The 55,282-nt window shown below is 35.2% G+C and overlaps 3 protein-coding genes, 2 long non-coding RNA genes and 1 other non-coding gene across 11 annotated transcripts; 3 read left to right on the top strand and 3 right to left on the bottom strand.

Moving 5' to 3' along the window:
- Positions 1 to 6,986: 6,986 nt before the first annotated feature.
- On the bottom strand, positions 6,987 to 7,180 carry LOC125590958. Its single transcript, XR_007326955.1, has one exon. It is a non-coding gene; the product is annotated as a U2 spliceosomal RNA (small nuclear RNA).
- Positions 7,181 to 13,415: 6,235 nt separating this feature from the next.
- On the bottom strand, positions 13,416 to 15,314 carry LOC125589733. The gene is made up of 2 exons (XR_007325897.1): positions 15,080 to 15,314; positions 13,416 to 15,043 (listed from the first exon to the last, which is right to left on the bottom strand). It is a non-coding gene; the product is annotated as an uncharacterized LOC125589733 (long non-coding RNA).
- Positions 14,725 to 16,262, top strand: LOC106407314 (cysteine-rich and transmembrane domain-containing protein WIH2-like). Its single transcript, XM_048762080.1, has 3 exons — positions 14,725 to 14,987; positions 15,130 to 15,421; positions 16,004 to 16,262. Exons 1-3 carry the CDS (start codon positions 14,945 to 14,947, stop codon positions 16,050 to 16,052), a joined length of 384 nt encoding a protein of 127 aa, XP_048618037.1. The 5' UTR covers positions 14,725 to 14,944; the 3' UTR covers positions 16,053 to 16,262.
- Positions 16,263 to 23,102: 6,840 nt separating this feature from the next.
- Positions 23,103 to 27,201, bottom strand: LOC106391689. Of its 6 annotated transcripts, none has more exons than XR_007325895.1 (9): positions 26,964 to 27,195; positions 26,763 to 26,867; positions 26,297 to 26,686; positions 26,040 to 26,083; positions 24,558 to 25,729; positions 24,140 to 24,454; positions 23,970 to 24,058; positions 23,386 to 23,444; positions 23,103 to 23,297 (listed from the first exon to the last, which is right to left on the bottom strand). It is a non-coding gene; the product is annotated as an uncharacterized LOC106391689 (long non-coding RNA). The 6 variants fall into 6 exon arrangements; XR_007325894.1 differs by having other exon boundaries at positions 24,558 to 25,715; XR_007325892.1 differs by having other exon boundaries at positions 24,558 to 26,083; positions 26,297 to 26,472; positions 26,561 to 26,686; positions 26,964 to 27,189.
- A 16,893-nt stretch (positions 27,202 to 44,094) lies between these two features.
- Positions 44,095 to 46,663, top strand: LOC106409497 (B3 domain-containing transcription factor FUS3-like). The gene is made up of 6 exons (XM_013850129.3): positions 44,095 to 44,920; positions 45,172 to 45,261; positions 45,334 to 45,434; positions 45,785 to 45,831; positions 45,952 to 46,028; positions 46,103 to 46,663. Exons 1-6 carry the CDS (start codon positions 44,666 to 44,668, stop codon positions 46,475 to 46,477), a joined length of 945 nt encoding a protein of 314 aa, XP_013705583.2. The 5' UTR covers positions 44,095 to 44,665; the 3' UTR covers positions 46,478 to 46,663.
- A 2,705-nt stretch (positions 46,664 to 49,368) lies between these two features.
- LOC125590614 lies at positions 49,369 to 52,766 on the top strand. The gene is made up of 3 exons (XM_048764242.1): positions 49,369 to 50,773; positions 51,074 to 52,516; positions 52,660 to 52,766. The coding sequence occupies exons 1-3, from the start codon at positions 49,369 to 49,371 to the stop codon at positions 52,764 to 52,766; spliced, it is 2,955 nt and encodes a 984-aa protein (XP_048620199.1).
- Positions 52,767 to 55,282: the final 2,516 nt, after the last annotated feature.

The raw sequence follows: 55,282 nt of genomic DNA, 5'->3' as shown, positions 1-55,282 counted from the left end.
TGAGATCGAAATCTCCATCCACGATTGCCAAATCTCCCTTGCAGCCGGACAGTCGGGCCTCTTCGGCCTCTAAGGTCGGAGGAGTCTCACTTTGGAACGATTGAACCACAGCCATCCCGCCCTCGATCATCGCCAAGGCTAAATCCATGTTCCGAATGCATTCGAGAGAGCCCAGAAAGGCGGAGATCTTCGCCAAGCAAGTTTGGAACACAGAACGAAGAGCGTCCTTGGCCTCTCGAATCCCGCGGCTCACTAATCCTGCATCGCCCTCGATCTGACGCTGAAGACGACGCACCTCCAAAGATTTGGCCTTCCTGGCTTTCTTCTCCTTAAGCAATGAACTCGCCGTCTTCCCGAGGTCCCTCTCGAGCTCCCCTATCGCGACCTCAAGTTTCGACACTTTCACGGAGTGAGAATCCTTGACAGCCGTCAGCATGGCCTCGGTTTCGGACCATCTACCCTGAAGTTCCAACAACTCCCCGGCAAGACGACTGGTCTCACAACCGCACTCGCTGATCATCCCGTCGATCAACGACACGAACTACGAAACGAGAAGAAAGTTAGGGATTCTTTGTCTTTTAGAAAAAATATATAACAATCAAGAAAGTAAGTGAGCGACAGTCCTTTCCACGGAGTCCCGACGCTATGCTCGAGCCTCCTTGCTGCGAAGATTCCCCGTCACCGCCCTTGGTAAACTTCCTCTTCCGGCCCTTAGGCTGAGTAACCGGAACAACACTAGGAGTGTGCAGCGCTAGAACGATCTCCTTCCTGGCCGGAGGAGGTGGCATAGAGTCAGCAGCCCTCTCCTTATCTTCGACGAGAATCGGAGTCGTGGACGATCCAGCAGGTAAAGCCGAAGCATCCAGAACGACCGAGCCTGCGAGAGTTCCTGTATCTCGCGGAGTTACGCCCTCGGTCCCATGACCCGGAGCAACGGCCAGTGCAGAAGTGGACGGTAACTCAGCGCCAGCTCGAACCTGTTCTTTCTCGGCTTGGCGATGAACTAATTTCTCTCGAAAGGAGAGATGATCGGCAACGCAAGCCTCGCCCATCTCCACATCGGAACTTCGCTTGTCACCATGGGAAGAAGACATGTTAAAAACAAGAGATTTGGAGCTAGAGAGTTTTTGAAAGTTTAAACAAGGGAAGGTGTGAAGCAAATGAATGACAAGAGCTCACTACTTATAGAAATATGGGCTCGGAATTTTAAATTTTTTTAATAAACATTTTCTCGAGAATTCTCTTCCGCGGAGTTTGAAGTAAACTTCGTTCAATACGCCTAACTTTGCCGAAATTGTCAAACCGCCCGCAAGAGTCTCGACTCTAACGAGCTGGGGGCTAACTGTTGGGGTCGAAAACGGTTGCAACGAAGTTAATGTCAAAATCCCCGAAGAAGAAAACGTAGAAACCTTCTTCGACAAATACTTCTTCGAAATAGATTCTTCTTTACGAAAAGCTTTGCGGAAGAAACACGAGTCATCGGACAAGAGCTCGAAGAGGGTCGCTACGCAACAACCGAACACATGTTCCGCTCGGTCGCTACGTAGCGACCGAGCTCGAGCCAAAAGCTCGGTCGCTACGTAGCGACCGAGCTCGAGCCAAAGCTCGGTCGCTACGTAGCGATCGAGCTCGAACCAAAGTTCGGTCGCTACGTAGCGACCGAGCTCTTCCGAAACATCGATATGACATTAGTCCATGCGTTCTCGTCTACCCTTTGATGCTATCTCCCAAAGACCGTAGCGAACCCATTTTACGATTCCCCGCCATTCTAAGTTATCAAACTTTACCGTAAAAACCGCGGAAAGTGCGTTCTTTATCGAAAGAAGCCGTAATAAACGCTTCAAGTCGAAAGGGACCTAAGACATGACTCGAAGCTCAACTTATGATTTCTTAACCAACAGCCCGTAAGCCGCATGACGGTTTACACTTGGTTCTCAAAGAAAGATAAATGTCAAGTTTCCGCGAATAAATACGAAATTTTGAAGATAATTACGAAGATCGAAAAAAATGGAATATCTCCATTTTTATGCTATGGCGGCTTAAGGGCAGAAGGGGAAAAGCGTAAACCGACCTTGGAGCCAGTATATAAGGAGTCCTAGGCGAGAGGCATGAGAGGAAACTTTTTCACAGAAAACTTAGCACTTAGAGCATATAGGCATATTTTCGTTTTTGTTATTCGAGCTGCGACTCCACTAGGTTTTTGCCGTTTTAGGGTTTTAGAACTAGGAATCTCGCCGATAGCTCTCGTAGCCCAGGCTCTTACCTTGTTGTAACGCTCAAACGCGAATACGGAATAAGATCTACTTTGCTCTCGTTTCGATTTCTTATACTTTATCGTTGTTATTCTTGTGTTCTGATTGCTTGGCGTGTGGTATTAGTAGATATCCAGGACCTCTGGGAAATTAGGGTTTTCCTAGTTTCCGTATTTAAACAGAAATCGACAGTGCGAATTTCGGTTCCCACAATGTAGACTTCCATAGTCTTTCCGAGCTGTTCGGAGAATATTCGATTGACAAGTCGCTGGTAAGTAGCACCCGCATTCCTGAGACCGAAAGGCATTACCTTGTAGCAATACGTTCCGCGGTCGGTGATGAATGCGGTCTTCTCGCGATCGTCGGGATTCATCATGATTTGATTGTACCCGGAGAAGGCGTCCATGAATGATAAAAGTTCGTTCCCTGCTGTTGCTTTGACCAGTCGGTCAATGTGTGGAAGTGGGTAGCAATCTTTTGGACAGGCCTTGTTGAGATCGGTGAAGTTGACGCATACTCACCATTTTCCATTTTTCTTTTTGACCACGACGGGATTGGCGAGCCAATCCGGGTATCTGACTTCTGTTATTGACCCTACTTTGAGGAGTTTCTCAACTTCCTCGTTTACCGCGGTAGCACGCTCTGGTCCTAGCTTCTGTCTTTTTTGTTTTACGGGTTTGTAGGTCGGGTCAATGTTGAGTTCGTGACATGTTATGCCGATGTCGATTCATGGCATATCCTCTGCGGCCCAAGCGAACGTATCGAGGTTCTTTTTAAGACAAGCCATGAGCTCTGTTCTCAATGGTTCGCAGAGGTTGGCTCCTATCTTGACGCATCGTTCTGGGCGGGATTCGCCGAAACAGACCGATATTACCGGTTCGCAAGTTGGTTCGCGCTTCCCTTCTAGAGCTTCGACCCTCTGTGACTGCCAGAAGACTTCCGAGTCTTGTTCTGGGGCGTCCTCGTCGAGTGTCAGCTTTCTTTTCTTCTTGTGTGAAGCTTCGATCGCAAAGTTCTTTCTTTTTAACTCAGCGGCGAAATATACTTGTGACATCCTGTGGTATCCTTGAATTGTTTCGACTCCATGAGGGGTCGGAAATTTAAGGCATAGGTGGAATGTCGATGGGATCGCTCTCATGGAATTCAGCCATGGAGTTCCAATGATTACATTGTACGATGTTGGGCGATCGACGACCAAGAATTCCGTGATTTTTACGACGCTCCCAGCTTTAACCAAGAGGTTGATTGAGCCGAGGATCATAGTAGCGTCTCCTGAGAGTCCAAAAATTGGACTGGGACCTTACGTGATGGCGCACAGGTCGATTTCCATTCTCTCAAGGGTGCTTTTATAGATAATGTTGGCCGAGCATCCGGTGTCGACAACACTCTTGCTACGTCGATGTCTTGGATGGTCAGTTCGATGACAAGGAGATGGTTGTGAGGTTTGACCTGGTCGGCCGTTGCTCTGTCCTTGAAAGAGACGACATCGTGAGCTACTGGAGCGGACATCTTGTATCTTTAATCGTTTGTGATTTTTGAGTTAGAGAGTTCGACCACCCCCCCCCCCCTCCTCCTTCTAGCGCCAAACTGTGGGAACCGGAATTCACACCGTCGATTTTAATGAATAAGTATGGAGGAAAACCAAGAAAACCCGATTTTCCCTGAAGGTCTGAATTATCTGCGTAATCACTTTCAGAGCGTAAAAAGATAGATAGCAAGATAAAGATAAATAGTCGCTCGGAGGCGTTTTATTAATGAAATAGTATGAATACAGAACTTCTCCGAGAGGAGTAGAGATATGCTAACTAGACAAAATCAGAACAGAAAGGCGGCAAAACGTTCTAAGTCCTGCCTTGCTAGTCTAACCACCTAAGTTCTAAGTTCCCTAAGCTAGCAGGAGTTCTCTAAGTCTAAATTTTTGGATCCCTTTTCTTCTGCTCCAGCTCTCCTTATATAGTTGTTTTAGGTCAGTGGCCCATTTACTCCTTTGCATTTGGACCCAAGTTTATCTCTTTTGGGGATATTCCATTTTTCGTCGATCTTTGTAGTTATCCTCGAATCTTGATATTTATCTTCGGAAACTTAACGTTTATCCTACTTCCGCGAGTTAGGAAAAACCGTTATAACTCCCATTGGGCTCGGGTCCCTTCTAAATCGTAGATCGGCCTCTAGACACGTTTAGATCCTCTCGGGCCGTTTTTAGGCCTTCGGGCTTTTCTACGATTTCAGTCATAACTCCGATCGAGACGAAACGAGAGGTATATGATCCAAAAGTCGGATATCACAACTATACGGAGGACACGAGAGTCAAAACGAGTCAGACTGGTCGGGATTGGATTGTCCTCGCCCTAGGGCGAGGTGAACCGGGCGCGGATCGTCCTCGCCCATGGACGAGGTGACTGTGGTGCTGGTCGTCCTCGCCCATGGGCGAGGTGACCTTGGTGATGGTCGTCCTCGCCCATGGGCGATGCGACTGTGGTGCTGGTCGTCCTCTCCCATGGGCGAGGTGACCGTGGTGCTGGTCGTCCTCGCCCATGGGCGAGGTGACCGTGTTGCTGGTCGTCCTCGCCCATGGGCGAGGTGACCGTGGTGCTTGTCGTCCTTGCCCATGGGCGAGGTGACCTTGTGAGAATGGTCCGGCTCTCGGGTCTTGACCTGTCTCTTTTTGTACCAATCTTTCTGGAGACCCTGGTCCATAAGTATTTGTATTCTTCCGATCTTTCTTTCGAGAAGTCTTTCTTGAATAATTTGCTAAAATGATAATCATAGTCGTTGATTTTGAGATAACCATTTTCGACCCCAACAAAAATCACTTGTAATCCACTGTTATTCAATTAACTATTTACAAAAGTTAAATCAAATCTACTATTATTCAATGATAAACATTTTTGAAAGGAAAAATTTATGAAATGGATTTTAAACCAACTTTTTATTATTTTCAGTCAAAACTATCGTCACACAAATCCCACCATTGTACATGTTATTTGGAAAGACCCAAAATCAAATAAAAAATTGGCCACTTTGAAAAAGATGACTGATGAGAACTGAGAGAGAACAAGGAAGAGAGATATCAGAGACGTAGCTTCCCAGAAAAGTACAAAACTTTCAATTCCCTCTTGTTCCTGAATCAATTCCCAAGATTCGATTTTGGAGTCTCTCAAACCTAAAGGAAGCCCTTTGATTGTTCGATTCGATTTCATCTCGGCTTTTTGTTGGATCCGAGAAACATGTTTTGTGCTCTGAAGAATCCAAGGTTGAGCTAAGGCACACGTCGATTGATTTGTTCCTCTGGTGTTCTATTACAAGTCTCTTCCAGTTGAATAACAGTGTTTTGGTTCTGTTTTTAAAATCCCATGATATACACAAGACAAAGAAGATTTTGACAACAAACCTTTTGATCCTGAAGAGTAAGAAAGTCTAGTAAAGTTTATTTGTTCTTTTCATGTTCTACTTTATGGTCAACTAATGTTTGTGAGCTTGAAAACTATGTAAGGTTTTTGATCGTGACTCTCTTTGTTTCTCTATTTTTTCTACAGCTTTGGTTCACCTAAATAAGCTTTGCTTCAACTCTCAAAACTCAAAACCTTGAGGAAGTATTCTTCTATGAGACTGCTTGCCAAGTATGCAAGCTAAGGTAGGAGATTAGAGCTTTGGTTCTGTCCTTCCACCATAAAAGAGAGGAGAGCTCTGGATATAAGGTATGCAATGCTGATTTTTTAATTTTTTTTTTTGGATAAATATGTATCTTGTTAATATCTTTATGGGCTGCTCCTTAGAAAATTGAATAATGGATGATGATGGTAAGGAATGTGATGCTCAAGAAATAGGTGAAGATGAGAATATGGATGATGATGTTCAGAATGGTACTCAAGAACAAGAAAGAGTGAATGCTAATAATTGGAGAGCAAATATAGCATCAAACATGTGGACAGATGCTATGCATACGGGGTCTTGATGCAACAACAATTTACTTTGTTTTTAGAACTTCTCTTTTCTGTTACGTTTTTAAATTTAATTATATTTCATGTTGTCATTTATGAATTTGATTTTTGATGAAATTGTTTGATCTATTATATTTGCTTTTAGTAAGCTCTTGAACTTTTTTGAATATCGTTGCAGCGAGTGAATAAGAAGAAGTAGAAGACGAACTGGAATAAGACGGAGGAATAAGTGATCGCATGGTAAATTTTCTTAGGAAACACACTCTGTTTTTCTCGCAAACGAAGGAAGGAAGATAAAATAATGAAACTGCGTTAATGTTCTTATTCTATTGGAAAAAAGACATGCTCTTAAATAATGGGACTTTGCAGAGTACTCTGAAATTTAAGATCAAACGATCTTGAGTACTCTGAAATTTAAGAAAAACTCCCACCCAGATTGTTTTTTTCCTTTTTCTAAATCCCATCCATATAATGTGATTTAGTCCAAATCTCTCCAAACTCCAATATTTTTCAAATCCACTCAAAGTTTTAAAATCCACAGTTCAATACACCCTCTTTAATTTCAAAATGGGTATGGGTCGGTCGGAATTTGGCATCATATTCTCTTGGACCCGAACTAAAAGCCCAACAACCATGACAACCGAATCTTACCGTTAGGCCGACGCACATATGGAACTGATGTACAAATGTAAGGCTAATCACTAAACAAATAACTAAAACACAAGTCTAAGAAATCGTTTAATAGAAACTATAGTCAACCCATGTAATTTACCAAATAAATTGGACTTCAAATGGTGGGTAAACCAGACCCCTGCAGTAGTGCAAAGCATGGGAGACTTTCAAAAACCCAAATAGCAAACTGTTTAATGGGATTTTCCTATAAAAAATAAAATTAATATCAAATGGACCAATGACCCAAATATCAGATATTAAACCGATAAGAACAGATACTACACTTGATCTTAGCCAAAAGGCCGAGAAAGGTATGAATCGTTAAAAGACTTGAGCTACCTACTTATTTACTAAGTTTCTTACATAATAATTTCTATTTTAATGCCTTGGGATTTTGTTTCCAAAAAAAAATGTTTCCAAAAAAAAAAACGACAGTGGGATTTAGAACGAAGATTTGTTCAATAAAATGTACTTATGTAATAGGCTTTGCCCAGGACAAAATGCCCATAATTCTTTTAAGCTTTTGGGTACGAAAATAAAGGCTCTCTCCGACAAATTCTGTACGAAACTAACTCCTTTTTACATTCCCACTTTGCTAGGTAAAGATCTGCGCAACTGAATGATATATATAAAAATAATTTTTATACATTATTATTTATTTATGCTTATTTACGTATCATGTATATAATTAAATTAGAATAATTACATAAATCAAAACAATATCTCTCGTTTATTTACGATATTTTTTGGTAAATAAATCAAAACAATCATTTTATTTATTTTATATGGTATATAACTAAATTTCAATGATATGGACATAGATATATAGTATATTTTAATATAAATATTTCTTATTGATAATTCGTACTCATATGATAAACACAAAATTTCTAATGTGCGATTTTTGAACGCAAATTTCAAAATTAAAATATTAAGGTTTCAATATTTTTTCAATACAAATTTAAAAATTAACATATTTATGTATTTTTATATGTTATATAATTTAATTTTAAACTATATTAATATATAATATGAATGTCTTTTAAGAGATTTTGGGATTTTGTTAAAATCTACTGTTATTCAACCGGTCATTTTAAAAACTCTTTCCAAATCAAGTGTTATTGAACATGAGATTTGTGCAAAGTTATTGAAAATCACTTGTAATCTCCTGTTATTCAATTAACAATTTGTAAAACTCATATCAAATCCACTGTTATTCAATTTTAAACAATATTTAGGAAAAGAATTTGTGATATGTATTCTAGGAGAGTTTACCTTTATTTTTAGTTAAAAATAGTTCCCGCAGAATATCATCTATATAGGTGTTATTTGGACAATTTTTTTAAAAAACATTATAGACAAAATATTGAAGCAGAAAGCTGGAGTTATAGCCACCAGAATGGAACGAAGGAGACAAACATAAAGAACTTCCAGAAAATGGACAGAAAAACTAACCAGCGAGACTGCGATGTAGTTGCAAATACAAACAAACCAGAAGCATAAAGAACCCTTGCAAATGAGAATTTGTGAGACTGCGATTTCTCACGTATCAAGTCTTACGTATCAAATGTTACAAAATTCATGTTTATGGTTTTGGATCAAGCTTTGAAACAAACCGGTGACCATCCAATGGTTCAAAGCATATTCCTTTTCAGATGCTTTCGATACCTCTGATCCGGATCACGACGAAGTTTGGTGTGTAATGCTCAATTTTGAATCCAACTTCTTCTTGAGACGCAACAACTCAGCATCATATCAGCTTTTCCTCTCGTTATAAGGGACCTGACAGAGAATATTACAAGAGCTCATCTTATATCTTTCTTTGCCACTCCAACGGCCACTATATTTACACATGTACAGCATTAGCTTTGGATAAAGCATCTAACTTTTAATTCTCTTAATTTAACCAAGCTGCTCCGAAACATCAACTTTCAAAAAAATTCACACTGTTTGGCCATCTGAAAAGGATAAGGCTTTAATAAAAGTGTAATCGAAGATTTTAGACTAACCAGTACCGAGCAGTAGAATCACCTAAACAACTCTACTATCTTATCAAATAACCTGCAGATTTTTATTTTTAGTTTTCATCAAAATCACCCAATAAATTCAAAACTCCCCTAAATCCCACTAAAATTAAAACACCCCAAAATCTTTTGAAACCCTGATTCAATACACCCCCCTAAATAAAACTTCATATTCATACGATTTTATGATCATTTTTATTTTGTTATTACAAAAAAAAATTAAGCCACTGATCACAAAATTTTAGTATGAGACATTTAATATTTTTATTAATTTACAGTCACTTAAAAAATTTAAAATATAACATATAAGAAAAAATCTAATTTTTATTATTATATGGTTAATGTGATTGTTTAATATTTTTTATTAATATAAACTTAAAAAAAAAAGAGGTAAGATACAAAAAGTGTTATCAAATATTTTTTATTCATAATCATTAATTGTCATATATACATTAATCATATTAGGTAATTCTGTAACTTTTATTTAAGGAAAGTGCAAGAAAATACTTGTGTACACTAATTTAATAAAAAGTATAATATATGTTAAAATGGACCAACCTATTTTTTTAAGAGTTCTGAATTTTATTCTCACGGTTACACGTGGAAATAAAAAAATGTGGTAATGTTTTTCAATTAATATATAAGAGATTTTTTTCTAATGTACCAGCTGAATTGTTGATCTGATGATGAACATTGTTATGCAGTCTATGCCAGTGAATATAGCATTTGTGGAAATTTACTGACACGAGATGATGTTAATGATGATGACATCCGAACCAAATCAAATCTCAACAATTGGAAAGATATGGATGATAGAAAAGAGAATCAACTACTTTCAAAAAATGAATGGTATTCTGATTCTTTAAGTCTAAAAAGTATTCTGATTCTTTTTTCACAGTCAAACCTTTTTATATCCAAAAGAGGTGATCTATATATATGTAACATGTAGTGAAAAATTTCCTATTTTGGATTTTTAAAGAAAAATAAATTTGAAGTTACATTTTTAAAAGAAAAAGAAAGTCAGTGACAACTTGCCCATATCAGAGAGCATAAGCATCAATTCGAAGGACCATATTTTTTTGAATGCGCAGGAACCACATGACTTCATGCATATTTTTACATAGTTTAGGCCCAATTAAGAAAACTAAAATGATACAAATGACCGAGAGCATATATATGAGCTTAATAAACCTCTAAAAAATTTCCATAAAATGTATGAAATATTTCCTGTTACCAAAAACCGTACATGTTTTAAGACTGTATAAACTATGGGTGTGACTGGTAACCATTCGAAGAACACTAAAAACAAATAAAAAAAGAATGAAGAAGAAGAAAATTAAAAAAAAAGAGTGGGAATGATTGTTTTTCCTCAAAAATAATGAGAAATAATTTTGTTTTGTTATTCTGTACAAAAAAAAATGATAAAGAATATAAAGGAAAATTAATTCCTTATGAATGGTGTATTTTTATGGAAACCATAAAGATTCCTTACAAATGGTGTATATATATTAACACATTGTTTATCCAATCCCCAAAAACAGAGACATACCTGGTTAACTTTTTTCTTTACATCAATTCTGACATATTTGTATCTCTTTATTTCATGGTTATATCACATACGAGCATACATTTTAAAAATCCATATCAATTTAAAAACCAGCTCAATGATGAGAAATTATCGTTCTTTGAAGCTATTTCATTCAATTCGTGATTTTTCAAATGATTTAATTATGATCATCACATATATTTGTATATAGTATAAGATTTGAACAGTTTTTGGTCTTACGCCTATAATATTTTTTCACTTGTTTATGCCTCTAACAATATCGCACACTGCCCAATATGGTAAAGATACGCTAGCAAACTAAAGTAAAGTCTATTTTTTTCTGACCTTTCGAGCCATTATGTCTTTGCTTAAACGTCACTGATCATAACTTGGTAAAATATATCTATGTAGTGGTGTTCCAAAAAAAAGAAGATATATCTATGTAGCAAATTCTACGAACTGGTTCTTCTGAAACTCCACATTAAAGAGCTCGGAAGAAAAGGCATGCCACTCTTGTGGACTGGCAACCATTTAAGTATGAACAAACTAACTATGGCTTAGCAGATTCTGCATCGCTCATACTAGGCTCTTCTATAGACTAAGCGCCCACAAGTCCTTTTGGATTCCACCTAGCTCACCGTCTTGGAACTCTAAAACCCAGCCGACTTTACTAGTCTATATAGTGCATTAGAAACCATTTCATGTTAGTGATAATATATCTAACTGTCTATATAAATCATACATCATAATATTCAAACTTAGCTAATGTTTTATTCAAATCCATTTTCAAAAAAACTAAAACACAACTATTTTAAGTTGATTGTTGCAACAGCATCTACATTCACATTTATCCATCGACCTAAACAAAAGTAAATTCGTACATGTTGTTTGATTAAAACAGCTATTTGTTTCGACAAAGTAAAGTTTATACAATGTGGATACCCTTATACCCACCAACGAAATACGATATATAATTGTGTGAATGAACCGACAACAAACAATAGGACTATCTTAATGACCAGAAAATGGTCCATTAAAGGGAACATATTCCAGTGATGGAGAATACAAAGTTGACCATATTTAGCCCATGCAGAAAGAAGAGATCATTCCAGAAATCAATAAGCATATATTCCTCCTTACGGGTTATAAAAAGATAGCAGAGTCATGTGGGAATGAGTACAAACATATAGAGAGTGGTAAATGTATAACGAGAAAGAGAGGTCTAGCATGGCGAAAAGAGTCGTGTTTAGTAGCCAAGGATGACTTGCCTGCTCTTGTTCACCTCCACGATTCAACTTTATACGTTGACGGGTTTTGGATTATTATGCATTCAACATGTATGATAATTTAAAATCATGTTGAATCTCTGTGGGTTAGGTTTCAGGCAGTCTCCTTGGCTATTTTGACATACTTTTTTCATCCATGTTATACCTGTTATTCTTTCTATATTTTAGAGTCCATATAATTTTATTATTAAATTACTAAAAATCAATTGTTTGATCAATCTCATGAAGCGTTATTCAAAATGCATTATTTGCTACAAATATATGGTGGTGAGTGTGTGTGCATTGTTTAGAAGGAGATGTCAAAGATGAATAGGAGAATTCTATTTGGTAGCCAAGGGTGACTTGCCTACTTCTTTGCGAAGGAAAATGGTCACGGTGTCATGTTTGAAAGTGAATATACATTTTTAAGAGTATATCAATTAGTGACCATTTTGCGTATAAAAAGATATTAGGCAGTCTCCTTGGCTATCCTTATATGTTCTTCTTTCTCATCTCAGACATTTACTTTCATCCGTATAAGAAGACACGACTGAAATTTCACGGACAGGTAACGCATGTTGCTGACATTACATTGGTATATATATGCTTAGATTTTGTTTATACATCATATACAACGTAATACACCATGCACACTCTTACCCACACACACACATTACTATGTATTATTCAAAAGATTATTGAAACTAAGCTTTTTAGATATATCAAATTGGTTTATAAGGTCAACATGGAATAGAAATTCAAGTGATGACTACAGAATTCAACATTAGTTAGACGTTTTGGCCTAAAAACAACTTATGCTTACCAAAAATATATTGCATTGTCTTTTTTTTTAACTAACTATTGAGATAGTTAAAGGTAATGATTGGTTCGACTGTGGCTTTAAAAATTTAGCTGTAGATAAATCGATTGTAGCTGTAAAGTTGTTACTGTAGACTTTTTCTGCAGAGACTTTTGATGTAGTTAAATTTGTTGTAGATGTAAGCTGTAGGCTGCAGATATTTTAAAATAAAATATATGAAATATGTGTTGTATATATAAAATTATTATTTTATATCAATTAAAATAATTTATATTAATATTTTTTAATAAATTATCAAAATTTATTGTAATTTAAAATGTGATATGTAAATAATATTTATATTATTTAAATATCTTAATAATTTAAAAACACTCAAATTCAAAATTAAAATATTTACTAAAGTTTTTATTATGATTATATAATTTATTTGATATTATAGATATTTTTTTTTCATTTACAGATTCTACAGCTTATAAAAAGAAGATGTAGAGTTTTTGCTTAAAATACATAAGAAAAAGTTTTGCTTTATTTGTTTTGTTGTAGCTTCAAAAATAAAGATAAAACATGATTGGTAAAACTAAATCAAAACTTGATGTAGACTTTAATTTTTAAAAGTAAAGCTACAACATGATTTTGGTAAAATTTAGTGATTTAAAAATAAATAAAGATAAAGTAGAGAGATAAATCCCAACCAATCACCCATAAAGCTACCTAATGGGAAATTGCACCCAATAGACACAAAAAAAAAAAAAAAATTCACTAACTAACTAAAAACACCCCCTTTCTCATACTTTCTCTTCCTATCTCTCTCTACTCTCTCTCTAAAAATCTAATTTCACTTTTTTTGGCTATTTAGCAAATAAGCCCAAGAATGATTTTCCATCTTTTTTTTTTGAACTTTCCTCTTCGAAGAATGAAAGATTTACAGCCAGAAAATATTTTCAAACAATTTTTCTTCTTCTATCAATCATCTAGTCTCATTCTTGTTACATGGTATTTTGTAATAAAGAAAAACATGTTTGTTTGATCTTAATTGCATGTATGTGGTGCCAAAAATTTAGTGTGTTACTGTTGGTGTACCATTCTGAAGCAAAATAATATTTTAAAAATTGTGTTAAAATAGAGGGATAATCTGAAAAGTACTCTACTAATTATAGTTTAAATGTTTAAAATTATGCCTTTTATTTTCTGAAAATTACATTTTATCATATGTGAAAAAACATTTTTATCCAGATTAATATATTAAATATTTTAATAAATTACACTTTCTTTGACTTTCAGTTCAGTTATGTGCACTTGACGAAAATTATTATACTTCATACATATGAATTTGTATGCAATAAGAAATTATCTTTCGTTATTTACTGAATCCCATGAATTATGATTGGAAATAGACTTACTTGAATGTTAGTGTGGTAAGACACTGAGTTCAGGTACCAATATTCCAGAAGGGTTTGGAACTGGAAATGTTAGGGTGGAACTGGAAACCATTTCATGGAATAGCATGAACAAAAGGAATTGAAATGATGAATGGAATGAATATGAATGGAATAGAAGTAAAGTAGTTATAAAATTAAGTATTAATTGAATTAAAAATAAAATTAGGCATTCCATTTATTACTCAACTTTTACGTTGCTGAATGATTTTGTTAAGAAATTGTTCTCTTTCCATTTATTCCAAAAAAAATTTAGGAATGCTTTATGAATGATCTTTCACTATAACTGGTGTTATTTTTTCGGAATCAAAAGGAATGACTCATTCCAAGTATTCCAATTCCAAATTTTGTTGATCCAGCTGCAGCCTAAGTGTTACCAAACGTCGAACCTGCTATATTAATTTCTTTTAGTTGATTTTAAGTCGATTTTTGCAGGATAGATATATATTTGATTATATTCAACTATTTAACTAACTCAGATCTCGTTTTGCTCCATCATATCGAAACCATATCATGAAAAAAACAACGTTTGTTGTTCAAGAACTGAGAGAACAACGTCTAACACATCATTTTATAGTGAGTTATCATCACCGCAAGTTGTTCTCTCAATTCTATGTATATTCACAGAAAACAAGCTGAAACAAACTGACTCATATTAAAAAAAATTATGTGTGTATTTTTCCAATTTTTTCCTAAAATACATGTTGGAGGGAGATATTAGATTATTGGGTAACTGAGCTATGAATGAGTGAAGGCCCATGTCTATGATGGACGTGTTCACTGCTATATTTGCTTATTGGAATATCTTCTACATTATCGAGAGATCATTCACCCATTCATAATTCGTCACGTGTATAGATATAATTGGAAAAGCGTCGGCAGATCTTCTCCGACAAACCTCGTACGTATATATCATTTCCTCGTTAATCCCGAGTCTGATTCTCCTCAGACCAAACAACAACAAGTTTTTCTTCTTTCTTAGATCAAAATGAGCTACGAGAAGGTTCCGCCTGAAACGTATCCTCCTCCAGGTTTGTAATATCCTTATGATCCCTTCTGTGATTCTGTTGCATTAGAAGAACGAAACCTTTTTTAAGCTAAGTACAAAAAAAAAGAACGAAACCTTTTGATCCACTCTAAATCTTCCATCTCGTTTTGATCAAAATCGGTTAGGTTACCAATCTCAGTATCCTCCACCGCCGGGTTATCCATCAGCACCTCCGCCTCCGGTATATCCTCCGTCGCATCATCACGAAGGATATCCTCAACACCCACACGGATATCCATCGTATCCACCACCAAAACCGCCTTCACGTCCTCCTTACGAAGCCGGGTATCAGGAGTACTTCTCCGGAGGCTTTCCTCCTCCTCCTCCACCTCCGCCGCAGCAATACAATCAATGCCATCATGATCATCACTATTACCAGGACTCGAATTCTGGTTGCACCTCTTTCCTCCGTGGCTGGTTCGTCCCTTTGATCTCCTTCTTTTTTTTTTTTTTTTTTTTGAATTATACACAGTTTCCCCAAAGGCTTCCCAGGCCCAAGGGACTAATCTGTGTCGCTGCGGCCCGAATGTTAAATTTCGCAGTGGCCGTGAATCGAAACCAGGTGACGGTACTAACAGCTGTGAGCCTGATTTTTTTTCTTAGATTACCGTTTCGTTACTTTAAGTCTTTTAGGAGTGATTCTAGTGATTAGATTCATGCGTTTTACGTGTTAACATCTCTTCTTGAACTAAATGCGCATTACCATAAGATCCCTTTGATGTGTTTAGAGTTTGTACCTGTGATATTGCTGTGCTGCTATTTTAGTGTCTTTTAAAAAGACATCAGTTAAAAACACTGTGGAACTGTTTCGTTTCTGTCGGTCGTTAGGACAGCATCTTCTTTTGTTAAACAAAGTCAACACCATCTTCTTATATGATTATATCCTTTTTGTTGGCTGTAAGAAGTAATGCAGCTTCTTCACTTGTTATTTTACATTTTATGTTTAGTTTCCGTGACTCGATTAACCAACTCGTTTTTGTTTGTTGTGGGTGTGTGCAGTCTCGCTGCACTCTGTTGCTGCTGCCTGTTAGACGATATTTTCGTCTAAGACTGGAGAGTTATTCATAAAAACTTAAATGATTTGGTGTATGTTTTTTTCTCTGAAGTTGTCATTATGTACTTAAAAGATTACTGCATTGGGTGTTGGAATGAACTTACAAAGCCATGGTACCAAGACCATAGGCTAATGGCATTCATTTATAGTTGTATGCTTTATCTGAAGACAAGCAGCTTGAGTATTGATAAACTTTAGTCTACATCATAAAATGTTTAAGAATTTAGCAAATAATATAATCGTAATCAGGTGATCACCTATACTATTCTCTTATTAGTACAAATTGGTCATTCTGAACCGTAATTACTTGAGACTATTTGTATTATGTACATATTTCTTCTTCTCTATTTGTATATTCCTATTAGGTAAAAATAATTTAATTTAAACTAGCAAACTTATCAAAGAAAAAAGGTAAACCTAATTTCAAGGGAAGGTGGCAATTATGTGATTTAAAAGTTCTGTATTCCATGGTGAACCGATTAATTAAATTACTTCACATGATCGTCCAACTCCAAAACGAATAAAACAGATCAATAACCGATTCTGCTAGTCCAAGTGAAAGCAAAATCTAAGCCCAATAAGGTTCAAATCATGCATCGTCATATCCATGTCTGGAATATCTATATCACTGATGCAGCCATGTTAGTTTACGTGTCGCGCGACCTGCGACATGCGACCTGCGACTGATCACAGGTCGCAAGTTGTTGTTCGTTTTGCTGTCGCGTAACATGCGACTTGCGATTGGTCGCATGTCGCAAGTCGCAGGTTTGTTGTTCGTTTTGATGTCGCGCGACTGATCGCGCGACCAGTCGCGGGTTCCCATTCAAGTCGCCCGAAAAAACAGCGACTAAAAATTAAGAAAATTTTGATCGCGCGACTGGTCGCAGGTCGCAGATCGCAGGTCGCGCGACACGTAAACGAACATAGTTTTAGTCGCAGGTCGCAGGTTTAGTCGCAGGTCGCAAGTCGCAGGTCGCGCGACACGCAAACGAACGTAATCTTACTCGCAAGTCGTAAGTCGCAGGTCGCAAGTCGCGCGACACGTAAACGAACATGGCCTGCGTCATCTAAGACCCAAAGCATGCGTCATCGTATCACATGTCTTATCTAGACTCATATTTTTTTGATACTGGCGCGCGAATTTATTTTAATAATTTGTATCATTTTATATTAATTTGAAAATAATAAAATATAATTGGTTTATATACATTTTATATGAAGTTTTATTCAAAATGTTCTTTATTATTTTTTCTATTTAGATTTTTATACAATTATAAACTTTAAAAAACTAATATTTAGATATCTTTTTTTGTATATGTAAATGAGTAAGTGTATTTATAATCGTGTTTATATTATTTATTAATCTGATTTAAGAAAAATATTGATCATTCTATTCATAATAAAAAATAGTACACATTATAATTATTTTTATTATAAGTTTTTTTATCTATCGTTCTATTTGAAAAACCATAAATAAATTAATGCATATGCACAATATCTAGCTTTACTTCTATTTGAAAAAAAAAACATAAGAAAATCTAATTCATACGCACAATATCTAGCTTTACTTTGTAAATTACCAATTTTTACAATGAAAGTAAAAGTATAATTATTTTTGTGAATATCTGTATTTGAAATACTAATACTGAAGTCGCTTAAATGCATATGTGTTAGTATTTTATTTAGAGTTCAATCATAATAAATATTTTTTTTGAAATTTAAATAGTAATTTTCCTTTAGATATAATAAAAAGAGAAATAAATATACACAACTTTAAACTAATGTTAAATAATTTTTTATTTATTAAAATAAACACATATAAACAAAAAATATTAGATACATCTTCTACTTGATCTAGTTACAATATTAACTACTGGCGTGATTATGATGTTTTATTAGTTCACATCATATTTCATAAACTTATAACATGTTTTCCAACTGACGAATGTATAATGAATATTTTTCATATCTTTATTTTCAGTTGTCGAGAGCCTGAGACTATACTCTAATGTCAATATTATTTGTAAATATTATTTGAATACTCAACTAATTTATTTTAAGTTTTAGCCTCTTTGATTTTTTTTAATGTTGTTGTATATATTAATAACATTCTGTTTCAAATATCTTTCATTGATAGAACTCGTGTGAGATCATTTTTAGTTTTATATGTTATGTTAATTGCTTTAATAAAGTTTCATAAGCATATGTCCTATAAATTTTATCCGTGAATTACACTAAAGACTTATGAAAAGTCACCATATAGTTTGCATAATTTTTAAAGACCATATTTTTAAAAAAACTTATTGAATATAGAATATTTAGAGTTTTTTCTTAAAAACATATTTGATTAGTTTAATGAATATTTTATAATGATTTTCTTAAAAACACATATGTCAAAATTTATTAAATTTTAATTGTTGATTACTAAATAACTATGTTTATTCATTTATTGATAAAAACAGCTTGAGAACACATAGATAAATGATTTGAAAAAATATAGATTTTTTTTTTGTCAGCAACAAAAACAGACTCATGTAGACTATGTGAACCACCCCGGTAGCTCTGCATCCATATGAACGACAAACGGCAGTTATTTCCTTGCACTGCGTGCGAGGCTGTCCGCCTTTGAGTGTTGTGTCCGTGGTATATGAATGATCTCTGAGCTGTTGAAACTTCTCTTCAAAAAAATTATGTCTTCCAAATAGCTTTCAAAGGATGGCCACTCTTTTGGTTCTGAAACCATCTTCACCAATTGAGCACAGTCCGTTGGAAAAGTAACCCAAGACTGTCTAAGATTCTTCATACATTCTATTGCCCATATGAGAGCCTCTATCTCTGAGTATGCATTCTATTGCCCATATGAGAGCCTCTATCTCTAAGTGTAGTGGCGACTGACTCGCTCTCGTATTCTTTGCTCACATTAGTCCATCGTAACCTTCCGGAGTACTATACCATCCTTGCCCTGAATATCTATCCTCATTTTTCCAAGATCCGTCCGTAAAACACCATTTACCTGGTATACTCGAGATTGTTAATGGTACATGAACTTGGAAAAATATAGATAAACGACCTATTTAACAATATATCTCTTACATAAGTAAATTATTGTTACCATCACTTTTTTCTAACAGGGCTTTGTAACTTATTGTAAACTAAATAATAAATTGGCTCGGTAGAAAAGAATCACAATCAACCATTATTTTTCTAAGAAACTCATATAACACATTATAAATTTATAATATTTTATAGCTTAGACCAATATAAATAAAAAACAAATACTAAATTTCAGTTTACCTTTATATTTATTTGATCATATTAAGTATTATGATATTAATTATTTTATTTTATTTTGATTTATAAGCTATTTGTATGTTTTGACATAGTTTAAGACTTAGTTTTATAATTCTAACTTTAATTAATGAAGATTTAGCATATATATCAAGTAAGCATTTTTTTATTTTAGTTTTGTTTTGTTTTTTTTTTTAATTTAATATTTATAAGAATATTAACTTAAGATGCTGACTTTAAATATTTTTATTGATATTTTCAGTTATTTCTGATTTTTAAAGCATAGTCCATATCGTATTAAAGGTTACGGACATAATTTTAACAAATTTTAATTTATCTTTTTATAGTTTTGTGCTGATTTTTATTTATTTTTACATACATGATTATTTATAAATATTTTTAAAAAAACTTTATTTCCTTTTGAATATTTTTATTTTTTTTATTTTTTTGTTTAATTTCGAATATATACTTATTTTATGTATCAAGTTAATTATTTTTAATAAAATAATCTTTTTATTTACTTTATCAAATTAAGATGCTGATTTTTATATTATTATAATGATATTTTAAAATTCTATGTGAACACGTAAATAATATATCCTCAATTTTGAAATCATATGTTATTTAGATTCATATGTAATGAAAAAGTGATTTAGATTTACATTGTATTTATTATTTGAAATCCTTATATTTTTAAGATTATTTTTGTTACTTAATTTTATGTTTATCTTCCAAACATTTATTTTTTTATAATAAACTGATTCTTTTTGTCATTTGGCAATTTTGTTTACTAAATTTATTATTGATATTTTTTTTGAAAGAAATAGCTTCCATTTTGAAATCATATTTTGTTAGATTCATATGTAATGAAAAGTGCTTTAGATTCATATTGTTTTTATTATTTGAAATTCTTGTATTCTTTAAGATTTTTTTTGTTAGTTAATTTTATGTTAGTCTTTCAAAGGTTTATTTTATATATCAAATTGATTCCTTTAATAATTTTGCCTTCTCACTAAATTGAATAGTAGTTTTCTTTTTATTTTGAAATAAACATTTTTTGAAAATCTTGAAAATTTTAAAATAATAAATAAAATGGTAATTTGACATATTTTGGTGCTTTAAAATAATATGTGGATATTCTCAATGATTTATTGCATCAAATTACATGTAGTACATATTTTTGTTGAATATTTTCAGCAGTATATAGCCTAAATTTTGTAAATCATGTGTTTTCGATTTATATAGTTATAATTGTTTGAAATTATTGCATTTTTAAATTAACTATTATATTTGTTTGTTATTTTTATGTTAATTTTTGAAACTTTATTTTATATAGTATAGATTTGTACATGATGTTTTTAATTTTGTAAGTTCAACTTATTTGATAATTATTTATATTTTATTTTGAAATACAAATTTTCGTAATATTAACATTTTTAGAAATACCAAATTAAAAAATGATTTTGTATATTTTTGGTGCTTTAAAATAATATGTGAATATTCTCAATGTTTTATAATATCAACTTATATATAGTATATGTTATTTTGAATATTTTCTATAGTATATAACCTTAAGTTTGAAAATCATGAGTTTAAATTTAGATTTATATAGTTATACTTGTTTGAAAGTCTTGTATTTCTAAATTAATTATTCTTTTCGTTATTTATTTTTTAATTTTCAAAAAATATTAAACAATATGATAACTTAATATATTCTTTATATTTTTGTAAATTTACCTTATTTTATATTTATTTATATTTTTGTTTGAAATAAACATTTTTTGGTAATATTAACATTTTTTAAAATAGTAAACTTAAATGCTGATTTGTCACAATACGATTGGTCGTTTTAAATCGTACATGGACGCCCTCGATGACTTATAGCCTCAACTTTTATATAGTCTAGATTACATGTTTCTTTTTGCTATTTTCTTATTTTTAGTTCTTTACAAATTTTAATATTAATGGAATTATATCTTTGTAGTTATATACTCTTTAAATTATATCTTTCATTGACTAATTTGGCTATGATTTTAATATTTTTCTTTTATTTTCTATCTTTTCCTTTTTACTGTTTTATTATTTTGCATTTTAAATACAATTATATACTTTTAACAGTTACATTTTATTTACTGTTATTTTCAGAAATAGACATTTTCTGACTTTTTATATCACAATAGATCACTTTCAACTCGTAAGACACTTTTTCTTTGTTGGTTTCTAACCAAAGCATAACTAACATGGACCCACTTCTCTTTCGTCTTCTTTTTCTTTTTCAGATTTTGTTTTGTATTTTTCTTTCGGCCAAATCAGAGTTTCTCTGTATTTTTTTTTTTTTTTTTTTTGTAAACTAAGTTTCTCTGTATTACCAAACCACCACACTCTCTTTCCTTGCTTGAGCACCAAACCAAAACGCAGAAATTGAATAGGTTGTTGTTGAAATCAAATGTCGTTCTTCCGATCTTTAGCTCGTGGTGCCTTGTCTTTTCTACGTCAAGTATCTTCTTCGGCTTACTCTCTTCCACGATTCACAGGTTCGTCAAGCTTCAGAATCAAGTTGTGTCATGGTGTTTTGGTCCAAATCGGCCACTAAATCGGGAAAATAAAAAAAATTGATTTTTCGAGTTTAAAAGCTTAAAATCTGGTCTTTAATGAAATTTCTACAAGCTTAAAGGTATAATATGGAGGAAAAATGAAAAAAACCAACTCAGGAATAAGGTGAAGAAAATGGTCCGCGGCCGTCGAGATAAATTGCAGAAAACCGTAATTGAGTTTTAGGAAGATGATGATTAAATGACGAAAATGCCACTCTTTAAAGAAAACACGAAAATTAAACTAAAAGTGATGGATAGGAGTTGAACCCACAACCTAGACGTAATGTTCAACCGTCTTCGACAACCAGACTAAAGAACTCATTATTTATTCTCCATAAGTACTCTAATATAGATTTATACATCTGCGATGTATTCAATTTGGTATACTAATAATGTGTTATTTGTTGTTGTTTGTCCGAGACGTTTTATGGAAAATAAGTAACATAAATCTTGTTTTCTAGGTCTATTTCTTTACATAAGGTATGAGTCATTTCTTGTGTACACGTGTTGTCATATATTTAAATAATATGTCGTACACACAATTTCATAATCTACGTGTACAACAATTCACATGTACATTATGTTTTACTATTCATATATACATTAAATAAAAAATATCGTTAGGAAATTATGTTTTGTCTGGGATGTTTTATGGAAAGGTCGTCAAAAAATTCCTCCAAGAATTTCCAACAAAAAGTAATGGTCCGGAATTCCATGTGTTCATGTGTATATGTTCTAACTAAGGCATAATTAATAACATTTGTAAATGTAAATAGCATTCAAATGTACACAAAAATATCGTTGTCCACTTGTACAACGTCTCACATGTACACATGTGTATATTAGTATATTATCCATATATGCAGGGGTGTCAAAATGGGTCAAATGGGTCAACCCAACCCATAACCCAAATGGGTTGAGGGGTGTCAAAATGGATCAAATGGGTCAACCCAACTCATAACCCAAATGGGTTGACTGTTAATGGGTCATGGGTCAACCCAACCCATTTATTAATTAAATGGGTCAAATAGGTTAATGGTTGATCCATCAACCCAACATCTTTATAATAAATTTTAAAAAACAAAAAAGCAACGTTAACACTCGCTGTGATCAAAACATAAACACTTAAACATGAGAAAAAAATTGATGAATCCAAAGCTTATAACGATAAAAAGGTTTCATTATTCATCAATATCAAGCTTCAGTTTTGAAAAAAAAAGGTATTGAGTCATATAAAGCGTTGTTATGAAGCACTCTGCGATAGCAAGGGAATACAGAAACGTTATGCAGGAGAGGGATACTCTAATCAGCAATAAAATTTAAATAAGGTCCCTTTAACTTGTGATGATCAAGACTCCTGCGCACAAGAAACATTAGGGATCAGCAAAAGATGCAACATATACTAACGGAAAAGTAGTTTAAATCAAACAAGTTTCAAAACTTACAAGGCATATACTCAGCTTCTGGGTGCACTGTCTCTCTTCAAGAAACAACAAAGAGGCTCCTGAAGATAAAGAAACTTCGATCGTTAGATTCTATAACAAGAACAACTAATTACACTGAACTATAAAACCTTTTAGATTCTTCTATTGAGATGACCATTTCTCTACAAGTTTCAACATTAGCCAAAACCATACTACTAAATCTCAATTACACATCAAGCTTCCCACAGTATCAATTCACAACCATTGCATCTACATCTACAGCACTCAGAACAACAGTGAGGTAGTCCCAATCCTATAAACCTAAACTCTCTCTCTAACGAGGACCTCGGGGCAGCTAAAAAAAAAGATGAATCCACAGCTTATAACAACACACAACACCATTAGACGAAAAATAAATACTAATCGACTCAGAAAGTCACTCATTGTCTCAGACCCGAACTCACTTCCAAATCACAGACCATTATAGCTAACCAGATCACTTGCAATCTTTCTGAAACACTAAACACTTAAAAGACTCTCAAAACACTTAAGAAACAGAGAAGCAAAGTACTTATTATTATGTTGATGAGGGATGAGACCATCACCAGCTATAGTTCCATGGTACTAACATGGTCTTGATTGGGTATTAGTGCTTGACTTGGAGCCTCTCGGATAATGACTATCTCATCTTCATCTACAGTTCATAAGAAACCGAATATTAATAGATATATAAACTTAATTGAGCAAAAAATATAAAGTTTATATAAGATTGTACCTTCACCATCAACTTTATAGCCATGAATCCAAAACCGAGTACACAATAAAGCTTGCACATTTCTAGGGATAAGGCGAGTTCTGTACTTGCTTATTACGTGAGCTCCAATACTGAAAGAAGATTCAGAAGCCACAGTGGTAATAGGAATGCTGAGAATGTCCATTGCCATGAATGCTAGTGCGCCAAAACGATGTCTGTTCTCTTTCCAATATCGCAACACATTCAAATCAGGATGAGCTCTCATTTCTACTTTTGGTTCCTCTAAATATATATCCAACGCTGACTTTCCTGGTTCTGCAGTCTCTGGAATATCATCTAACTCAAACAAATCATGTTCTCAGTAAACATAATAAGAAGTTTAGAATGAATAATAGAAAATGTTTCAAATGAGTTAGATATATAAACATCAGAAACTTACATCCAACACACCAAAGTTCTCGGTCTCTGTTCCTTGCTCAGAAGCACGAGAATATGGTCTTGTAAAGCTCACAACAGGAGTCAAAGGGAGTTGTCTTCTATAATCATCAAAGATCTTCCTAAGCTGATCCTCAAGATGATCAACTTTTTCTTGGGAGGTGAATAGATCAAGATCACCATAACAACGCTTCAAAAGCTTTAACTTCATCCTAGGATCCAAGACAGCCCCCATTGCAAGAATCACGCTATACTCCTCCCAGTATTTATCAAACTTCCCCCTCATGTTAGAAATCATTGTCTGGATGACGATATCCTCACTGCTCTTATGAACTTCCAACAAGCACTGAATCTTCCAAATATGAGCAAAATACAAGTTTGAAGTAGAGTAGCTTCTTCCAGACATTAAAGTCGTAATGCTATAAAAGGGCTTCAAGAGCTCAAAGATAATGCTAGCTCTTCTCCATTCTTCATTGGAAGGGCAATGCTTGTAGTGTTTATCACCTAATTTATACCTCTTTAAAGCACGTTGATACTTCAGAGCCTTCTTCAGCATTAGATAGGTCGAATTCCACCTATTCTTGACATCTATTGACAGCGTGATATCCTCAACACCATCTATACAGTCTGCAAGTGCAATCCTTCTAGATAATGAACCTTTAAAATGCTGTTTCTCTGATCTTACACAAAGCAGGACTAAGAACTTCCAAACCAGCTTGTACAATCAGGTTCAAGATGTGTGCAGAACACCGGACATGAAAAAATTCTCCTTTGCACACCAAATTATCATCTAGATTAAGCCGATCCCTCAATACGTCTTGCATGTTGTCATTAGCCGTGGCATTATCCAGAGTCAAAGTGAACACCTTTCTCTCTATTCCCCACTCTCTCAAACATTCATGGACTTTACTAGCTAAGACTTCACTACTATGGGGAGGAAGAACTTCACAAAACGATAAAATCTTGCTGTGTAGCACCCACTTTGCATCAACATAATGTGCTGTGACAGCTATGTATCCATCTCCAGCTAGTGAAGTCCAACAATCTGAGGTGCATATCCTACTAGGAATTTTTTCCAGCTCAGACTTCAAAATTTGTTTTTCTTTCTCCCAAGTTTTCATAACATCACTAGCAGCAGTGTTCCTAGAGTAACACTTGTAATCTGGATTCAAATAGCTAAAATAGTCTCTCAGCTCTTCATATTCAACCGAAATGAAATGAAGATTATGTCTAATAATGACTCGACTATACTTCTCCCTAGCAACTCTCTCATCAAAATTCACTACCCTTCTTTCAGCCTCCAAAATTCCTAAGCATTTCTGCTTATGACGCTTCAGATTTGAGGTTCCACTAGTTGATGTATACGCATAGCTCTTTGAGCATTTTAGACAATATGCTCTCTCTTCCTCATTCTCATCCTTTTCTACTCTAAAATATTGCCACATATTATATGTTTTTCTTCTCTTTGCAGTATTAGAAGATGTACCTGTTGATTCTCGATATTCTTCTTCATTTTCCATATCCAGCAACCTGAAATTCAATACAAGATCACTGCCAAGTCAGAGAATAGCCTTCAAGTAACAGCAGAAACGCAAAGACAACACAGATGCACACAAACTCCATCAAGACCATACAGATGACTACAAAAGGAACAAAACAAATGATCGATTCGATCAAAAGGTGGAGGAAGCGAGGAGAATAGCCTTCAAGTAACAGAGTCACGAGAAGAGTAAATGCCTTCACCTTCAAAGAAACAGAGTCACAAGAAGATTCCCGGAAACGAGGAGGAAGCGAGGAGATGATGATGAAAAGCTTCAGAGCTTCAAAGACCCAACATAAGCTCAAACTATATAATAGTGATGATGTTCTTCTACTTAAGACTTGCACCAAAATATAATGTACTTGAATTATTATGCCCCCTGAGAAAAAAAATAGTAACACAAACATACACAAGAAAGCAAATTTTAGCATCAACAAGAAAGCATCTTTAGGACCAAGAAAGCTAACCTGATAAGAAGAGAACAAAACAAGGGCCAAGCAACTCAGCACTGTCTCTATGATCGAAGAAAGCCTTAGCGAGCTCGGACCCTGATGCATACCCTCCCAAGTGGCCAGAGAGATTGCACTCAACTCCTGAAAGGATCTCTGATGTTTAAACGCGACAATAGCAAATGGAAAACGAGGGCTAAGCATTATAAGAAGCTGTTACCAGCTGTTAGCTCTTATAAGATCCGGAATGTGATGGATATGACACTGCTTATGGAGGTTTAGCTGCTGCTCTGGTCGATGATCCTTTGTGGGTGATGCCGCTGCTCTGGTATATCAGAAACCCCAAAAAAAAAAAACAATCAGAGATTGGAGAACGAATCTATTGAATTGAATCAAGAGCAAAGGTTTGCAGTGGCATCACCTTTAGAAATTGACGTTGTAGCTTCAGAGCTTCAGAGTTGAATCGAGATCGAACAACCCAACAGCCTAATCACCGAACAAAGGATTGAACACAATCAGATCTTTACTGAAATTGAAATCGTGGGTTTGGAAGAGACGATGATGTCTTCTGTTTTCATTTTTTTTTTTTTGTAACACAAGTTTTCTGTTTTCATTAAAATAGGTTTTCTTAATTAAAAACTAAATGGATCAGATTTGACACAACCCAATAGACCTATTTAACTTATTAACCCATTAACTTGTTTACCTATTAACCCATTAATCCATTAACTTGTTAACACACTAACCCATTGGATCAAAAATAAACAGTTCATTTGGGTTAATGGGTCAATTTGGGTTGGAACAACCCATGGGTCATGACCCATTTTGACACCCCTACATATATGTATGTGTTACCTCTGTTTACTCTATATATTTACTCTAGATAAATATATATCTGAGAGTAAATATATATCTTGTTTACATATTTGTATGTGTTACCCTTGTTTCTTATGGTTAAAAATCGTAGAACATATATACATAAAAACTATTCATGTGTACATAGATATTAGATACCAATTGTCAAATTAAATTCACGTACTCACTGTAAAATATTTCATCAAAGCCATATATCACTGTTTGGGGAGAACCATAAATTTATTTTGAAACTCAACCATAAATCCAATTTTACACTATTTTACATATAAAAGTGTCCACTATATTACATTTATACTATCAAATAACAATTACATGTACACATGTTTTATTATCCACGTGGAAACTATATGCGGATGTCCACATGTACACTGATTTACAAAAAAGTGTCCACAAATATGAGGGATTCGACTATATTTGGATAATATTTGGATATTTAATGTCTTTTTGATTTTTTAATACTCGAACCGATTCAAATCCATTACATACCTGAAAATTATAGATATTTTAATTATAGATCCGAATTGACCTGGACCCAAAAGGAATTGATCCGACCTTGAACCGAAAAAAAAATATGTTATTGGATTCAAATGTTTAAGATCCAAAAGACTATTCATGTGTACATAGAGATTAGATACCAATTGTCAAATTAAATTCATGTACTCACTGTAAAATATTTCATCGTAGAACATATATACATAAAAAACTATTCATGTGTACATAGATATTAGATACCAATTGTCAAACTAATTCATGTACTCACTGTAAAATATTTCATCAAAGCCATATATCACTTTTTGGGGAGAACCATAAAATTATTTTGAAACTCAACCATAAATCTAATTTTACACTATTTTACATATAAGTGTCCACTATATTACATTTATTCTATCAAATAACAATCACATGTACACATGTTTTATTATCCACGTGGATACTATGTGCGGATGTCCACATGTACAACAAATAACAAATATATACATGTACACTGCTTTACAAAAAAAAATGTCTACAAATATGAGGGATTTGACTAGATTTGGCTATATTTGGATATTTAATGTCTTTTTGATTTTTTAATTCTCGAACAGATTCGGATCCATTACATACCTGAAAATTATAGATATTTTAATTATAGATCCGAATTGATCTGGACCCAAAAGGAATTGATCTGACCCTGAATTGAAAAAAATATGTAGTTGGATTCAAATGTTTAAGATCCAAATGACTCAAACTCTGAAGAAACCGACTCAAATCGTATCCGGAATATGATTTTTCTTGCCTAATTAAATTGTTAGTGACTGAAAAAACATGATTTTCAAATAATTTATTGGGTGTGTAAGAGTACATTTTTTTATTATGCGTGATTCGGTCGGTCGGCATAGGCAACGAGTTAATTGAAAATAGGGGATTAATTGGGTCTAGGTTTTGAGCTTTTACGTGTTTGTATATTGGTAAAATTATAAGTTTTTGAGGATGGACGTTAAGCCTTACAGCTCAGATGGTTAGTTGTTTCGTTTTAGTTCAACAAACCCGGGTTCGACCAGCTAATATGCTATTGTGGTTTTTTTTTCTTTTTCTTTTTAATGAGGGGTAAATTTGTGATTTCACATCATCTCCTTCCATGTAACCTACCTGTGATCAAAAGATGGCCGCCTCCACCATCTTCCAGATTTTTCACTCGTTTTCATCACTGTTTACTCATTTTAGATGAAACTTTATAGATCCAAGTTAAATTCAAAATTTTTAGGTTTAGTTGTATCAACCAAGAAAGCACCGGATTAATGAGTACAAATGAAACCTTTGAATAAGAGTTAGATCTTGTCAAGCTTGAAAATCTCACATGAGATAAGATGTATCATGTCAATTGCACTATTTTTTACCTTGAGATGCCGAGTATACTCGTCATCGATTTAGACCCGTAATGATTCTTGACCAAAACTTAAGCATTTTAAAAATCTGGTGAAAGAAGAAAAGAAAACAAAGAAAGTTGAGAAAGAAGACGATAAAAAGATAGAATGTGGGATCTATTAGTTACAGTTTTGGTTTTGTTTCAACTAGAAAAAGGGATTAAGTTGAGAAAAATTGTCTGAGGAGTGCAAAGTGTCCTATAGTGTTATTAAAACTTGAAAATTGACTGACCCTCCATGTTAATATTTTCTTAAATTATATCTTTCATTGACTAATTTGGCTATGATTTTTATATTTTCCTTTTATTTGCTATCTTTTCCTTTTTACTGTTTTATTATTTTGCATTTTAAATACAATTATATATTTTTAACAGTTACATTTTATTTACTTATTTGTGTAACTTTCTTTTTGGCTTTAATAATTTTTAAATTTTGCAATCTATTTTACTTTTTCCTATATAAACTTTCAGTTTAGTTAAAAAAAATTCTATTTACACATGTTTAAGTTTACAGATAAAATTATTTTTAAAACGATAATATTATTTTAAAATAATATCCAAATGATAATATTTTATATTGTATGTAACGGTCAATTCCGTACGACTTTACTTGTGACCATGATTCATGAACGGAACTAGTAGAAAGCACAAGTTGACAAACTAATTAATGGGAATAATTTGTTTTCATATATTTTGAATTTGCTATTTTCTTAATTTAATCGTTTTCAAACTTGTCATTATAATGGAAATATATCATTTTTAGTTGTATACTCTAAAGTATATACTTTATTGTTATCTCAACCCTCTATTCCACAGAGATAGAGTTTTTTAATATTTTCACACATATTAAGAAAACACATTAAACTACCATAATAAATGTATCGTTTTCTGTAATTTTCAATTTTTAATAATTTTTAACCAATAGTAATTCAATAAAGACAATTAATTTTTTTGAAATTTACAATTTTTCATAGAAAACACAAAAACATATATTTTTTGAAACAATTTTTTTTTCTACAAAGTTTATCATTAAGGAACAATGGGGGTATAATTTTTGAGCTTTTTGCAGAATTGACCTATAACTTAAAGTCAAACACAAAACTAACCTCCTTTTTTTTTGAAAATTGGTTTTGCCCCATTCACCCCACAAGTTCATATAATTTACGAAAATGCCATCAATTTTTTTTTCTTTTTTTTTCGAAAATGACATTTTTACTCTCTCACCCTCATCATCTTCAAGTAATTACAAGATTGTCATTGTCATCAATACCACAACCACCATGAACAACCAATTTGAAGCTCTTAATGCTCTCAAAATCGATTTACCCTTCTTCTTTTTCCATTCTTGAGAACTAAACACAACATATCTCTCAATTTCTCTCCACAATGAGCTAAAAAACCCAAGATTTTGATTCTAAATTTTTTATGGTTCATAGAGTCATAGAAGCTAACGATTCTGGGTGGGTTACTTTCGTTTGTGATTCTGTGTGCTTGGAGAAGCCTTATGTATGGTAAGGAACTTATCTCACCAATTTAAGGTATGACATCGAGTTTTTTTCCAGATCTGTTCGTCAGACGACTTACTTGGGAAGTCGTCTGGCTGTAGACAACTTACCTGGAAGTCGTCTGGTCAACGCAGAGGTTATTTTTGCAATTGAATTTGAAATCTGTAACCTGAGACGACTGAAAGTTAAGTCGTCTGTTTTTGTTTGGTTTCAAAAAAAATTTCAAAGAACCTAGACGACTTACATTTCAGTCGTCATAGGTTAGTTTTGCATTTGACTGGATAATTTCAGAAGTTTGACTTCCCCAGACGACTTACATATCAGTCGTCTGGCGAAAATTAAAATAATAATATTTTTTTAAAAGTAGACGACTTACAGTTAAGTCGTCATAGGTTAGTTTTGCAATTGAAAAAAAAAACTTCAAAATTTAATTATACACAGATGACTTATACTTCAGTCGTCCACGAGACGACTTACTTGTAAGTCGTCCAGGATTTTTTCAGAGATTCTGGTCAAACCTGGTAAATCCTGGACGACTTACATTTCAGTCGTCTCGTGGACGACTGAATTATAAGTCGTCTGTATATAATTAAATCTTGAAGTTTTTTTTTCAATTGCAAAACTAACCTATGACGACTTAACTGTAAGTCGTCTACTTTTAAAAAAAATATTATTATTTTAATTTTCACTAGACGACTGAAATGTAAGTCGTCCAGAAAAGTCAAACTTTTGAAATTATCCAGTCAAATGCAAAACTAACCTATGACGACTGAAATGTAAGTCGTCTAGCTTTTTTGGAGTTTTTTTTAGCCAAACAATAGTAGACGACTTATTTTTCAGTCGTCCGAAATAACAGATTTCAAAGTCAATTGCAAAAATAACCTCTGTGTTGACCAGACAACGTATAGTTTAGTCGTCTGGACAACTTAGATTGAAGTCGTCCGCGTCTTCTCCGCTAGTTTTAAGTCTTCTACGTTAGTTTTTGAATAACTCGTATTTTTAAGAGTAATAAGTAACTTCAAGATATGTAAAACTCATATTTACAAAGTATGTTCTTTCCCTTAGTTTTACTAAATTTGACTAAGTTTTTCAACGCAAACTTATAATAAAATATGATATGCTTTGAATAGTTACTATTGTTTGTTTCCATCTCTTAAGTATTATTGTTATAGACAATAATGATGACTATTGTTATGAGTTGGAAGAAGAGTTAAAATACTTCTTAAAATGTTGTATCAATATAAAGCTACCAACATTCTTGTTTATTAAGATGAGAAAAAGACCATTGGAGTTTATTATTGCATAAGAGAGATCCAAAGATAAGAAAAAGGCTACTGAAGTCTATTATTTCATTGATTTGTAAATGTGTAAACACATTGTTAGCACATTTAATACATCTTGGAAAACATTATTACTGATTTTACAAAAAATTCACAACTAAAAGAGTAGACATGCAATTCACAAAACAGACCACAAACAAAACTATTATAGATCATTCCTCTACAAAGACAAGGTTGGATTCCACTTGAGTAGACAAGACCACACGACTTTTAAGAAGTCCAGACGACTTCTAAGAAGTCCAGACGACTTCCAAGAAGTTCAGACGACTTTGTCAGAAGACTTTTAGGAAGTTCAGACGACTTCCAGACGACTTTACAGGAAGTCCAGACGACTTTACAGGAAGTCCAGACGACTTTACAGGAAGTCCAGACGACTTTACAGGAAGTCCAGACGACTTTACAGGAAGTCCAGACGACTTTACAGGAAGTCCAGACGACTTTGTCAGAAGACTTCAAGAAGTCCAGACGACTTCCAGACGACTTCCAGACGACTAACAGGTAAGTCGTCCCAGAAGTCTTTCAGATCTGAAAAACCTGCATATTAAATTCACATCTGAAAAACCTGCATATCCAAAAAAGTTCAAATGGCTTAAAAACAGAAAAAATGAGTGAAAGATTGGATAAATCTACCTTTACAGAACACATAAAAATACATATCTAAAAATAATATATCTACCTTTAAATTAGTGGAAGATGAGTACAATCTAATTAAAAACCTGCAAAAAAGATAGATTATTAAGAAAGACATGAGATAAAACTGGAAAATTCATATAAAGTTTGGTATTTTCAAGTCAAAGAGATTAGAGTGGGTTTGGAGAGTTTTAGTTTGGGAAAAAAGTAAGAACTTTATACAACAAGAAGTTCTCAAATGAAGAAAAATCAGACATAAGAACTTACCAAAACGCTCAGATCTATTATGAAAGGGAGACTTCATCAGAAGACTTCCATGAAGTTCAGACGACTTCCTGGAAGTCCAGACGACTTCCTGGGAGTCCAGACGACTTCCTGGAAGTCCAGACGACTTTGTCAGAAGACTTCCAAGAAGTCCAGACGACTTCCAGATGATTTCCAGACGACTAACAGGTAAGTCGTCCAAGAAGTCTTCCAGATCTGAAAAACCTGCATATCAAATCCAGATCTGAAAGACCTGCATATCCAAAAACGTTCAAATGACTTAAAAATAGAGAAAATGAGTGGAAAATTAGATAAATCTACATTTATAGAACACACAAAAATACATATCTAAAATTAATAGATTTACCTTTAAATTAATGGAGGATGAGTACCATTTGATTAAAAACCTGTAAAAGAAATAGATTAGTAAGAAATACATGAGACAAAACTGAAAAATCCATATAAAGTTTGGTGTTTTCAAGTCAAAGAGATTAGAGAGAGGTTGGAGAGTTTTAGAATGATGAACATTACATTTTTGTTGCAGCCATTTGAGAGGATGAGAGAGAATGTGTAAATTTTTCTTTATATAGGGAGACAAAAAATCCAATTAGATTAAATATTTTTTACTCAGACGACTTCCTGGACGACTTACATTTAAGTCGTCTGGTGAAGAGTTTAATATTTTTAGCGGGAAATTAAATATTTTTAGGGGGAAACTAAAATAGAAGACTTTCCAGACGACTTACAAGTAAGTCGTCTGGTTTAAATTAATTAAGTCATGTAAGTCGTCCAGAAGAGTTTAATATTTTTAGCGGGAAATTAAATATTTTTAGGGGGAAACTAAATATTTTTAGGGGGAAACTAAAATAGAAGACTTTCCAGACGACTTACTTGTAAGTCGTCTGGTTTAAATTATTTAAGCGGGAAAATAATTTTTTTAAAAAATTTTAGGCGGGAATATTTGGACGACTTACATGTAAGTCATCTGTTTTAATTTCTTCACCAGACGACTGAAATGTAAGTCGTCCGAGTAAATTATTCAACAGACGACTAAAATATACGTCGTCCGAGTAAATTATTCAACAGACGACTGAAATATAAGTCGTCCACACCCTAAACATAACCCCTAAACTAAATTATCTAATTAAAGACTTCATAAAATCAAATCAAACTTGAAAAGTGTTTACTATACACATAAATAAACACATATAGGTGAAAACTAATTTTTGAAAAAAAAAATTTAGTTTTCCAAAATCTAACCCTAACAATACATACAATACTACAACATATGTTTGCCAAACTCCTAAACCAAAGTATTTCATGATTCACTACTTCCACTCATCTATCTTCAAAACAAATCAATTTTATCATATCTTAATTTATATCACTTAAAACTGTTTATAATTACTTGATTTTTATTTTTCACGCATCAAAATAATTTTTTTACAAGATTTATAAATTATTTTTAAAATAAACCGGTACCAGACGACTTACACTTCAGTCGTCCAGACGACTTCCAACATCTCAGACGACTCAGACGATTTACTATGGCTATATTCGTAAAAATGGCTTCTGTTTTTTTGTTTGGTCACAAGGGGCTGAGCTGTAATTTCACTAGGCTTTTAGGTTAGTTTTACATTTGATTCAAGTTTGGGTATAAGTTTGGGGTTAAAATCAAGTTGTGGGTTAGTTTTGGTAAAAACCCCATAATTTTTATGGGTGCAGGCTGTTATCTATGGTTTTCATATTTTCCCTAATTTACTATCCTTTTTCTTTTATACTTTCTTCCAATTTTTCGTTGCAATTTACAAAAAAAATAATCATCGTGGTAAAATGTATCCTTTTATTCTATATTTTGTTTACTTATGTTCTATAGTTTTTCTTCTTCGTTTACTTTTTCTTTTTAAATGTCAAATCATACAATCTAATTTATTTTTCTATCTTTTATAGTTTTCCATTTGGTTGAGAAAGATACTCATGTTTAATGATATAAACTAATTGTTTGAAAACGTTCAAAGAAACGAAAAGTAATAATAGTATGTATGTAACGCTTGTTTTCGTACGACTTTACTTGTGGGTTCATGATTCATGAACGGAACTAGTAAAAAGCACAAATTGACAAACTAATGGGAATAATCCATTAACCAAAGTGCGTAAAGGAAGGAAAGAAGGATTCTGTTATTAGGTTTAAAGGAAGGACATGCATGGGTGCCACTTGTCCATGCATCTTCTTCAACAAATTACGTATTCAGCTTCAGCTACGTACTGCTTCTCTCCCCTACTGACTACTATCCCCAACAAAATATCCGTATGTATTCATAACCCCACAAAAACTCGTATAGTAATATATATATATATATATCCGTGTATTCATCAATATATTACTATACGTACACACAAAAACTCGTATATATACTTATGTATATGAAAATTCTACAGGTGAAACCAATAAGAACACAAAGAATTCAAGACCAACTGTCTCTGTATTAAAAATCACTTAAACAATCTTTTACAAAGATTTGTCTAATCCGAATTACACAACACCACACGCGGCTTGTCGCGGATCAATTCTTAATCTACCTTTTGCGTGAACCAACCTCTATTGATCACGTTTACAAATCACTCACTTCCTGAAACTCCAAAACCCATGTTTGTGCTTCTGTGAGAATATAACGTTGAAAGCTTAACCTAATCCTTAGTCTAAGTTTTCCTATATATTGCCATCAATTCTTTCCAATTGTGGAATATCTCTTTTCCTAAAAATCATCATCACCAGATCTTCCAATTTGTGATGAGGATCTTCTAGTTTGTGAATCACGTCCAAACAAGATCAGCCAATGGGAACTCTCCACGTCATCACGTCCTCGTTCATTTTGTCCACGTCGATGTGTTACACATTATCGTCCATGCGTAACACAACATAAACACGCCAAACTTCAACATTCTTTGAATATGTTTGAACCATACTCCAAGGAACCATGTCAATCAACACTCTCTATGTGTCAATGCTCCAGCATGTCAAGCTCCAAATCCTTGAGATTACACTCTCCCCATTTTATTTTGAATATGTCAATCTCTACAAATCTGCAAGCATAAACTCACAAACACACAACCAGTGAAGCGTGGAAGCAATATAATTCACTAAACCATCAGTCACAGAACAATATGTGAGTTGCTCAATTCTCAAGCAGGTATAGTGTAAAAATACCTACAACAGTTCTAGATAATCAGTCAATCTTTTACACGATTCTCTCCCTGCTTGTAACCACATAACCAGATTCTACTTGATTGCATATTCTGATAAAACTAACCGGTTCACAAAGAGGATACTTACATGGAGTCGCATGAGTTGATTGATCATGGAGAAGAATGACACTTATCTGTTGGCTACCATTCAGAGGAATATGGATGTACCTTATAAGACTCACTCAAAAGATCGTGTTAGTAAAGACATCAACGACTATAAGGACAGTCAAGACCCAAATTAATTACTTTATCAAGCCAGAGATTTAAATTCATTTAGACATTGAAGTGTAAAAGACATAGCAAGCTGAGTTCGACACATCTGTAGAGAATAGATAAGGATCCCATGATAAATCACCTAGCATGTACATCTGAGATAATTAAATTAAATGAATTTACAAAATTGAGTTTGATAACTTCCTTGTGTCAGCAAGATAGATCAGCAACAACCTTATAATATATTTTATCACAAAAGACGATTAAAGAAATCAAGTTGTCAGCGCAAACCTGAAGCTATTTCTCAGCCGAGTAGCTGTCACAAGCTCCTTCTGTCCAGCTACTAACCGATTCCACTTTGACTGGGATCATGATCACACCGTTTTCAGACAACATGATGGGTATCTTGTGTTCCTACCTCTTCCTCTTCGGTAGTGTTTTGTTCATGTTCTTTTCAGAGGATTAAAGTACATGAATCACCTCTGCCCAATCAAGACAGTGATCGATGTCAAATACAAATTGTGTTGCATCCTGATTCAAATCGAGTGCCTATCACGTTGGGCCTTATTAACCTTTTCTTTTTACAGTGTGTAAGGCTTCCTGTTCTTTGCAGGACACACGTTTAATTTTTTTTTTAAACCTCAGCATGTGTTACACTCATCCTCTCCCGTGTTACTTCGTTCAATCCAGACAATGATCATTACCAGAACCAAAATGTGTTGCATCATGTTCCGAGATGAGTGCCTTTCTTCAGTGAACTACTATGATCATACCCAGTCATTGTAGTTTCTGTTATTAACATGGACAAAACTTGCTGAGAAGAGGTTTTAGTTGGTGTGACTCAATATGTGATTTCAGCTATACACATGACCTTCTCTCAAAGACAAAAACAGGTTAGAGATCATAAATTTCGAAAACTTTTCGCATACACAAAAAGCCATTGAATTCAGGTAGTTTGGTAACTGTGTCAACTAGTTATTCTCAGATGCAGCATGTTCAATGACAACAAGTTTTTCCTCAATCAATTCTCTAACAGGATGATATCTAATTTCTACTTGCTTAGTCAATGATAATTGAACAGGATTCTCGATTATGCAGATGTCATTCAAGTTATTGCAGTGAACATCAAAAGGGTCAAAAAGACTACCATACTCAACGTGTGTCGATCTATTTACCAATATATGGGTCCACAACTTTCTCAAGGCTGTGTATTCCATTTCAGAAAGACAACGTGACGCCTTGTGACACATATTCAAGTTGTTCTCATCCCAGTAACACATCCAAATGACATCACAAGTTCATGCCATCATCATGTTAGTGTCAGAAGAATAATGTAACTTGAGCTTAAAAATACCTTTCACATGGTTACTGATTTGTTTGACAACCAGTTGGTGTGATGCTCTTAAAGTAGCTTGCCATGGGGTGCATATGTCAGTGGTAAGACCGAGATCTGATCGTCTGGCAGTGAGGTATATCAAGCTCCCACTTATACGCTCGTGTGTAACATTTTCGTCTCTGTGTGTTTCATCTTTCTAAGACAGATTCTCTGTTTTAGCAACGATGGCTTTACGGATTATTGACGTCATCTGATTCACATGCCCAATCAGTTTTGTACCAGTTTTCTTCTTGTTACAAGCTCCATAAACTCTAACTCCTTGATCACCATGACCTAAAGTTTTCTTTTCCCCTTTCATCCTTTCTTTCTTTTCAAGGTGACTTTGAGACAAATTTCATACACAATCTGCAGTATGTTCCTCTCTACCCAGGTGTGACAAACCATGATTGAGATGTAGCTTCTGACTAGCTTGGTTTATGATCTCTGGTTCTTTGACCTCAATGCGTGCAAAGTTACATATAACTTCTTCAACGGGTTCTGTAACACGCTTGTGTGACACATTTGTTTCAAGGTGTAACCCATGACGCGTCTGTCTTCTGAATTTAGGATAAAGATCTCTTTTAGCAATCCACACACATCCATACTTCTTGGGCTCTATGAAGCACGAATTCAGCCTCCATGCTCTTTCAACCTGATTTCTACGAGCTTAACAGTAAGCAACACTATGTCAGATCTTACAACAAAAGTGACAGTCATTCCTTCGCTTAGCAACAACTTTTATGTCTTGTATCTTTGGAGTAATAGTGTTTGCTTGAGATTCATCCTTTAGGTCAGCTGAAACAACTGGGATTGATCGCTTTACAACCTTGGTAACTTCATTCTTTTCAACTGCCTGAGAAATAGTTCCATGATGACCTCGCTTTCCTCTTAACAAGCCTTCATTCCTACAAGCTGTGTTTTGATTCTCTTTAGACTCTGTCACTGATCCTGATTTTTCTTCAGCTTTTGGCTTGTCAACTTTTTGTGCTGCAGCTTTTGGTGTGTCATCTGATTTTACTCTAGCTTTTATGAACCTCATCCCTTCATCCTTGTCATAATCTTGTGAAGTTGATCCTTTATAACCCAAACCCCAGCTGATTTTTGGTGACTGCCCGAGTGACAAGATATGATCCAGACTTGCTGATCCAGTGTTCAACATTCTCACCTTTTTGTAATTTTCAATGAGTTGTCTTTCCAGAAGTTGGCTCTTCTCAAGTTCTTGATTCAGCAGTTGTTTCATCAGATGAAACTTTATTTCAGACTCTTGTTGAACTTGGTTCTGCTCTGCCTTTACCATCATTCTCTGCTATCTTCGATGTTGTATCAGATTTTGTAGCAGGTTGTTCTATCTCCAAAATGTTGACTTGCGCTTTCAACATGGTTGTATCTTCGATGAGTTGCAGGTTTTCATGACTGAGCTCTGCAAATTTCTTGAACAATGTTATATATTCAGACTTGAGATCAGTAGTCACATCTTCCCCTTCTCTCTCTGAATCTGAATTTAAATTTGAGTCTGAGCTAGAATAATGATCAACCATTGTATCTTGACCAGCGAGAACAACAAAGTTGTTTAACAAATCTTCTTCATCACTCTCACTTTCTGATTCAGTGTCACTAAAGCATAACAGACACTTGTCTTTCTTCGGATTATTAGGACAATCACTCTTTGTGTGTCCAAATCCCTCGCATCCAATACACTTGAGCTCTTTTCGTTTTGCTAAGGGGCATTCGTTACGAAGATGGCCAAAGCCTTCACACTCTTGACACAGTAAATTCTTCTCCCTCTTTTCCCTAGACGAATCAGACCTAGAACCCTGATTGCTGAAGCGCTCTGAATCATTCCTGGAGAACTGATTACCTGACCTGCTCCCACCTTTTTTAATATGTTTGAGCATTTTGTTGAAGTTCCTAGCCATAAGACTCAGATTGTCTTCTAACCTTTTAAGAACATCTTCTTCTTTAGACTCAGCCAAGAACACTATTCCCTTTGAATCTTTTAATAACTCATCAGCTTCTTCCAGATCATGTACTTTCAGAATCCTAGCCAGTTGATCAAACTTCATGTCATCAATGTTCATGGCAATCTGAAGGACTGCTTTGTAAGCTTCAAATCGTGGAGGCAAGCATCTTAACAACTTCTTAACGAGCTTCTTTTCTTTATATTTCTTACCAAGAACAGTAGCTTCATTAGCAATTGAACTTAACTTAGACACAAAGCCAACAATGGACTCGTCATCTTCCATTCGCAGGTTCTCAAACCTTGAAGCTAAATGATCAATCATTGTTCTTCTTACACTTGTGTCCCCTTCAAAGTGATTAACCAGCACATCCCATGCATCCTTTGCTGATTCACAGCCCTGGATAATTTTGAATTGGTCGAGATCAACAACTAAGAATATCATAGTAAGTGCTTTAGAGTTGAACTTTGATGCGGTTTTTTCAGATTTTGTCCATCTCTCCTTCGGTTTGGGAGGATATGTTGTATCTTCCAATAGCATAGTATGTGTCGACCAGCCTATTTCAACAGCAGTCCAAGCGTCTTCATCTATTCCGTGAATGATCTATCTCATACGTGCTTTCCAATGGCCAAAACTCCCTTCATCCAGCATGTAGAGACTCGGTAGGGTGATGATTTTTTTCATGGTTTCAAGACTTCTTCCGCAGGACCTCAACCTGTATGTGAATACGGAATCCAACGAGGTGACCCACTCTGTTACCAAATGAAAAGTCTACAGCAAGTGAAACCAATAAGAACACAAAGGATTCAAGACCAATTGTCTCTTTATTAAGAATCACTTAAACAATCTTTTACAAAGACTTGTCTAATCTGAATTACACAACGCCACACGCGGCTTGTCGCGGACCAATTCTTAATCTACCCTTTGTGTGAACCAACCTCTATTGATCACGTTTACAAATCACTCACTTCCTTAAACCCCAAAACCCATGTTTGTGTTTCTGTGAGAATATAACGTTGAAATCTTAACCTAATCCTAAGTCTAAGCTTTCCTATATATTGCCACCAATTCTTTCCAATTGTGCAATATCTCTTTTCCTAAAAATCAGCATCACCAAATCTTCCAATTTGTGATCTGAGGATCTTCTAGTTTTTGAATCACATCCAAACAAGATCATCCAATGGGAACTCTCCACATGATCACGTCCTCGTTCCTTCTGTCCACGTCGATGTGTTACACATTATCGTCCATGCGTAACACAACAACAACACGCCAAACTTCAACATTCTTTGAATATGTCTGAGCCATACTCCAAGCAACCATGTCAATCAACACTCTCTATGTGTCAATGCTCCAGTATGTCAAGCTCCAAATCCATGAGCTTACACTCTCCCCCTTTTTATCTTAATATGTCAATCTCTAGAAATCTGCAAGCATAAACTCACAAACACACAACCAGTGAAGCGTGGAAGTAATATAATTCACTAAACCACCAGTCACAGAACAATATGTGAGTTGCTCAATTCTCAAGCAGGTACGGTGTAAAAGTACCTACAACAGTTCTAGATAATCAATCAATATTTTACACGATTATCCCCCTGCTTGTAACCACATAACCAGATTCTACTCGATTGCATATTCTGATAAAACTAACCGGTTCACAAAGAGGATACTTACATGGAGTCGCATGAGTCACATGATCATGGAGAAGAATGACACTTATCTGTTGGCTACCATTCAGAGGAATATGGATGTACCTTATAAGACTCACTCAAAAGATCGTGTTAGTAAAGACATCAACAACTATAAGGACAGTCAAGACCCAAATTATTTACTTTATCAAACCAGAGATTTAAATTCACTTAGACATTAAAGTGTAAAAGACATAGCAAGCTGAGTTTGACACATCTGTAGAGAATAGATAAGGACCCCATGATAAATCACCTAGCATGTACATCTGAGATAATTAAATTAAATGAATTTACAAAATTGAGTTTGATAACTTCCTTGTGTCAGCAAGATAGATTAGCAACAACCTTATCACATATTTCATCACAAAAGACGATTAAAGAAATCAACTTGTCAGCGCAAACCTGTAGCTATTTCTCAACCGAGTAGATGTCACAAGCTCCTCTGTCCAGCTACTAACCGATTCCACTTTGACTGGGATCATGATCACACCGTTTTCAGACAACACGATGGGTATCTTGTGTTCCTACCTCTTCCTCTTCGGTAGTGTTTTGTTCATGTTCTTTTCAGAGGATTAAAGTACATGAATCACCTCTGCCCAATCAAGACAGTGATCGATGTCAAATACAAATTGTGTTGCATCCTGATTCAAATCGAGTGTCTATCGCGTTGGGCCTTATTAACCTTTTCTTTTTTACAGTGTGTAAGACTTCCTGTTCTTTGCAGGACACACATTTAATTTTTTTTTTTAAACCTCAGCATGTGTTACACTCATCCTCTCGCTTGTTACTTCGTTCAATCCAGACAGTGATCAACACCAGAACCAAAATGTGTTGCATCATGTTCCGAGATGAGTGTCTTTCTTCAGTGAACTGCTATGATCAGACTCAGTCATTGTAGTGTTGGTTATTAACATAGACAAAACTTGCTGACAAGAGATTTTAGTTGGTGTGACTCAATATGTGATTTCAGCTATACACGTGACATTCTCTCAGAGTTAAAAACAGGTTAAAGATCATAAATTTCAAAAACTTATTAATCAATTTGATAAATATAAGAATAATAATAATCAATAAATTTTGAAAAAAAAATTTGTTTCTTAAAATAAGCTAAACAATCAATATCAATGTTAATTTCTTTAACAAATACTACTTTTTGTAACAATTTTTTTTGTAACAAATACCTATTTAATAATCTGAAATGATAAATAAACTGAATGATAGTAAGATCTTACAATTTGTCGTAATCGATAACATACAAATACTAACATATTAACGGATGTGTTTGAACTAATATGATATTTTCGTAAATTGTTGCCGATATTTTTATACGAGTTGTACAAACTCAGCAATTTATGCTTTTGTCGTTAATCGCAAATCATAATAGCGATTCATTCCTTTCCGAAATTGTAGGTGTTCGAACTGATGTAAAAAAATTCGGAGACCATGGAAAATTAGAAATGCGCCGTCAATTTTTTTCCGTTTTATTAGTTTTTATGTTTTTGTAAACTAAATTAATACCGGTTTCAACTTTTATTTTGGGAATTCGACTATAAGTTGTAGATAATTTTAGCTGTTTTTTCTAAAATATGCTTCATGCATGTTGTAAGAAAAATCAATATATATATATATATATATATATATATATTATCTAAAATGAAAACGGATTGTAGATGTAAAATCATATTATATACTCGGTTATATTATGATTATGTGCTTTTAGCAACAGCAAAAAGTATTTGATCGATGAAGATATTATGATGTTCTGCTTCATGGGGTTTTCTGAACTACATGGTTAATTCTATTATTTAAGATTTATATGCTTTACCAATTGAGAATGAAATTTGGTCTGGAATGGGTATGTTATATATATAATCTATGCTCTAAAGTCCTGTTTGATATCAATACCAAAATCAAGTAAGCAAGCATAGTCATGTGATCTTCTCTTCCAAAGGAACTATACATATATAGTCACAGACTCACAGCCACCTGTGTTACTTGTATTTGTATCTATACTGGCTCACGTTTATTTTCCTTGATAGATGGTATACACTAATTCACATACGAAAATTGTTAGATTCGGATTATTATGGCCTTCCAACTTAAAACCAATTGGTTATTAGTGGATTGACTCTAATTCTTTATATATTACTTAATGTCCCTTAGAATTTTCGATGTGGGATATATATCCCTAATACCCCTCTTCGAGATGATGGCTCTTATCGGCCATAAATCTCGAAACTTTAAGACATTTATACTCGGTCGAGCGAGTTTAACACGACATTTATACTCGGTCGGAAGAGTTAATCATAACGGAAGGGTTAATATTAATTAGGAGTGTGAGTATTTAGGATATGGACTCTGATATCATATTAGATTCAGGTTTATTATAGGCTTCCAAGTTAAAACCAATCGATTATTAGTGGATTGATTCTAATCCTTTATATATTAAGTACCTTAAAATTTTCGATATATCCATAATAAAAATATACGCAAATTAACAAATCAGATATTGACCACTAAGTAATAATAAGAGTAAATACATTGTTGACTTAATCTATAATTTCAATGTTCTAGAGAGAAAAATAAGAAGAGGAGAGAGAAGGGGAGAAAGAATACGCCATTGAATTCTGGAAAAGAGGGAGAAACAGAACTTTTGCAACATCTGTTCACCATTCACCTTCCACTCGTCTCCTTCCTCTTGGTTCCTCCTTCTAACTTAACCTCTCCTCAAACTATGGTTGAGTTTATCTATAATGAACGTTCATTTAGTGGCACTAGATCTCGCTCTGAACGTTACTATCATCATAATCTTTTTATCAATCCTTTTGAATCTCCTTCTCCAAAACCCTAGATCATGAATGTGAGTTATACAAATGTCACTCTCTTACCATAAATAGAAGATAAAATAAAGAAAATCAAAAATTTGTTGTTTGGAAAACCCAAATCTCTGATTGCCCAGCGTCCTTATAAGCCACTGCTTCGATCTGCACAACACACAACACACACAAAGCCTCTCTCTCTTTCTCCATCACTGAAACCCAAAGCCTATCCACCATTTGTTCTTCTTTTTTACTTCCTTTTTACTAGGCCGTATTTATCAACCAATTGAGTTAAAAAAAGTAATGGGTGAAGCTGGTTATGCTCATGATGTGGAAACCAAGGTACCTGCTCTAATGGCAAGTGTTGATCATCTTCCAATATTTGGATCTGGGTCTGGTCATGATAATGGGTACTTATCGGCGTCTGTGCCTCTTCTGGGTGTTAACTGGAAGAAGAGAAGGATGCCTAGGCAGAGACGCTCGTCTTCTTCCTTTAACCTTCTCTCTTTTCCTACTTTGCCTCCCTCTTCCCACGTGCCGACTCATCTTCCCGCACGTGTAAGCTCCTCTTGGCTTTTTTTTTAAATATTTTACAGTCATTTTTCACCTCACTCACTCTCTCAATATTGTTATTATATTTTCTTAAGAAGTCTCTCAATATTATTATTAGTCAACAAAATAAACCGAGCTTTTTATGATTCTCTTTAGATCCGTGTGGATCTTATTAATGAACTATGTATATTTCCCTTTGACTGATCTTTAAAAAGATCTGTGATGATGTTAGCAAAAAAATATTGTGATAATGACAGAAAATAGACACAGGAAAGCTAAGATTCCTCTTCCAAAAGGAATTGAAGAACAGTGACGTCAGCTCCCTTCGCCGAATGATACTCCCCAAGGTACCAATATCTCTGATGATGATGATGATGATGATGATGATGATATATGATTAATGATGATGGTTGATGCAGAAAGCAGCGGAGGCTCACTTGCCGGCGTTAGAATACAAGGAAGGGATACCTTTAGAAATGGAAGATCTGGATGGTCTTCACGTTTGGACCTTCAAGTACAGGTATACAACTTTTGCTATGTAACGGATCATTTTACAATATAGTCTAATCAGCTATTCAGTCTCATATGTTATTAAACTTGTTACAGCACGAATCTATCGCGACGATATTGGAAATCTATTGATTTTCTTGGTAGATCAATAAATTTTGGTAGTGTATTCACTTATTCAAGTCGATCTAAATATCTTTAACCTGTATATATTCAAGTATCCACACATGGTATCTAAATACTACTAGCACTAGGAGTTTTCAGTTTGTCATTTAATTTAATTTAATTTAATTTTGGTAGACCTCAATGATCTCTTAACAAGAAACTGTATCTTGAGTCTTTGTCTGATGCTGTAATCTTTAGGTTCTGGCCTAACAACAATAGCAGAATGTACGTGCTCGAAAACACAGGTGAACTTACTTGTAACCAGGAATTATAATGAGATTTCTGTTTAATTTATGTTCCGAATGTTTGATTAGATTAAATCATTGTTAACATACTCTATTCGAGGTGGGTTTTTTTATTTCCAGGGGACTTTGTGAGTACTCATTGTGTGCAGCCTGGTGACTTCATCATGTTCTACCAATATCTCGACTCTTGCAATTACGTATGTAACACGTTACTTTAAATATCGAAAATCTGATGTCATATATGCATAATTTTATGTAATATTCCATTTAGGTGATACAAGCAAAAAATGCATATGAAGAAGAAGAAGACATAACTAACGTGGAAGAAGATGACGTTTACACAAACTTAACAAGGATTGAAAACACTGTGCTTAACGATCTTCCACTCCCAGATTATAATCAACATTACAACAACAACAACAACAACGAAAAATGTTCATACGTTTACCCCGCCTTCGATGATGTCACCGCCACAACCACCAACGCACCTTTCGTTTACGACACGACGGCTCTCAGCTCAAACGACACTCCTCTCGATTATTTGGGTGGGCCCGCGACGACGACATCGACTAATAGTTATTACTCCGAGTTAGGACCATTCGAGGGTTTTGGCTCAGTCGAGAATATCTCCCTCGATGACTTCTAATAATAAATCGGATTTATCGGTGGACTCGTGATGGTGATCAGCCTTTTTTACTAAAAAGTACATTTTCATATCATCAAGTCTTATATTTTAAAAATGTTTTATATTACAGTTTACATGAATATCATATATGGGAGTCGTGGAAGTGTGTTTGTATTTGATGAATAAATGTAATCATGTGTCGTGGCTTTACTTATTAGCCCTTGCCCGACATAGAAAACAAAACAAATTAAGTTATCATTTTGTGAATTTCTATTGTAATATGTGTAACACCGTTTATGAACTGGTATATTGATTTCGTGTTAACTCTAACCTTAATATAGGTAGATTATTAACCACTTTAAATGAGATATTCAGTGGGCGGAAACCCTAGGCGACTCCAATGGCGATTTCAGATCGTGATCTCCTTTGAGATTGTGATCTCCATCTAATCTCTCGCTCTTTGGCGTGAGATTATCACGAGGAAGCTAGCACGAGCGGGGCGTTCTTTGACATCACGGTTTGCGATACACACGTCGAAGGTCATCCCCCCAAACATAGATCCGTTTCATTGCTGATCTACAGCGGCCCTTCATTCAACCATCGATCGGAGCGTTCCACGATTACGGCTGTGAAACCTTGATCTCAAACCCTCGGGATATCACGGCTGCGATACCGACGTGACTCTTACGGCATCGTCTCTCTCATTTTCTAATGATGAATCGTGTCCATCATGGGACGCATTTACGTTCAGCTCATATGACTGACGTGAAGGGGAAAGGGATCTGTTATGAGAGGGATGATGAACCCATTCAACTCACAGATCAGGATGACTCGCCTACCATTCGTGACTACCGGCTTTCCCTGATCGGGAAGATTCTTAACCCTAAGAAGCAGTCGGTTGAGAAGCTGCTCCAGACAATGCCAGCGCAGTGGGAGATGCAGGATAAGATCACGGCTAACGATCTTGGAAATGGAAAGTTTCTTTTAAACTTTGCGAATGAAGGGGACCTCCTTTCCGTGCTACGTCAGGGGCCGTTTCACTATAACTTCTGCATGTTTGTGCTCGTTCGATGGGAGCCTGTGGTTCACGATGATTACCCCTGGGTAATCCCATTTTGGGTCGAGATTACTGGTATTCCGCTACATCTGTGGACAATTAAAAACCTTCGGAACATTGGGAATAGACTCGGTTATGTTGATACGCTTGAGCTTGAGGCAGGACGCATGCTTATAGATGTTGACTCTAGGAAACCCCTCACTTTCACCAGGAAGATAGCATCACCAGAAGGAGATGAAGTCTCCATTCAGATTCACTATGAGAAGCTGTTTAAATTTTGCAAGACATGTGGACTGATTACTCATGAGATGGCTTATTGTCCAACAAAAGAGTTTAACTTGAGAAGCCAGGTTGAGCGCCCTGGAGTCTTTGATAGAGTCCAACTCCCTACGGCTGATGTACCCCGACAGCCATCGCTGCGGCAACATCAACCTAACGATAGGCTAAATAGTCATGGACACGAGAGGATCAGTCGCAGGAGCAGATCGCCGACGAGGGGACAACGCTATGATGGTGGCTTTATGAGAGATGCGAGAGCTGCTCATCATCGTTATGATGAGCACAATGATAAGTTTCCGGGGAATTATGGTCGCCATGATAGGAAGATACGCTCGGCCTTCACGCGACAGCGCGTGCGTTATGCTCCATACGAGAAGAAAAAACAACATTCTTGGAGGCCCAAGGATCAGTCGGAGACACGTGAGGATGGTAATATGAAAAGCATTGCATCTTATGTTCCTTTACCAAGGACAGGGGATATTGGAGGTTCATCTACACAACAGGCTGATGGTATAATGATGCAAGACACCCAGCAGAGTAGTGGGAAAAGGATAGCAAGTTTGATCGTCACTCCATCTCGGCAAGCTCTTGATGATAATGTGACGAAACGACCTAGAGTCTCTCCTCGCTTGTTAACATTCTCTCCTACGGAGGATGTATTACCGGTTGATGCACAGGTTATTGGTGCTTTAAATGACATGGAAATTACAAGTAACAGTGCAGGAAGATTAAATGATGCAGATAAGTGTGAGGATGGGAATGCGGATGATTTGCTGGGAGAGGACCTGATGGATATGGAGGCTGACATTGTTAGGCGTACGGAGAGAGAGGAGGGCAATGATAAAGGTGTTCTTGAGAGATCAAAACCGTCATCATCATCCACGCGTGGTGGAAAGCGTCTAGCCCCTTTGGGTTTTCTAGGCAAGAAGGCTGAGTTCCTCCGTCGAGGTTCCCCAAAGCTTCGCAGATCATCATCTAGGGACACATCACATTCTCAGAGGCACCGCTCGGGTCCGGGGAATCATTCGAAAGGCAGTACACGCAGGGATAGGGGTTTGGAGGGATCCAAAAAATCCCCCCAACATCATCCATGAAGACACTCAGTTGGAACTGTCGAGGGATAGGGAACGACCTCACAGTTCGACGCCTTACGGAGATGTGTCAGAAGCATCGCCCAGGACTTGTGTTCCTTTCTGAGACAAAGAACAGAAGGCTGTTGTTGCAAAACATTCAGGCCAACTTAGGATTTGATCATTTGTTTACTGTTGAGCCACTTGGACTCAGCGGAGGTTTAGCTTTATTTTTTATGGACGAATTTCAAGTTAATGTTTTATTTTCAAATAACCGTATGATTGACATTGAGGCAGTCATTGATGGAATAAAAGTCTATATGACGTTTGTTTATGGAGACCCTGTATTAGAGAGACGAGATCAAGTTTGGGAACGTCTTACGCGTTTCTCAACAACAAGAAATGGACCTTGGTTCATGATAGGAGATTTTAATGAAATCACATGTCATAATGAGAAAGCAGGAGGAAAACAACGCCCTGATAGTTCTTTCCTCCCTTTTAAACAGATGCTTCATGATTGTGGGATGCTAGAGTTTCCTTTCACGGGGGACATGCTCTCTTGGGTAGGGAAGAGAGCAGGAGGAACAACCGTTCGATGTCGTTTAGACAGAGCGGTTGGAAATGCAGATTGGCACGAGAACTTTCCTCACTCAACTGTGAAGTATTTGAGGCTATGGGGATCAGACCATCGTCCGATTCTCGCAGACATACTCATTAAGCCGACTAGAAGATCAAAAAAATTCAAATTTGACAAAAGATGGTTAGATAATGAGGAGCTAAGGCAAGTCATTCTGGAGGGATGGAAATCTCCTGATCTTCCCGCCAATGCGAATATAATGGAACATATTTCCAGCTGCCGAAAAGCCTTGAGTGAATGGAGGAGACAACATAATATTAATTCAGCAAAGCTAGTAGAGGAGCTCAAGGAGAAAGTTGAGGGCCTATACGCAGACGATAATGCGACGACTGAGGAAATTGCCGCAGCGTTGAAAGAACTCTCTGATGCTCTTAAAGCAGAGGAAATGTTCTGGAAACAAAAGAGTAGAGTGTTTTGGCTGAGAGAGGGAGATAAAAATACTAAATTCTTCCATGCCCTAACGAAGCAAAGGAGAGCAAGGAACAAAATCACGCAGTTACTGGATGCAAATGGTAACATAGTTGAGGACGAGGAAGGCCTGGTAGCCATTGCTACTAGCTATTTTCGGCAAATCTTTGAGTCTTCTATTCCAGAAGATATTGAAGAGGCGTTATCTGAAGTTCCGACGACGGTCACGGGATCAATGAATGACAACCTTACAGCTCCTGTTACTGAATGGGAAGTCAAACTAGCTCTTTTTGCCATGCATCCAGATAAGGCACCAGGGCCAGATGGGATGACTGCACTTTTTTATCAAAAGTTTTGGGATATAGTCAAGGAGGATTTAACTCTTATGGTTAATAAATTCCTTTTTGATGGGACTGTGACTAATGGATTGAATGATACAAATATATGTCTTATCCCAAAGACACCTAAGCCAAATGATATGGCTCAATTCAGACCCATAAGCCTATGTAATGTCAGCTACAAGATCATCTCTAAAGTCTTATGCCAGAGACTAAAGAAAGTCTTGCCAGGATTGATATCAGAAACCCAGTCAGCCTTTGTTGCGGGAAGACAGATCTCAGATAATATCATGATTGCTCAAGAGATGTTTCATGCCCTGCGAACTAAACCGAGTGGACGTAATAAGAGGATGGCCATCAAGACAGACATGAGTAAAGCATATGATAGGATGGAATGGTCATTTATTGAAGCTGTGATGCGAAAGATGGGATTCTCGGAAACATGGATTACATGGATCATGAGGTGCATTACGTCGGTGAAATATAAAGTTCTTATGAATGGGCAGCCAAGAGGACATATTGTTCCAGGTAGAGGCCTGCGTCAGGGAGATCCTTTGTCTCCTTTCATTTTTATTCTGTGCACGGAAGCGCTCGTTAGCCTTCTTAATCATGCAGAGAACCAAGGGAAGATAACGGGGATGCGTGTCACACGCGCATGTCCTTCAGTATCCCACCTTCTCTTTGCTGATGATAGCCTTTTCTTCTGTAAGGCGGAGCCCCGTGAATGTGAAGAAGTAATGAAAGTAGTCAGGACATATGGTAGAGCATCTGGCCAATGTATCAATTTTGACAAATCTTCCTTACTCTTTGGTAAGAGGATTAATACAGCTACTAGGTTAGAGATCAAAGATGTACTTGGAATACATAATGATGGTGGGATGGGAAAGTACTTGGGAATCCCAGAGGATATTAGTGGCTCCAAATGTAAACTCTTTGCATTTTTAAAGGACAATCTTATGCACAGAGTTAATGGATGGACAGGTAGATGGCTCTCAAAAGGGGGGAAGGAGGTAATGATCAAATCCATCTTACTCGCTCTTCCGACATACGTTATGTCGACATTTCTGCTCCCATTGGAGATTTGTGAGAACCTTGCTAGTGCCATTGCACAATTTTGGTGGAGCTCGAATCCACCAAAGAGAGGAATACACTGGGCGAAATGGGAAAAAGTCTGTCTACCAAAAGAAGAGGGCGGGATTGGTTTCCGTTTGATCCATGAATTTAATCTAGCACTATTGGCAAAGCAACTTTGGAGATTGACTCAGTACCCTGATTCACTGGTTGCCCGAGTTTTGAGAGGCAGGTACTATAGGATGACCTCGCCATTACGAGAAGTCTCTGCAAGTAACCCATCATATGTGTGGACAAGCATTTATGCTGCAAGAAAGCTTTTGCTTCTCGGGATCAGACAGAAGATTCATTCTGGTTATGAGATCAAGGTGTGGGAGGACCAATGGATCCCAACGATACCTGCTAGACCAGCTACACCTGTAGCACCTGTAATGCATCCGAATATGAGAGTTAGTGACCTCATTAACCAAGAATTGAAGGAATGGGATGTAGGGCTACTAGAGAATTATGTCCACCCCGATGACATACCACTCATTCGTAGTATGGCTATAAGTTCTGCCCATCGCCGTGATACCTTCTGCTGGAACTACACGAAGAATGGCCAATACACTGTTAAATCTGGATACTGGGTTGCTCAAAACCTGATGAAGCCAGAAGAGGACAAGAAAATACTGGAACCAAGTATTACTAAACTCCAAGCCTTTGCTTGGACGTTGAAAGCACCAAGAAAGATGTGTCATCTTATATGGCAATTGATAACGGGTCAGGTGGCAGTGACGAGGAATCTCGCAAGGCGGAATATGAGGTGCGATAATTATTGCCCAAGGTGTGGAGAACTAGAGGAATCTGTAACACATGCAATATTTGAATGCCCTCCGGCTCTCCAAGTGTGGTCCTTATCAGCAACTCCTACGAGCACAGGTATATTCCCAGTGGCCAGCGTCTACACAAACATGGACTATCTATTCTGGAGGAAGAATGAAATCTTAGCGCCAGACCAAGACAGGGATCCTTATCCCTGGTTAATATGGTATATTTGGAAGGCTCGTAATGACAAACTTTTTAGGGGAATAGATAGAGACCCCTTGGAACTAGTTCGATATGCAGAAAGTGAATGTCAAGCCTGGTTCATTGCAAACGAGATGATATCGCCAGTAGTTCAGGCCATCAGCAATGAGGAGAACCAAGTCTTAAGCTTGGGTAATATTTGTCTACTAGATGGATCTTGGACAGCTTCGGATCGCTTTAGTGGATGTGGATGGGTCTGGATGGATAGCGGGGAGAACACACAACTTATGGGATCACGGAATTTCATTCGATGTGAATCAGCTTTGCATTCGGAGGTAGAAGCACTGCGATGGGCGATGGAGAATATGCTTCAACACTCGCCATGCCAGAGCTTTGGAACAGACTGCAAGGAGCTGATTTCAATGATAAAAGAACCCCATGAGTGGCCAAGCTTTGCGACAGAACTGGAGAAGATAGAAACGCTGCAGATTTGCTTCCCGGACTTCAAAATAACCTATGTGCCACGAGTGCGCAATCTGTTTGCTGATTTTTTGGCTAAGACAGCTAGGACCTTTCGTAGAGAGTTACTTTTCATTGGTTGTTCTATTCCGGTCTGGTTACCCAGACCACCTCAAGCTTGAGTAATAGAATGGCCGTTCGACGTCAAAAAAAAAAAAAACTCTAACCTTAATAACGTTTTGATTATACATTAACTTACCATCAACAAATAATTTTGCGGGAGACTTCTACAACATTTGCTATCTATTAAAAAATTTGCAGCGGTTGATTTATGATGGATTACAAATGATACAAAATTTGTTGTAAATATTGCACAAATACAATGAATTTATGATAAAAAACTAATACAACGTATTTACTAAATTTAAATTTACCGTATTTTATTTTAAAATAATCGTTTAAATGAATATATAACAACATTTGAAGTAAAATTATAATAAATGACATTTTTTATAATATTCTTTTCTTTAAAGTTGGAAAGTTAATTAGAAATCCGCAGTGTAAGTTATTTATATTTATTTCAGGATAGGGAAAGTCATTGCAGCATTCTATTTGATGATCTATGGATAAACAACCCAAAGAGGAAGACGTTTAACAAACATACATGCTTTTAGCCTTTCTATTTTTCTTTTTGGTATGCATTTGACACACGCTTGTGTTTAAACTTTTGAATGGTTTTAATACAAAACGGTGTGTAAGATACGAGGAGAAACCATGCTGTTTGAGTATGATAATGATGATACACATGTTATGATATAGTGTATCACATTCAAAACAACGTTGCGCTTTTTTTCTTTCTTTTTTTTTGTTAAACAACGTTGCTCTTTTCACACAAAAATGTATGTATACTTGATGATTTAAGATATATACTCCTACATACCAACTGTTGATCAACTTCCAAAGCAACTATAGTTGGAACTAACATACACTCACTCAAATATATAGATCACACCATACAGGGCCGTGGCCAACCAAGAAAAAATAAGGCATTTGCACTATAAAGCCCATGATTTTTTATTTTTTTCGAAATCTATATAGCCCTTGATGATATTAAGCATATTTCGAGGCTTCCAAATTTAATATATAATTTTGGTTAGTATAAAAATGAAATACGTATTTAAGTGTTATTTCCGAAATCTAAATTTTCATTTGAAAAGATTAAAAACATAGTATTAGAAATCTCTAATGTTTCATAAAATATTATTTAAATATAACTTATAAACTCTATTTTAATTTGATATAAATTACCCTCTGTTTGCTTTAGGCCACTTGCAGCCTAGACAAGTCACTTTATTATACATTCTCATTATCACATGTTTATTAACATTTCATATCATCATTTTTGTTGTCTTTACCAACTACTAATTCAACACTCTTACAGTTTTTATATTAATACTAATTTTATCTAATAAAAATTAAAAATTATTTCACCAGTATTTATAGATTTAAAATGTTGAAGATCATTAATAATTTTACATTTTAAAAATAATTACTAACAGATCACTTTAACTAAAAATAAAAGTATAAATAAAATTTACTAAATATCTTTATATTTCAGTTCAATCACCGCTGGCCACCCAAACTGCTTTAAATGGCAAAAATACATAGAGTGTCGTAGGTCTCATGGAACTAGTCGGTTGACTTTGGTCGCCGGATCTCATGGTTATAAAATAAAAATAAAATAAAAGAGTATAATTTTTAAAATTATTATAATCTGATGATGCTAAGTTTGTGACGGAGCCGCAAGACTCAACACCAATGTCAATATTAATGTCAATATTACAGAAAATAATACTCCTTCTATTTCATATGAAATATATTTATATATTAATTTTTATTGTCGTTTTATGCTTTCAATACAATTTAGGGCTATTTGCAAAATTGACTCAAAATTCAAAGTTAAACTTAAAACTAACTCATGTTTTTCTCGATTTTTCTTTTGTCCTATTCAGCCCACAAGTTCATATTATTCACGAAAATGCCATTAGTTTTTTTTTTATTCAAAAATGATTTTTTTACTCTCTCAACCTCATCACCAACCACCATGAACAACCAATTTGAAGCTCTTAATGCACCTCAAATCGATTTACACTCCTTCCTTCTCAATTCTTATGAACTAAAAACAACATCTCTTTCACTTTCTCTCCATATTCATCCAAAAAAAAACCAAAATTTTTATTCTAAAATTTTTATGGTTCATAGAGCCATTGAAGCTTACGATTCTTGGTGGGTCAATTTTGTTTGAGATTTTGGGTGCTTGGAGAATACTTTTGTGTGCTAAACAAGTTATCTCATTGGTTGAAACTATGAAATTATTTTTTTATTTCATATCTATTCGTCCAGACGACTTCCGGGTAAGTCGTCTGGCTGTAGACGACTTACATGAAAGTCTTCTGGTCAATACAGATGTTAGTTTTGCAATTGACTTTTAAATGTGTT

The sequence above is a fragment of the Brassica napus genome, chromosome C7 (assembly GCF_020379485.1).
Source record: "Brassica napus cultivar Da-Ae chromosome C7, Da-Ae, whole genome shotgun sequence".
Lineage (NCBI taxonomy): Eukaryota > Viridiplantae > Streptophyta > Magnoliopsida > Brassicales > Brassicaceae > Brassica > Brassica napus.
Note: the sequence above shows the minus strand (reverse complement) of the source record. Positions and strands in the feature narration are given on the sequence as shown.

Excerpts from the sequence above, each read along its gene's own strand:
- LOC106407314 (XM_048762080.1), top strand. The coding sequence starts at position 14,945 with ATGAGCTACGAGAAGGTTCCGCCTGAAACGTATCCTCCTCCAG. Across the intron at positions 14,988-15,129 it reads TGAAACGTATCCTCCTCCAG|GTTACCAATCTCAGTATCCT; the intron begins GTTTGTAATATC and ends AAAATCGGTTAG. Across the intron at positions 15,422-16,003 it reads ACCTCTTTCCTCCGTGGCTG|TCTCGCTGCACTCTGTTGCT; the intron begins GTTCGTCCCTTT and ends GGGTGTGTGCAG.
- LOC106409497 (XM_013850129.3), top strand. The coding sequence starts at position 44,666 with ATGGGTGAAGCTGGTTATGCTCATGATGTGGAAACCAAGGTACCTGCT. Across the intron at positions 45,262-45,333 it reads GCCGAATGATACTCCCCAAG|AAAGCAGCGGAGGCTCACTT; the intron begins GTACCAATATCT and ends TGGTTGATGCAG. Across the intron at positions 45,832-45,951 it reads GTACGTGCTCGAAAACACAG|GGGACTTTGTGAGTACTCAT; the intron begins GTGAACTTACTT and ends TTTTATTTCCAG.
- LOC125590614 (XM_048764242.1), top strand. The coding sequence starts at position 49,369 with ATGCTTCATGATTGTGGGATGCTAGAGTTTCCTTTCACGGGGGACATG. Across the intron at positions 50,774-51,073 it reads AAGAGGACATATTGTTCCAG|CTACTAGGTTAGAGATCAAA; the intron begins GTAGAGGCCTGC and ends GGATTAATACAG. Across the intron at positions 52,517-52,659 it reads GAACCAAGTCTTAAGCTTGG|GTAGAAGCACTGCGATGGGC; the intron begins GTAATATTTGTC and ends TTGCATTCGGAG.